This window comes from Miscanthus floridulus, chromosome 7, assembly GCF_019320115.1.
Source record: "Miscanthus floridulus cultivar M001 chromosome 7, ASM1932011v1, whole genome shotgun sequence".
Lineage (NCBI taxonomy): Eukaryota > Viridiplantae > Streptophyta > Magnoliopsida > Poales > Poaceae > Miscanthus > Miscanthus floridulus.
In genome coordinates, this window is record NC_089586.1 from 92339260 (window position 1) to 92410781 (window position 71522).

At 48.8% G+C, this 71522-nt stretch overlaps 3 protein-coding genes across 5 annotated transcripts in view; 2 read left to right on the plus strand and 1 right to left on the minus strand.

Moving 5' to 3' along the window:
- Nucleotides 1-6575: 6575 nt before the first annotated feature.
- On the minus strand, nt 6576-8829 carry LOC136463818 (probable nucleolar protein 5-2). Of its 3 annotated transcripts, XM_066462803.1 has the most exons (7): nt 8433-8828; nt 8201-8340; nt 8030-8071; nt 7641-7805; nt 7250-7335; nt 6973-7103; nt 6576-6899 (listed from the first exon to the last, which is right to left on the minus strand). In XM_066462803.1, coding segments are annotated over exons 2-7 (504 nt in total). In that variant the 5' UTR covers nt 8279-8340; nt 8433-8828; the 3' UTR covers nt 6576-6897. The 3 variants fall into 3 exon arrangements, with proteins under 3 accessions (XP_066318900.1, XP_066318898.1, XP_066318899.1); XM_066462801.1 differs by lacking the exon at nt 6973-7103 and having other exon boundaries at nt 7135-7335; nt 8433-8829; XM_066462802.1 differs by having other exon boundaries at nt 6576-7103; nt 8433-8826.
- A 13298-nt stretch (nt 8830-22127) lies between these two features.
- Nucleotides 22128-25623, plus strand: LOC136463819 (wall-associated receptor kinase 5-like). The gene is made up of 4 exons (XM_066462805.1): nt 22128-23085; nt 23178-23696; nt 23929-24081; nt 24165-25623. The coding sequence occupies exons 1-4, from the start codon at nt 22161-22163 to the stop codon at nt 25400-25402; spliced, it is 2835 nt and encodes a 944-aa protein (XP_066318902.1). The 5' UTR covers nt 22128-22160; the 3' UTR covers nt 25403-25623.
- Nucleotides 25624-69091: 43468 nt separating this feature from the next.
- Nucleotides 69092-71522, plus strand: part of LOC136463820 (wall-associated receptor kinase 5-like) — a 3335-nt gene continuing 904 nt past the window's right edge. Inside the window, 4 exon segments of the mRNA XM_066462806.1 lie at nt 69092-70027; nt 70121-70534; nt 70767-70919; nt 71003-71522. The exon segment at nt 71003-71522 is cut by the window's right edge and continues 904 nt beyond it. Of these exon segments, the coding sequence (XP_066318903.1) occupies nt 69148-70027; nt 70121-70534; nt 70767-70919; nt 71003-71522 (1967 nt within the window). The 5' untranslated portion in view covers nt 69092-69147.

Consider the following 71522-nt stretch of genomic DNA (forward strand, 5'->3'; position numbering starts at 1 on the left):
GAGGGGCTAGGGGAGTGCACCGGAGGACCAACCACTCAGGAGCGTGAGGTCTTTTGTCTGGCGCTCGTGAGCGAAGATTTATTTGAAGACATCCACCCAAAGAAGGATCGGAGACGAAGACCTCCGCCTGAAGAAAAGACGAAGACCTCCACCCAAAGAAGGATCGGAGATGAAGACCTCCGCCTGAAGAAAAGACGAAGACCTCCACCCAAAGAAGGATCGGAGACGAAGACTTCTGCCTAAAGAAAAGATGAAGACCTCCGCCCAAAGAAGGATCGGAAATGAAGACCTCCGCCCGAAGAAAAGTCGAAGGCCTACGGAGGCCAGCACGCCAAGACGATACCAGACTCGGAGGTGAAGACCTCGGAGATGAACACCTGCGAAGGCCTTGGAAGCAAAGACCTGCGCATCATGAAGGCACTAGAGGCGGAAGACCCAAAGGCGATTGAAGACCCCTGCATCGAGAAGACATGGAGACAAAGGCCCATACATCAGGCCTTGGAGACACACCTGCTGAGGGGCACTGTTGTAAACTCTGTAAAGTGGTAGTTGAGCCCTACAAATAGGGAACACTTGTAACTGTACAGGAGGGCTGATGAATGAATTAATGAAACCCTAGTTCTTGTGAATCTGTATTTGATCCTCATTCTCTCTTTTAGGCAGTGCATCTGCCGAAGCTAGAGTCCGGAGCCTCGGCCAAAGTCGAAGGCCTCTGCCCCTTTGTTACTCCCACTTTGCCAAAGGCTACTGAATCCCTCGTTTAGCGACCTTCTACCCGGAGCCTCTGACGGATGATCTTGTCCGACAGGAGTGCACCGCGTTCAGGGACCTCCGCCCGTCTTAGTTGGAGGCCGGCCTCCGCCCATCTTAGGCGGAGACCCCAACCTAAGACGAAGGCCTCCGCCCACTTCTCACTCTTGTTAGAAACCGACGTTTCAACAACAATATTATTTTTTTCATTCCAATAATTAAATATAATTTCCAGCTTATAGATAAAAAGATATTATTTTTTTATCATAATTGGTTATTAGTTGAGCCTCATGCTAGAAATAGATAAGAAAAAGTTTTAGATTTGTTGTTGTTCTAATTTACCCACGTTTTCTTAAATTACTCCCTCTATTTTAAATTGTAAGTCATTCTATCTCTTTTTAGTGTATATCTAGGTATATCGCAATAGTAATATGTCTATAAAAGTCAGAATAATTTATAATTTAGAATGGAGGGAGTACTAAATAGTGTTTATAGCAGCTATAATTATTCCACAAAAATAATGTATAGTAAGATATATATAAAAATGACACTATTACAAGATAACATTCCAAATAACATTAGAATTATTAAGATAAAATTTTCTATTTGACATTGAAAAAATTTGTGCTCTCTTATTTGATAACCAAACTTGAAATCTTATTTGTCTACACTTTCAATTTTCCTTACCTATCTGATACTTCCATCAGTTTCAAGGTGTAACGGTGAAAGGTCCTAATGGCTAGAGTGGGGTGAATTGCCTATAAAAATTTCTATAACAACACTTAACAAGGTGGTTAGACAATTATGAAGCGGAGCGAGTGTTGCGCTAGGCTACTAAAAATTACAAGCCATCTACCATAATTCTAGTTACTATAGTCTCTAATTCACACAAGGGGCTAAGTCACTACTAATAAGTTAGTGAGCTCTAAAAGACTAACTAAAGAGCCAATCTAACCACTACACAAACCAGAAAGGTAGCTCTCAAAACTAACTACACTAAAGAGCTTAGCTACACTAGAGAATGTAAATACAAGTGAGGGTAGTGAAGATATACCGACGTGGCAAGCGATGATCAATCAATCAATCACAAGGAAACCAATGAAATCCTCAGGACAAGATGACACAATGATTTATCCCGGAGGTTCACTTGCTTGCCGGCAAGCTACGTCCTCGTTGTAGTGATTCACCTACTTGGAGGTTCACGCGCTAATAGGCATCACATGCCTAACCCGCAATCGGGTGCCGCCCAACCAACACCAGATAGGGAAAGGTCAAGAACCCCTCATAATCACTACAATCGGAGCCAGAGACAATCACCTTTCTCTGCTCGACGATCCTCGCTGCACCAAGCCATTTAGGTGGCGGCAACCACCATGAGAAACGAGCGAAATCCACAGCGAAACACAATCATCAAGTGCCTCTAGATGCAATCACTCAAGCAATGCACTTGGATTCACTCCCAATCTCACAAAGATGATGAATCAATGATGGAGATGAGTGGGAGGGCTTTGGCTAAGCTCACAAGGTTGCTATGTTAATACAAATGTCCAAGAGAGTGAGCTACAACTGGCCATGGGGCTTAAATAGAAGCCCCCACGAAATAGAGTCGTTGGGCTCTCACTGCAGCCCAACTCGGGACGACCGGACGCGCCGACCAGGTATGATCGGACGCACCCCTCAGCGTCCGGTCAACCATCGCCATCCACGTGTCACCTCCGTTCAACCTCGCGCGTACGATTCCAATGTTCAAATTCAAACCCTCGCGTGTTAATTTAAGACCAGACTCGCGGCAACACGACCTGACGCGCCAACGCGGCATCCGATCGCTCCTGCGCCCGAGCCAGCCACACAGTGACCGGACGCGCTGCTCCTCGCGGCTTCTCAGCGTTAGGTCACTTCCAGTAAGCATCCAGAGGCGAAATTTTGCGACCGGGCACGTCAGATCACACATGATCGGATGCGTCGGTGAGTTAGGTCAACTCTGCTTCGCTCTGTTGCTTGCGTCAGCGTACGTCATACACGACCGGACGCACCTCCGTCGTGTCAGGTCACTACTTGTGCCAGCGTCCGGTCAGGGATTGACGCCATGCTCTTCACTGCACCGATGACCGGACGCGCTGAACCCCGAGTCCGGTCACTGTGTGACCTGCGTCCGGTCAGAGGAAAACAGCTCCTCCACTTCACCAACTTCTCCACCCTTGAACAAATACGCCGACCACCAAGTGTATCACCTTGTATACGTGTGTTAGCATTTTTTCACAAACAATTTCAAGGGTGTTAGCACTCTACTAGATCTAAATGCATATGCAATGAGTTAGAGCATCTAGTGGCACTTTGATAACCGTATTTCGATACGAGTTTCACTCTTCTTAATAGTACGACTATCTATCCTAAATGTGATCACACCCACTAGGTGTCTTGATCACCAAAACAAAAGGGCCCTATCAAATTCACCTTTGACTTGAGCCCATTTTGTTTTTCTCTTTCTTCCTTTTCAAGTCGAGCACTTGATCACTATGGCCATCACTACCATCAACAAGATCTTCATTTGCTCCACCACTTGGAATAGTGCTACCTATCTCATGATCACTTAGAGCAAATAGGTTAGCACATAGGGTTTCATCAATTCACCAAAACCAAACTAGAGCTTTCAAACGGTATTAAAATCCAATGTAAAAGACCGTTTTGCCCCTACTGCCTCACGTGCAGCCATAGCCTCCTCACCGGCGGTGAGGTTGGAAGCCGACACGATGCGTGGGATGGGTGCGCAGGGGAAGCCGGCAGCCGGTTGCGCGGGGCATGGGTCAGCGGCCGGGGAAAGGGCATGCGGGCGAGACCGGGCATGCGCGGGCGCTGGCCTAGGCGCGAGCAATTTTCGGCGCCACATGGGGCCGCAGGTGGTGGTAGCTCCGGGGCATGAGGAGGCTGTGGCGGCGTGTGAGGAGGCAGGGCGTGGGCGGTAGCAGGCCATGGCAGCGCGTGGGGGCCACAGGGCGCACTGGCAACGGGCCCCGATAGCGTGGGTGGCAGCGGCGACAGCTAAGCAAGGCGAGAGAGACGACCAGTGGGGACGGCCAGTCACGGCGAGAAGAAAGGGAGAGAGAGGAAGAAGAAAGAGACAGAGGGCAAAAACGTCATTTCACAGTTGTTATCTCACCTCCTAAGCCAGAAATAAATATTTTAGTACGTCTGGTGTCCTTCAGCAAATGTGGCACAAACTAGAGTGTTTGCTAGCAAATCAATCTTCTTCGGTGTCCGCTGGCAAAGCGACCTCACTTTCGGTGTCCGCTGGCAATTTTTGCCATGTTTTTTTTCTTAATTTAAGTATGCTAGAGATAAGTTCTTTGAGAATAATTATATAATTGAATGCATATTTATACCCATTATTCATCATATATTTGCTTAAATTTATTGTGATTACCATATGCCGCTATTGGAACTTAGCATCCGCAATAGTGCCTCCTATCTTGACACCAATTCACTACCAGCTCGCGCTATACACTTTTTAGTACCTTGTAGTTCAAAGACTACAAAGACTATTGTGCCTATATACGACCAAAACAACGCTTGACCTAGTATTAAGGTTTCGTATTTCTTAAGTTGCTGATTCCCACTTTCACATGCAAGACTGGTGAACAAGATAAGGAGATCTCACTTCTTTTCTTGTTTGGCTAAAAATAACCATGCATGCAAGATCTAAAGAGACTCGCATACACGTATTAACTTTGCAGGTTAGCTTCTCAAAGAAGATAGATAGCGTAAGGAATTGATTTCAGTTCTCTCTTTTTTTTTTCAAAAAAGAAAAAAGATACATAGCATGAGATGCAGACCAGACGTGTAATCCTTAATCATCCAGCATGACAGTGTTGCCAAATGAACGCACTTGGCGAGCCGTTAACTCGTTTATTTGGTTTTGCCATGGCCCATTAGCAATGAACTTTGGGAGCTAGCTAGTGAGCAACGCACTTGGCGAGTCGTTTTTGGTCCCAGCGACGACTGAATTATAGTTTGATAGGTATGCATTTAATAGAAATGAAGAACTCGTAGATTTGTTTTTCAACTCTAGAGTAAACTAAAATTCGAATTTAATCAAAACCTTTGACCGGTATAGTATTGTTTCGGACGTCACCAAAATAGATAAATTTCACAGAAATTCGATCATTTCGGGCCTGAACCCTGGTAAACTCTCAATCACGCACTGTGATATGCCTCATAACTACCAGACCACACACAGTCATATAGACGCTAGCCAAAGCGACCGCGCGTGAAGTACCTGGCAGGCGACGAATAACATCTGCTGGGACAGGAGTATTATGGCGTTGGCGTGTTAGGCCCTGTTTAGATCCCACCCAAAATCCAAAATTTTTCAAGATTCCCCGCCACATCAAATCTTACGGCACATGCATGGAGCATTAAATGTAGGTAAAAAGAATAACTAATTGCACAGTTTGCCCGTAATTGACGAGACGAATATTTTAAGCCTAAATAGTCCATAATTGGATAATTTTTACCAAATACAAACGAAAGTGCTACCGTAGCCAAAAGCCAAAAATTTTCGCATCTAAACGGGGCCTTAATTTGCTCCTGACAGGAGTATCTACGCGTGCACGAAACTGTATCGATGCCTTTAAATATGCGTAGTCCCGTAACCTAGAACCCCGACACTAATAACACCACGAAGACAAACTGATTAGCTTAATGATGAGCTCTGCCTCACGTGCCGCCATAGCCTCCTCACCGGCGGTGTGGTTGGAAGCCGACGCGACGCGTGGGCCCGGTGCATAGGGGAAGCCGGCAGCCGGTTGCGCGGGGCATGGGTCGGCGGCCGGGGAAAGGGCATGCGGGCGAGACCGGGCATGCGCGGGCGCCGGCCTAGGCGCGAGCAATTTTCGGCGCCACATGGGGCCGCAGGTGGTGGCAGCTTCGGGGCATGAGGAGGCTGTGGCGGCGCGTGATGAGGCAGGGCGTGGGCGGTAGCAGGCCGTGGCAGCACGTGGGGGCCACAGGGCGCACCGGCAACGGGCCACGATAGCGTGGGTGGCAGCGGCGACAGCTAAGCACGGCGAGAGAGACAGCCAGTGGGGACGACCAGTCATGGCGAGAAGAAAGGGAGAGAGAGGAAGAAGAAAGAGACAGAGGGCAAAAACATCATTTCACAGCTGTTCTCTTACCTCCTAAGCCAGAAATAAATATTTTAATACGTCTGGTGTCCTTCAGCAAATGTGGCACAAACTAGAGTGTTTGCCAGCAAATCAATCTTTTTCGGTGTCCGCTGGCAAAGCGACCTCACTTTCGGTGTCCGCTGGCAATTTTTGCCATGTTTTTTTTTCTTAATTTAAGTATGCTAGAGATAAGTTCTTCAAGAATAATTATATAATTGAATGCATATTTATACCCATTATTCATCATATATATATGCTTAAATTTATTGTGATTACCATATGCCGCTATTGGAACTTAGCATCCGCAATAGTGCCTCCTATCTCGACACCAATTCACTACCAGCTCGCGCTATACACTTTTTAGTACCTTGTAGTTCAAAGACTACAAAGACTATTCTGCCTATATACGACCAAAACAACGCTTGACCTAGTATTAAGGTTTCGTATTTCTTAAGTTGCTGATTCCCACTTTCACATGCAAGACTGGTGAACAAGATAAGGAGATCTCACTTCTTTTCTTGTTTGGCTAAAAATAACCATGCATGCAAGATCTAAGGGCATGTACAACCCACAGACAGGTGTTCATCTCTAAGCGCCTCAAATCTATCATACAGACAGGTATAAAGACAGGTCATACAACCCACAGACAGGGAGACGGTCTCTAAACTGTTTAATGCTTTGCATGTAGTTAGGATCAACTATAAATAAATTTTTGTATACAATTATGTGGCTATTTGATAGAAAATGTATCAAGGATAAATAAGAGCAACATAATTACAATATTTTTAAAAACCATCAATATAATAATTATATTTCATATAGATGCAACGTCTTTTATCTAATTTCCTTTGTTGCCATATGTGCTCGATTAGATCCTTCTTGAGTTTCCTATGTGTTGGCCGAGCTTTGATAGTGGAAGACAGATCCTTCTTGAGTTTTCAGAATACAAATACATGTATCACAGAGTAGTATAGCAGCATTGCTTCTCTGCACAGAAAGACACCACCATCAGTCCATCACAACCCGTGCCTGAATCAGAAGACAGATATGGGGTTTGCACATGTAAGATAGCTTGGCTGCCGCGCCCGGGACCGAGACGGCGTGGTCAGAGAGCATGCCGGAGCGGGGAACGCGGTGCCGTCGCCGCCAATGCCCAGTGCAGGGATCCTCCGATCCTCCGTGCGGCAGCAGCTGGAGATCGTATTTAGATGTCAATAATCACCTCAGAAAAGTCAAGGTTGACTGCATTAGCTCTGTTGCCCATCATCTTCACAACTTTGGCATACTGTATATTATCTGTAACTATTTTGGTGAGTTCTGGAAAGTGCCAGCCATACCATTCACGAACTCTCATGGCGTAAGTGTTAAGCTCCTTGTCAAGATCATCCAATAATCCAATGGCTTGAATGATCATGGTATCAACCTGTGTAACAGAAACAATAAAAAAATCACTTAACAAATCGAAATTGTTTCTTTGATTTGATAAAAAAAGAACTAGAAGAATCTTCAATAGTCAAAACTTGCAAGATGTTACATATTATGAATGTTGCAAAAGTAAGATAACATAGAAACACCAACAGGTAATCATAGGATAAATATGCATGAGTACAATATGAAAAATGGTAATTACATGCCAAGCACAAATGATGACGACACAATAAAAGCCAGACACAGAGCATAGAACAACATGGTAGATAAAATTGGCAGTAGCACCCATATAAGACTCACCTTCTCAGGACTGAACTTCAGCTTATACCTAGACAAGCTGTGGGACAATCCCAAGCTCATTGGACCAAGGTCTTGTGCACCCAACCCAGTTACAAGCTCGGTGAGCTGATTTCTCAGCCCTCTCATCAGCTCCATCACAGCACTATTGTGAAGGCAGTCAATTTTCTGCAACACAATAGAAATGTAATGAGGGATGGTCATTCAAAAAAAAGTAACAAATTGAGAAATACTACTGACCAGCTTTTCTGAGAAATAAATTGACGCCATTTGTTCAAAACTGACAAACGCAGAATGTCATAACGTGACAGATCCTACGCCGGGAGCATGAAATGAAAAAAATAAAAAACCGTTTGTGCTCCGAACTTCTGAAGGTTAAGAGAATCACAAACCTTTCTTGCTGAGTCCGACGTCGTGAACTCCTTCCATAGATCCTGCCAACAACAAGAACACAAAGGCGTAGCACATTAGCACTGATAACTCAAAAGAAAAGCACGGAGCAGACCAAATTTAACGAACCCAATCAAAACCAGACTCTAGAAATTGCAGCGGCGGTGACTCACCTCGACCTTGTCGAGCTTCCCCTCGTCGAGCACCTTGAACAGGGCGAACCCAGCGGGGGTTTCGAAGAGCACCAACATCTCCGCCCACAACCAGTCCCCCGACTAACTCAGCTGAAACAACAGATACCCACTCCCCTAACCTGCGTCGAACGAACGCCCATGGGACCAAATTAGACAGAGGAATACGTGCGCCAACCGAATCGGGCTGTTGAGAAGGCAGAAACCCTCGAACCTGGGGGAGATTCGGCGGTGGACGGCGCAGCGCGAGGCGACGAGGGGTTTCGCCTGCGGCGGCCGCGAGACGAGAAGGGATGGGGGAAAGGAAGCCGCCGGGCGGGAGGCAGCAGCTGGAGGTCGTCCGCATCCGCGCGGACATCTCGAGCACCGTCGCTGAAGAATATTTTGGCGCGACGGCTCCCTCCCGCCCGCGCGAGCGCCCCGGATCTGCGCTCCGTCGAGTTGGGAAGACGGCATCGTACAACGCTGCTCGGGTCGTCTTCTCAGCATCGGAGCACGGGCCGGCTCCGTCGCCTCGCGAGGCGACGCTGGCTCCGTCTCCAGGCTTCGACAGGGGATTTTTGTAAAAACGGCGACGAAGGGACGGGGTCAAGAGACCCGTTGTACGTGCCCTAAAGAGACTCGCATACACGTATTAACTTTGCAGGTTAGCTTCTCAAAGAAGATAGATAGCGTGAGGAATTGATTTCAGTTCTCTCTCTTTTTTTTCAAAAAAGAAAAAAGATACATAGCATGAGATGCAGACCATACGTGTAATCCTTAATCATCCAGCATGGCAGTGTTGCCAAATGAACGCACTTGGCGAGCCGTTAACTCGTTTATTTGGTTTTGCCATGGCCCATTAGCAATGAGCTTTGGGAGCTAGCTAGTGAGCAACGCACTTGGCGAGTCGTTTTTGGTCCCAGCGACGACTGAATTATAGCTTGGTAGGTATGCATTTAATAGAAATGAAGAACTCGTAGATTTGTTTTTCAACTCTAGAGTAAACTAAAATTCGAATTTAATCAAAATCTTTGACCGGTATAGTATTGTTTCGGTCCTCACCAAAATAGATAAATTTCACAGAAATTCGATCATTTCGGGCCTGAACCCTGGTAAACTCTCAATCACGCACTGTGATATGCCTCATAACTACCAGACCACACACAGTCATATAGACGCTAGCCAAAGCGACCGCGCGTGAAGTACCTGGCAGGCGACGACCATAACATCTGCTGGGACAGGAGTATTATGAGGTTGGCGTGTTAATTTGCTCCTGACAGGAGTATCTACGCGTGCACGAAACTGTATCGATGGCCTTTAAATATGTGTAGTCCCGTAACCCAGAACCCCGACACTAATAACACCACGAAGACAAGCTGATTGGTTTAATGATGAGCTCAAGTAGAGTAATGGTTTGTGCCATGGCGTTCGCTCTGGCGTGCTTGGCGGCCTTGCCTGCTCAGGGTGTGCCGGCTGCATCTGCAGCGTCGGGTGACGACGGAGGGATACTGTATATCCCGTCCGCTGCCTCCTTAGCTCATCACTGCCCCTCAAGCTGTGAGAACGTCGACATCACCTACCCCTTCGGCATTGGGCCCGGCTGCTTCCGACAACGCTTCGAGCTTACCTGCAACCACACCACTCAACCTCCAAAGTTGTTTATGGGCAACAGCACAACTCAGGTTATTTACCAACAGTCTGCTAGGAAGGTCCAGTCATAACTATAAGATCTCCTAGACGCTCATTAGAAGCGTGTCGTGTGTATGGTTAAACTCTTCTTCTTAATTATAATGATACGCAAATCTTTTGCGTATTCGAGAAAACTCAGGTTACTTACATAAGCATAGGAGATAGTAACTTAGTTTACGTCCCTGCTATGTTCTTCAACGGTACTAGCAAGGAAGAATATGGTACGAACACCTACAATGTATCTTGGGATGCCTCCGCTAAGGGTATTACTATCTCCAGTTATTATAACACTTTCTTCTTCCTTGGCTGCGATTTCGATGTTGACTTGTTTGACTCTATGAGAAACCCAATCGACTCCTGCATGAGCAGGTGCCACGGCAAGGTATTGCCGAATCAAGGGCCTTGCAATGGTTTTGGTTGCTGTTCCATCCGTCTACAAAACGACATCTCAGGCTTTCAAGGAACAATTGTTCGGGCTGATAATATGACAGCACAGTCACATCCTCTGCACCCTGGCATCATGGCTTTCATGTCGATTGGAGATCGTTACATGGAAAATGCGACTGATCTTTTCTCAAGTTGGACAAATGCAAGCAAGATTGATGACGCTGCACTTTGGGTTGCCATAACTACCACAGCACTCACAGTCCAGAGTCCAGCCGCTCGCGATCGTACCACCCGGTGCCGGCGGGCGGGCGACGACCGTAACATCTGATGGGACAGTGGAATTATGGCGGGTTAGAACCTTTGCTCGCGACGGCTTTATACAGTATCTGCGCATGCACGAAACCGTATCCATAGCTTTTAAGAGTAAAGTCCACTGGCGGTGCTCCAACTTATTCGGTTGTATTATTTCGGTCCCTAAATTCACAAATCGATCGTTTAGATCTTCAAACTTGTTCATCTGTGTCATCCCGGTACCTAAACTCACAAATCACTCGCTTAGGTTCTCAAACTTGTTTGACTGTATCATCTAGGTCGCTAAACATGCAAATCATCCATTTAGGTCCTCAAACTTGTTCAGTTGTGTCATCTCGGTCCCTAAATATTGTAAATATATTGTAAACTTATAAAGTCAATATATATTTATAGAATTGTTCAAAAAATATAAATTTAATTTCGTTAGACTCCTGATAACTTGTACTTTAAATCATAAAAGAAATCAACATGTACTTTCTATTTTTAACTATGTAGTTAAATGACTAAATAGTCACGTATAATTTATAAATCCTAAAAATGTATGTGCCTATTTAGTTATTGAACTATAGGGTTAAAAATAGAAAGTACATGGTGGTTTCTTTTATTCTAATTTAAAGTACATGTTACTAGGAGTCTAACAAAATTAGATTTATAATTTTTGGATAGTTTTATAAATATATATTAAATTCACAAGTTATAGTATTTATGGACCGGGATGACACAACTGAATAACTTTGAGGACCTAAACGGGTGATTTGCATGTTTATGGACCTAGATGATACAGTCGAACAAGTTTGAGGATCTAAATAAGCGATTTAAGAGTTTAGGGACTGGGATGACACAGATGAATAAGTTTGAGGACCTGAACGGTCGATTTGCCAGTTTAGGGACCGGGATGACATAACCGAACAAGTTCAAGGACCGCCGGTGCACTTTACTCAACTTTTAAATATGAGTAGTAGTTCCGGTAACCTAGAATATAATCCCAACACTAAACACCACGCAGACAAGCTGATTGGCTTAATGATGACTCGAGTAGAGTAATGGTTTGTGCCGTGGTGTTCGCTCTGGCGTGCTTGGCGTTGCCGGCCATGCCACCTGCATTCGCAAATGACGGCGAAGACGGGCCGGACCGTCGGCCTGCCCCAGGAACCAACAGGGGCGGGCGGATCTGCCGCTGCGCCCGAGGTGTCGACAGAGGCGGGTGTCTCTGTCATCGCGCCCCAAGATGCAAGGGGAGCGAACCCCTCTGCCCGGGAGCAGGAGGCGGGCTCGAAACAGCCCCGCCCCGACATGGTGGAGCAGGAGTCTGGGGTTTCGCCCCCCAAACGTATCCGTCGTCCAACAGCGCTAATGTAAGTCACCAGCTCCTTTGTTTTTCTCTGTTCTTCTCTGTTTTCATCGTGACTTATGCTTTTCTTTCTTTGCAGCGTCGTGAAGCGGCGTAATCCTTTGGTGCTGGCGTCAGAGAAGAGTGTCGCCCTCCGATCGGGGCGGCAACCATCGGTTGGCGTTGCGCTCGTTTTGGGCGGGAGCGACGCCGGTGCGACTGCCTCGCCGGGCGGTCATGTGCCGCCCACGGTGGCGCCCGTGCCCTCGGCGGGACAAGCCGACGCTGGGGCTTGAGGAACGCCCTCGGAGGTCGCCGAGTGGCTGGCGACGGAGGTGATACCGCTGCAGACGACGGGGCGGATGGAACTGCCGGCCGCGCTTGTGGCGCCGACCGCGGCGGGCGCGCCACTGCCGGTCGAGGCCCCGCCGACGCAGGCGAAGGCGGCAATGGCTGTGACAGACGGGACACAGCCGGATGTAGCCGTGGTGGTGCCCGAGGCAGCAGTGCCACCCACACCACCGGCGGCCCAAGTGATGGCGCCCGACGTGGGCCGAACGGAGGGGGACGTGGCCAAGGGGTTCCCAGATGTCGTGGTGGTGGCAGAGAGGACCGGTGAGGAATCGTCCCGGCCCTGATGTCGGGGGGCAACCACTGGCCCGTGCGGGACGAGCCCCTATTCTGGTGGATGAATCCGCAGGAATCGACATCGACACTCTTCACCCCGACGATGCCGCTGAGAGCATGGAGCAGGAGAGTCTCGATGAGGGGCGCCCTACGTGAAGTCATTGTTCCCACTGGCCGGGTATTCCCTTGATCTTGCTCTCCATTCGTCCTCTTCTTTCTTCATGTATTTTTGTGTTCTGACCATCATCTTTTTTCAGTCCCTTATCGCTCGCAGCCGGGAGAAATCTTGCTTCCTTCATGAGCAGATGGAGAACTGGGACCGCCTCATCGAAGAGGCGCGACTGCGCGGGGATGTGACCGCCTAGCTCATTGCCGCCCAGCAGAGGGTGGCCGAGCTGACTCCCCTTGCCGAGGAGGCGGATAGTCTCCGACTACGGGATGCCGAGGCCCGTTGGCATGAGGAGGAGACCGAGATGGCGTTCGAGGCCCTATTGGCGAGGGCGCTACAAGATGACGAGGAGGCCGCCAGAGTCAGGAGGGAGTGGGATGAGCTGCTTCAGAGGGACGCTGAGACCCACCGGTGGATCCTCGACCTTCTGGCTGAGGCTGAGAGGGAGCGGGAGCTGAGGCTGGGAGCCGAGGAGAAGCTCGTAGCCCTAGAGCGGAGGGTGAGTCAGGATGCCGAGGCGGTCGCCTGGCTACGCAAGGGGCGGGATGAGCTGCACCAAACTGCGAAGAGGCTCCGCTCGGAACGTGGAGTGGCCCACGAGGAGCGCGACTAGGCCGTTCGAGAGTGAGACAAAGCGCAGCAAAAGATCAGCTCCCTCCAGGCCAAGCTTGGAGCCGTAACAACCCAAAGGCTAGAGGCTGAGGGTGTCTCTGTCGGTCTGGCCACAGAGCTCGCTGAGGCAAAGAGGAACCTTTAGGCGGAGAGCAACGAGCTCAGTATCCTGAGCGCCGCCCTTGGAGTGGTCTGCGATGACCTAGAGGTGGTGCAGTTAGAGGGGACCGGTTCGCTTGCGGCCCATGCCGTTGAGATCACGGCGTGGGTGCGCCAGCTCGAGAGGGACGCCCTTCACACCGGGGTCCATTAATCCTTCGCGATTGCTCGTTCTCATTATGGGGACATCATCGACCTGGAGACGATGAGCCTTGGCTTTATGCCTGGTTACACTGATGCCGAGCTGGATGAGATAGAGGCGGCGGTGGCTCCTCTTTCGCGGGACCTGGCGGACAAAATAGAAGACACAGTTCTACCTCGGAGGGGTTAGTTAGTCAGATAGGTTGAGTAATCGTTCATGTAACAAGCAGACAAATTCCGACCCTTCTACGCTATCGCACAAACTTATTATTTTGTTTTGTTTGACTAACTTTGTTCTTCCTCCCTTTTTATGTGTGGAAAGGGGTTCATGTGTTCTGACCCTTCGGTTTGCTTAAGATCGCAGGGCCCAAGGTGTAGGAGGGAAATTCTGATCGCGCTGGTGAGCAAGAGTGCCATAGCCATAGGGGCGTAGGTTTCTCGTAGTCCAACCGGCCATGCTCAATCATTTGTTTCCATAGACCTTGCCACTAGATTTAACGTGAGGAAGAGGTTGGGCACGGCGACTGTTTTAGAAAAGGTGTATTTATACCCTTATCAGCCCCCGAGTGAGATCCGACCCCTTACCGTTGCTGGGGTCATGGGTCACTAAAGATTGTGGAGAGGATAGCGAAATTAATAGGAGAAAACGTCTCTTGTTTTCGTACGTACCTCATCCCTAGGATTCGAGCTATTGTTCTATGACTGCGTGTTCGGTCTCCTTGCGAGTCCAACTTTTGTCGAACCCCCTCATGTAGCGGGGGTTCGATCAAGGGTCGGCTTGACTTTGTGATTGTTGCATCATCCGTGGTTTCCACAACCATGGGGGTTGAGCTAACGTTACTTGCCTCGATGGCTTGAGTGATGCGTTCGGTGAGCTCGCTAACGGGTATGTTCGAGTGGAATCTGGGTTCGTCGTTTGTGATGGGCTCGGCAGAGCCTTCATGTGATGTTCCACCGCCCCTTAACCCGTCTTCCAACAGATGCGCCCTCAATGGGGATTCTATGGGCTCGGCGAGGGGCTAGGATCGAACGAGAAGGTTGGGATGACCCTGTCCGCTTCTATGCGGGTCGGGTGAAGGCCGCTGGGGCTCATCTGCGTTTTCTCCCCTAGCTCTTGTTTGACATGAGGCGGCCTCGGACCCCCATGGGTCGGCCTTCAAACCTTGGTCTTCCGATTTAGGGTCGGGCAGCTTGAGCCCCAGAGCCTTGTGAGGCTTGGGAGGGGTCCGCCGTATTTCGTGCGTTACCCTGCCCTCGATTTGCGTAGCCAGAAGTGACTCGTCGTTTGTTTGCGACCGTGTGTTCGGTCACTTTGCGATGCCGAGTCCTCGATCCCCCATGCGTAGCAGGGGTCCGGTCAGGGGGTCGGTTCATCTTGTGATCGTCATCCCTCATGCATCCATTCGCTAGAACGAAGGGGCTGAGCCATGCCATGCTTTCCTCGCTGGACGGAGTACGATGCTCGGTGAGTTGTTAACGGGCTTGTTCGAGTGGAGCCCCGACATCCCCTTCGTGGGGGCCCAGTTCGAGGTCAGTTGGTGACTGACTCTAGACTCTTGGCGGCCGGTCCATATAGTTTTTGGATCCGTTCGACCAGGCTGAGGGCTCGATGCCTTTCTTTGGGGAAAAACCATGGACCCTGCATCATCCAAGACTCGAAACGAGGGTCGGGACGCCCGAGGCATTCTGCGCGCTTCAGGTATTGGCCGTTAGCTAGTCCGTCCTTAACCTCCCCTCATTCTAGCGTGCCCTAGAGTGGCCGTGAACCCACTATTTGGCCAGCCTTCGAACTCCTAGGCGTTAATGGGCCATAGGAGCGTTTTCAGCTCCGTATCCCACTTACCTGCGGCGGCCCGTAGTCTTTGAGGGCGAACTATTGCTCGGCGGATCCTTCGTAGGGAATATTTGGATAGGCATGCGCTCGTTTTTCGGTAGCTTCCTGGAGCCGTTCGATCGACCTGGGTACAGGTTTTATCTTGATGATAAGAGTGATGGGTTCGGGAAGCTCTTATCGAACATGATCGAGCAGGATCCGAGTCTGTTGCTTGCGATGGGGTTGGCATAACCCGCGCGGGGCATCCTACTGCTCCCCTCCTATTTCCCTATAGTGGCCACGCTGTCCGATCGACTTGTGTTACCTACTGAGATAAGACTTTCCTACGGAGACAGAGGATGAGGACATCCTGCGCAAGAATTTAGTTAGGCAGATAAGCCAAGCGGGGAACTTGTAATAAATGGAAAAGCTCTTAAATTTTGCTATAGCAAACAACTTTTTAGTTCTTCTCCCCTTTTTGTATAAAAAGGTTAGTGCATTCCGACCGTTTTTGTCGTTAAGGCCATAAAAGCTCAGGATGCGCGTGAGCCATTTCTGATCACGCTGGTGAGAAGAGACGCCATAGCCACTAGGGCATAGGTTTCCCGAAGCTCGACCAGTTATACTCAGAGCCTATTCCCGTAAACCTAGTTCCTAGGTTTTAACATGAAAGGGGGGCCAGGCACTGAGAATGTTTGCTAGGCGGATAGATTTTTAAAGCGTACAGGCCCTTTCCATGCCTAAGGCCAAAAAAGCCTGGGGTGCGGAAAGGAAACTCAGATTACGCTGGTGAGCCAAGACGCCGTAGCCACTGGGGCATAGATTTCTCGTGGTCCAACCAGTTTTACTCAGGGTTTATTTCCGCAAACTTCGCTTTTGGATCTTAATCGTGAAAAAGGGGTAGACGTAGAGATTATCTACTGGATAGATATGTCCTTATTAGCCCTCGAGTGAGGCCCGACCCCCCGCCGTTTGTTGGGGTTGGGTGTCACAAAAGATCGGGGAGTTCGACAACGAAACTAATAATAACAGGAAGTGCGCGTTTATTAGGGGTAAAAGTGACATAGCTGCTCAATGTTCCAGGCGTTGATGAAGATATCGCCGTTGAGTTAGTAGGCGCCTAGTCGGAGCATCTCCTTGATGACGCGTAGTCCCTCCTACGGCGGGGAGAGCCTGTGGCGGTCCTTGCATACTTGGCTGAGCGAAGGAGGGCGACATCGTGTGCTTTGTCTAGCTGGGCTCCATCCTATGCTCCCCCTTGTTAGAGCTTTCGGACAAGAACCGCTTCAAGAGAACGCAGTCCTTGTAGAGGTGCTTGACGGGGAAGGCATGGTTCGGGCATGGCCCCTCAAGCAGCTTCTCGAAGTGGCTCGGGGTGCCCTCCGCGGGCTTTCGGCCCCCTGTATGGTCAGCATTGGCCACTAGGGAGCCCTCGCACCGCCGCTTGTTCTTCCTTTTGTTGGGAGGCTTAGAGGTGCCATCGTCGGCGTCCTCGTCCCGCTTTGCCTTGCCCTTGTGGGTCTGTCGACAAAAGGCCCGAGGTTTCGTCAAGTCAGGGCTTGGGCTCCGGTCCTCACCGCTGTCATAGCGTCTGCCATGGCATGGATGGTAGCCATGGCTGGCCCCCTCCTTCGCATCGCCGTAGGCACGCCTTCGGGCATCGAGGGTGTCACGGGCATCGCGGTGGAGGCTGGGACGCTCATGCACCAGAACCACGGTGCGCGGCCCACCACCCTATTGGGCCAGATGGACCAGTACGTCCTCGTCAGGTTGTTCTGAGGGCGCTTCGTGTCTGCGAGCGTCGAGGGTGTCACGCGCATCACGGTGGAGCTCGAGATGCTCGTGCACCAAACCCGCGGTGCGTGGCCTTCCATAGTCGAGGCTGAGGGACTAGTTGCTTCCGGGGGCATGGACCTCTGTTGTAGGTAGCTGTAGCTCCTCGGGCGCCTCGACGATTGCGTTGAGGCCAGTGAAGAGGAGGGGTTGTGTGGCAGCGGAAGACCGAACCAACTCTCCCTCCGTCGTAATGACGAAGTCCAGGTTCCCGAAACGCACGCGCGCGCCCGGGACCCAGCTGACATTGCGATTAGCCATCCGAGGCCTGGTGTTGATGTCGAGACGCGCAAAGGACCCCTACCTGGCACGCCAACTATTGGTGTTTTGAGTAAGCACCGGCTAGTAAATTTGTATATTGCGCGCCTGACCCGGATGGTGTGCTAAGAGGACATAAGGATTATACTGGTTCAGGCCGAATGTCCCTACATACAGTTTCGAGCTACTCGTGTTATTAGCACTGAGTTTGTAGTAGGGGGTTACAAACTGGCGAGAGAGGGAGGTAGCTCCCAAGTCTCTGGTGTGATGCGGTATGTTTGTCCGATGAATCGCCCCCTCAGTGGGACGCCCTACTTTCCCTTTTATAAGTCAAGGGGAAGCAGGGGTTTACCACCCCCAGGAGAAAGGACAGAGAAATAAGGCTCCCAGAGGTGCACCATCCTCCTCTTCGTGTGGGTCCTGCTGACCCTGTAGATCATGGTGGCAGCGGCGTGGTACCGGGGTCCTATTGGTCGCTGTAGCTTACGTGCGGGCGTCGTGCACCATTTTTGTCTTCCGTCCCATCCGAGTGGACGGAATGGTCAAAGGGTCCTCTGACAGAAAGCCATGCGGGGGCTAGCGGTACAGTGCCAGTCAACTAACGCCGGTTGACTGGCGTAGGACGGTGGTCAGGCAGGGAGTTGGTTGCACAGTGACCACGTATCCGTCACTGTGGGCGATGTGAGTTTCCCGGAATGACATGTCGTAGGGATGGGTCGTACTGGGATGTGACAGCTCCCTGCACGATGCCAGAAGTTTGACCTTGAGTGGTATTTTGTGGCCTATAGTGGTTGGCGGCGACGTGAGCTTCTGTTAGGAACCGTGTTCGAGGGATCGTGCGAGGTGGAGCCAGCCCTCAGACATCGGCCGAGGCGGAGCCGACCCTCAAGGGTCGGTTGAGGCGGGGCCTACCCTCGGGAGTTTTTAGCAAAGGCGAAGCCTACCCTCGGGAGTCAGCCGAAGCAGAGCCAGCCCTCAGACGTCGGGCGAGGCGGAGTTGGCCCTCAGGCGTCGGGCGAGGCGGAGCCGACCTTCGGGGGTCGGACGAGATGGAGTTAGCCCTTGGGAGTCAGCTAAGGTGGAGCCGACCCTAGGGGGTCGGGCGAGGCGGAACCCGCGGCCTTAGTGTCCACCGAGGAGGAGCCAACCCTTAGGAGTCGGACAAGGAGGAGCCGCTGGCCTTGGTGGTCAGACGAGGCGGAGCCCAGCAAGAGGTGTAGTCGCGCTCTTGACTGCTCGGATGAATCAATCATTGATGGTTATTAGCTCCTCCTCTTCAGGTACCTAGTATTGGTCCCCGACAACATGACAGAGACATTGTGGGGCTATTTTGGTCTTTTTTCCTTGCTTATTGGTTGTCGTGCTCATTCCTAGAATGACAATAATTCTGAGACTGTAATTCTAAGATGGAGGGAGTACGTTCTAGAGAGTCAAGTAGACAAAAACTTCTGCTTCCCAGCATACTGTTCCATACACCATACTATAGTCAGTCCTCGCAATTGCTAGCTGTAGAAAGAGTAAACGCCACTATCACATCAGCCTTGCTGTAAGGATTGAGAAATGTATGGACAGACTAAACGCTGAATTAGTTTCAGTCATTTCAGCTGCTGCTCACAATACATAGACGGTAACTCATGAGAAGACTCAAAACTCCATCGACCATGTAAGTGGTTCTAACCCCCCCTGTCCACAAAAGAATGTGCGAGTAGGAGTAATTTTAAGTTAATGTGTCTAAAGTTTAATTAAATATATAGATAAAAATATTAATGTTTATGGCATTAGATAAATATATCTTATGACAAATCAAATGATACGTATTTAATATTATATTAATATTTTTACTTATAGTTAGTTAAATTTAAAATATTTTAACTTGGTATTATACTAGAATTGCATTCTTTTATGGACAGTGGGAGTATATAGTTAGTCCGCTATATTAGTAAAGTGGGGAAACATTAGCAAAAATAAGGCACAGGGATTTCATCTATTATTTCTAATTTTAGCGTCCACTTTTTCATTATGCTTGTTTGGATTCCATGACATTAAAACCAATATCTAGAAAGTGCTTCTTATTTTATTATTAGATTATTTTCAATTTCTCTTAATTCCAAGACACCAAACAGGGCAAAGAAATCTAGTTTAAACTCTAAAAAGTTAGGGATATACTAGAACTCAACTGTCTCTAGAAATCATTTTTCCAGAATTATTAGTTATGTTGCTTTGTACCAATGCGCCTCAGAGTGACTTGTAACTAACTAAGTGGTTGATATTTTCCTTTTGTATTCACTTTAGCGAACACTGTAATGCATATTTGAGATCCTAAACAAACTTAAATAAAAAAGTTTGAAATGAAAAGCTTTAAATCACTTCAATTACAACTTTGGTGTAGGCCGTTTCTCCCTCCGAAGTCATTGGAAAATGTAAAAAAAAATATGAATAGCAAAATCATTAATCTTAAAACATAAATTTTGGGTCCTAAATGAATTCAAATGACAAAGTCATCAACTATAAAGTTGCATACATCTTCCAGTACTACAACTTTGGTTTATGTCGTTTCTCCTTCCAAGGCCATTTGAAAAATTCAAAAAAATATGAATATCAAAATCATTAATCTTAAAACATAAATTTTGGGTCCTAAATGATTTCAAATAAAAAAGTTATCAACTAAAAAGTGCATATATCTTCCAGCACTACAACTTTGGTTTAGGTCATTTCTCCATCCGAGATACTTTGAAATTTTTAAAAAAAAAATAAATTTCAAAATCTAAAAACTTCAAACATAATTCCTAAGGCACTACAAAATGTAGTCATGTACAAAGTTGTAGATCCCTTCGAGTACTGGAACTTTGGTTTTGTTTCTCCATTCGAGGACATTTGAAAAATTAATATTGAATTTCAAATTATAAAAACTTAAAACAAAATTTTCTGACCTTAAATGATTTCAAATGGAAAAATCGTCAGCTACAACATTGTAGATCTCTTTGAGTACTAAAACTTTGGTACAAAACCTTTTTGAGGCAGGCCAAATTGTCAACTGCCTCTAAAAAATCCATTTCTGAGTCGGCTAGAATTCCCAACCACCTCTATAAATGCCTCCATTTCTAGGAGCGTATGGAAAGTCTAGGTGCCTCTAAAAATTGCATTTTTGGAGGCGGTTTGGTTTGCCAACCAACCTCTAAAAACAGGAAGCATTTCTAGAGGTGGCTCAAAAGCCTTGTTACCTCTAAAATCGATTTATAGTGGCAAACCATTTTTAGAGGCGGATTTTGATAGAGCTGCCTCTACACAAAAAAGAAGGCACCTCTAAAAAATGGTTTATATGTAGTAGTGATACAAGCTATTAGGAATTACTTTACATGTTCCACAATGTTTATCCGGTTCTCATGGATAAGAAGCAAGATTCTTGATTAATATTTGATGTATTTTGCATCATATTTGTTTTTTACACAAAAATATATAGATTTTTGGTACTTCATCTATGTCATAAGAATAAGAAATAATTTATTTTCATAAAAAACTTTAAGTTTTGTGTCACCTTGGTAAGCATACTGAATAAATATTATGAAGTAGAGGTACTAGTTTAGACTTAATAAAGTTCTTTAAAATATTGGAGCAACCGATCAAGGAATCTCATGAGCAATTTTATTTTTCCCAATACAACGAGAGATCTTGGATCTTTACATCGAGAGCATTTGGTTTATAATTTGTACTCCCTCTATTCTAAATTGTAAGTCGTTTTGGTTTTCTAGATTTATACTTTTTACTTATATGTAGACATAGTGTATATCTAGGTGTATAGTAAAAGCTATATATATCTAGAAATGCCGAAACGACTTACAATTTAGAACGGAAAGACCACTAAGTATGAATATTTATATACAACCCATTTTATTTAGTCTACAAATACATATTACATACCTACTCGAATATGAAGCTGCAGTATGTGCAAACAAACCAAAGTGGGCCTTTTATTTTGATGGTATATAACTAACTCCCACCAAGAGTATGCCTTATCATCTTTTTCAAATTATAGTTTATTTTAGTGTTGTCGTACATCTCTGATTTTGATCAAGTTTATGAAAAAGCTATCAATATTTACAACATCAAATTAGTTGTCAATGAAAATGTCTTGGTAGTGTATTTATTTGATCATGTAAATATTACTATAGCTCTCTAAAAACTCAGTCAAAGATAGAAAAAAAAAATAACAAAGCTAAAGAAACTATGATTTGCCTCGGAGTCGGAGAGAGTACATATGCAAGAATTGCACTTCAAAAATGTATTTTGATTGACTCGTGACTAGGTGGCAATTCAAAGTCTACCCTGGTAAACTCTCAATCACGCACTGAATGATGAATGTGATATATGACCACATAACTACCACAGCACTCACAGTCCAGAGTCCAGCCGCTCGCGATCGTACCACCCGGTGCCGGCGGGCGGGCGACGACCGTAACATCTGATGGGACAGTGGAATTATGGCGGGTTAGAATCTTTGCTCACGACGGCTTTATACAGTATCTGCGCATGCACGAAACCGTATCTATAGCTTTTAAATATGAGTAGTAGTTCCGGTAGCCCAGAATATAATCCCGACACTAAACACCACGCAGACAAGCTGATTGGCTTAATGATGAGCTCGAGTAGAGTAATGGTTTGTGCCATGGTGTTCGCTCTGGCGTGCTTGGCGTTGCCGGCCATGCCACCTGCATCCGCAAATGACGGAGGGATACTGTATGTCCCGTCCGCTGCCACCATAGCTAGTCACTGCCCCTCCAGCTGTGGGATTGTCAACATCACCTACCCCTTCGGCATTGGGCCCGGCTGCTTCCGACAAGGCTTCCAGTTCGAGCTTACTTGCAACCACACCACTCAACCTCCAAAATTGTTTCTGGGTAACAGCACAACTCAGGTTAATCACATTGATGGTTCCTTGGTATCCATCCCAGCTATGTTCTTCAACAGTAGCTTGGAAGAATCTGGTACGAACACCCACAATATATCTTGGAATGCCCCCGCCAAGGGTATTACTATCCCCAGTTATACCACTTTCTTATTCCTAGGCTGCGATTTTGATGTTGACTTGTTTGACTCTGTGAGGAACCCTATCGGCTCCTGCATGAGCAGGTGCCACGGCAAGGTATTGCCGAATCAAGGGCCTTGCAATGGGTTTGGTTGCTGTTCCATCATTCTACAAAACGACATCTCAGGCTTTCAAGGAACAATTGTTCGGGCTGGTAATATGGCAGCACAGTCACATCCTCTGCACCCTGGCATCATGGCTTTCATGTCGATTAGAGATGAGTACATGGAAAATGCGACTGATCTTTTCTCAAGTTGGACAAATGCAAGCAAGATTGATGACACTGCACTTAAGGTTGCCATCATGGACCAACCAAGCTGCGAAAGCGCGCAGATGAACAACGCAAGTTATGCTTGTGCCACCGACAGCTATTGCCAAAATGAGTCATATGGAGGTTACAGCTGCTACTGCTACTATTATAATAATTATTATTTCACAGCCAAAGCTTACCTTTCCGAAGGATGCATGCAAGGTGCTCCCAGCTTGCTTTTCTCTAAAAAAAAGAAAATATTTAACATTTTATCTTCTTGTTCTTACTCTTATCAATCTATTGTTATGAAGCAGATTACAACCCCAAGCCTAAAGAACACTGCCAGAGGTCATGTGGGAACATGTCCATTCCCTTCCCTTTCGGGCTTGAAGAAGATTGTTTCGGAAACAAAAGGTTCCTACTTAACTGTACAGCCGCAAATGAGACGCTTTTTAGCACAAGATATGCACAGTATCACGTGACTGGTCTGTCAGTAGAAGATGGGACTCTGATGGTTAGCAACGTGCTAAACAATGCTAGCTCCGGGAAAGAAGTAATAATAGCTCAGGCCAACGAAAGGGGAGACGCGTACATGGACGACGGCCCTGTGGAAGACGAATTTGATTTTTCTATGGAATATGACATTGTTATACGATGGGCAGTTACAAATTCATCTTGTGAACAAGCTATGCATCGGAATAGAAGTAAGTATGCATGCCGCAGTGGATACAGTGATTGCAAAAACGTGATCCATGGGAAAACATTTATGGGATATCGTTGCAAGTGTTCTACTGGCTACACAGGAAATCCATACATACAGGACGGCTGCACAGGTACATACCTTTCCTCCTTCACTATGTGCTACAACATAACATAGTTCACACCCGAAAATGCATGGAAAGAAAATTAACAAGTTCACATACTCTAAAAAATTTGTAATTTGTAGTTAAATCCGACTAGGCAGATTTAGACAGAAGATTCCTTTTCATCGGCTTGGTATGAAAGTATGCAACCACAGATTATGATGATCAACATATATAAATAACGAGAATTAACTGTCTACAGATATTGATGAATGCTCACTGCCAAACTACTGCAACGGTACATGTCAAAACATTCCTGGAAGCTATATGTGCACACCGTGCTCTCATACCCAAGAATTTGATTTCATCAAGCGGCGTTGTGTTACATCAGCTAAGCAACGAAATCTTCTTTTAGGTAAGCCATAGCATACAAAACTCCCTTGAAATTATAATTTGTAAACGTTAACATGATTTCATAACAACAACAAATGGATATAGGTATTGCAATTGGAACTGGTTGTGGCCTTGGCTCCATATTTATTGGATTGGGGGTAATTCTACTTGCCAATAAGTGGAAGAAAGGCATCCAAAAGAGACTTCGGCGAGCATACTTCAAGAAAAATCAAGGTTTGCTATTGGAGCAACTGATCTCAGATGAAAGCGCTGCTAGCAAAACAAAGATATTCTCATTGGAGGAACTAGAGGAGGCGACTAACAACTTTGATGCTACTCGTGTTCTTGGTCATGGAGGACATGGAACAGTTTATAAAGGGATTCTATCAGACCAACGTGTGGTGGCCATAAAAAAATCCAAAATAGTGGAGCAAACAGAGATAGACCAATTTATCAATGAAGTTGTCATTTTGTCCCAAATCATCCATCGTAATGTGGTGAAACTGTTTGGTTGCTGCCTAGAAGATGAAGTTCCCTTGCTTGTCTATGAGTTCATTTCAAATGGCACTCTGTATGAACTTCTTCACACGGATACTACAGTAAAATGCTTGCTTTCATGGGATGATCGCCTGAGGATTGCAGTGGAAGCATCCGGGGCTCTGGCTTATCTACACTCAGCAGCTACAATACCAATTTTTCACAGAGATGTCAAGTCTTCAAATATACTCTTGGATGACAACTTCACCACAAAGGTTTCAGATTTTGGTGCTTCAAGATCTCTTTCACTTGATGAGACCCATGTGGTGACAATTGTTCAAGGAACATTTGGTTACTTGGATCCAGAGTATTATCGTACCGGTCAACTATCGGAGAAGAGTGATGTATACAGTTTTGGGGTAATACTTGTGGAACTCTTGACAAGAAAGAAGCCAATTTTTATTAATGATTTAGGTGCAAAGCAAAGTTTGTCCCATTTCTTCATTGAAGGACTTCACCAAGGGTCTCTTATTGAAATAATGGATACTCAAGTTGTGGAAGAAGCAGACCAGGAAGAGATTAGTGAAATTGCCTTACTTGCAGAAGCATGCTTAAGGGTAAAAGGAGGAGAGCGACCGTCTATGAAAGAAGTGGAGATGAGGTTGCAATCCTTAAGAACAATGAGGCTGAGAAAAAGACATCATTTATCCAAAAAAGATGGAGATATTGAGCCTTTGCTATGTGGAAAATCTAAGAACTCACTTAAACACATCGATCTTATTAATGCTGCACATATACCACCTCAAGAGACCTCGAGATGCCACAGTTTGGAACAAGAATTTGTATCTTCGTTTATGCGACGCTAACTACATTATGCTAAGATTAGAGGGTTTGCTTATATACTGCTGCATCTGAGATATCATATATTTAGAAGTTACATTTAATTTCGTATCTTCGGATGAGATTGTTTCACACAGATTCATTTTATGTGTAACATGCACAATGTACTGTAGACCAGATGGCTTGTATCCTTCTATATGATGGCTTGTATCCCTTCTATATTTTCTGTAGATGCATATAGGGTATAGCATCAGGTCCCTGTATTAAAGATAAGGTTCTATAAGAACATAGTTGTGGTTGTCGACAAGTCTATTGATAATTTTATATCAATTGCCAATGGCTCAATCAGTGGCTCCGGTAGGCATCAGACTAATACATGATTTCAACTGCAACACGTTGCTGCACTTTTTGTCATAATCAGGCTAGCACATGATTCCAGTAGGCATCAGACTAATGTGAATTGACACTCATATATGAGAACAGAAAGATATGGCAAACTCACTCTTCCCTTCAATGTCCTTGCATGACAGTACCAACTTCGTTGTCCTTTCATGACATTATCAATAGGACGGCCATCACGTGTATTCAACACAGAACTTCAAAGTCGCATTTGCAGATATGAAAGTATGTACAAGTCTACCCTACAGATGCAACTGATCTGCATATGGAAAATCTGAATTAGCTTGTCGCATATTAGACTTATAAAACTTCTGTAAGTGCGAGCGCGCATGGATCATCAGTACCTATATTTTGAATATTTTGACCAACTATCGGTATTACATACATGAAGCAACAAATTCCACTGAAAATGACCATGGCGCAAGGGAGCCTACCAATTTAAGGAGACAATAGTAGCCTGCGGGGACCTATGAACAGCAAAGTGCGGCACTCAGCAGCGTCGGCGGCGAGGAGTGGAGGACGGAGCAAGTAGAATTGGTTGGCTTGCGATGGAACGTATCGAATACACATATGAAATTGATATATGAATGTTACTACTCTCTCCATACTGGTAATTAAGGTCGTTTTGGATAGGATTTAGCATACCAAGGAGCAATTAATTAGGGTGCATGTTTCCCTGTTTTCCATATTAAATAGGGTTGTGGGTATGGTACATGCAACAAAGGTTTACAGCTAGAGTGGTTAGCGCATCGAGACCGAAGGCAAGAGACCAATGTTCTCGAACCCTCTTTGGCGCGGTATTTTTGCTGAATGCGTGAATTTTCCCTGCCAGTTGGCGCTCGTAGAGGATTGGTGCGCGAGTTGCATGTTGCATGGAAGGGGTTGCGGAGGGGACCGGCTACCGAAGGGTCGTGGTTAATGGGGGGAGGCGTGCGCGTACAGTAAACCAGGAGTTGAGGGGCATTAGCGTCCAAAACATGTTTTGTTAGATGTGGATACGGATCTAATTATCCTCGAATCTGTTATCTGTTATACTACTTAAAAAACACGTGGAGCTTTCGTCCAGTTCCGAATTTGGTGCTCGTGCCTCCGAGTTCCGAGTACGGATATGATAGAGCCTTCGTCCTCCGAGTTCTGAGTACAACCGTATCCTTATCGAATACTACGACGACTACGTGCGTGCCTCCGAGATCCGAGTATATCCGTTCCTTATTGACTAGCTACATCCGTATCCTAACCTCATAAAAAAAAACTACATCCGTATTCCTTATTGACTACTCCTACTACGACTACGGGTGCCCAAAAACCGTCATAGAAATCCGACATGTATACTCGGTAACCAAAAAAAAAAGTATACGTGCAACCGTCAGGCGTGTCGCGTGAGCGTCTCCGGCTTCCTGCCGATAACTGGGACACGCATACGTGCTACCGTCGGCGTGCCGCGTGCTGAGAAATGCCAGTCGATGTTCCGCGGCGCGGTGGCCACGTATTTCGATCTCGCGAGGCTGCGGAGCTTCGTGGTTTGATCTGCGGCAAGATCGGCACGAAGAAGACTGGGAGGTTGTTCTGGGCTGCAGATGAAGAGCCGAAGGGGTTGGGGTCCTCGTACTCAAGGACGCCGACGACGGTGGTGTTGTCGAACGTGCCTAGCGTGTGGTGTACCACCACACACTAGTACAATACGCTCGGTTGGGACCCGGTTTCTCAACTGGGAACATGAATCCGGGACTAAAGGGCCTCTCCTTTAGTTCCGGTTTTTTGCTTGGGACTAAAGGTCGGTTGGTAATACCAACCGGGGCTAAAGAGGCCTCCCGGCCTAGCCACGTGGGTCGGCCCTATTACTAACCAGGACTAAAGGTTTTCTTTTTTTTTCTTTTTTTTTTGTTTCTATTTTCAATTGATGATTCGTTTTGGTTTTCGAATAGGTTTTTGAATACGCATTCTACGCTGCTAATAATATACGTATTCTACATACTTATAATGGTCGAACATTTTGTACAAACTAAAGTATGAAACTAACGTATATATTACATGCATATACATATATTGTACGTTATTTTATGTACATATAATATGTGTATATATATTACACATAAAGTTTGCATTATATATTCTATCATATCTTTGGAAAAACAAATTCACTTCATCTGGTTTGGCTTCCATGTTTCGTTCATGTCATTGTAGAACTCGCCGGCGGAGTTTAATACCTGGTCATTAAGAAATCCTGCTATGGTCTCTTGAATTGCTTTCAGTTGGTCACGTCGTATGACTTTTTCCTTCAACCATAGAGTCTTCAATAAAAGTTAAAGGAAAAGTATTAAAATATATATATATATATATATATATATATATATATATATATATATATATATATATATATATATGTGTGTGTGTGTTGGTCACGTGATTACTTATATATATGAGTAATAAAAGAAATTGTGAATATATAAATATATTTATATAACGTACTTTGAGGATCTCTTTAGGAGTTCTTTTTGAGTACGCCATGATGAACTCGCAAACATAGTATCCGCAGTAGTTGGTCCCCTGTTCTTGCCTCAGAACCCACTTTTACGAGAAAAAAGATTCGGTGAATTGAAAGCATGCATGGTGTTAATTGAATTATATATATATATATATATATATATATATATATATATATATATATATATATATATATATATATATATATATATATATATGTAGCTAGTACTTACTTTGTGTGTGATTACATCCAGTGACGCTTTGCAATGTTTCACGTGGTGTTCCTCCATGAAACTTTTCCAAACATTGCGCCCAATAAAATAAAAAATTAATTTAGCCTTTAATAATTGTTGCAGTTAAGAGATCGAGGTATATATAGTTGCTAGAGAGACCAAATTACCCTTGGATAATATCTATCATGTCTTGGTACTCTGTTTGCTCTTTTCTTAACGAGTCTAAGATGCTCAACCAACTATTGGCCATATCGATGATCATCAATATCTAATGATTGTTGCATATGTTTTTATACACAAATATGATCGACATTAACTAGAGTCAACATATAATTGAAAAAATGATTGTTGCATATGCTTAGCTAGTATGCAAATAATTGAAAAAATGTCCATATGATCGACATTAATTATTTAACACTCACTTGAAGTTGTAGGGGAAGAGTATGTCCTTATTTTGTTGGTTCACTAAGAACCTCATGAGATTTTTCTCGAGTTTAGCTTTCCATTCAGGCGGGGGATTAGGGTGTTTGAGTAAGAAATTTGGATCAACAAAACCAACATCATTATCCTTTCTCTTTCTGAGTTTTGTCATCTCATATCTGCATATATAAAAATATAGTGTGAGCATATATAATTTATATATATACATGTAGCTTTATATATATACACTTTAATAGTAGAAAATAATCACACTTATAGACAATAGCAGCTAATGAGACTTTTGTCGAGAGAGTCCAGGTGACATAGTTGGTGTAATTCTAAAAACTCGACATATATAACGTCATCGCCACGGAAGTAATGTTGGTTTCTAACTCTAACAGAAACAAAGGTCTCTTCCCGTTCACACGCCGCCATGTACCACTTGTTTAGCAGGTACATTTGCGTACCCAGTTCACCTAAGGCCTCAGGGTTGTATAGACTCTTTCCATGTTCAAATTTCTTCCAAGGATCCACTTTCGGAGCAGATGGTCTTTCAGCGAGCACTTGGGCAAGGTCCAAACCAGTATCCTCGTAAAACCGAACCAGGTCCTCAAAATTGACGTCCAGTAAGTCTAAGTTTGAACCATATTCATTACGAATGACAAGAGAGGGACTGATTGTTGCGATTGTTGTCCGAGTTGTGCAACACCTTTCCCTGCTCTAGTCTTTTTCTGCGCCGCCTCAAATGACTTGGTGAGAGAGCGGTCGTAGTCTGATTTTGGCAGGGTCTTTTGAGATTCCCCTTTTTCTGGTCCACCTTCTTTCTTAGAAGATCTGGAGGTAGGTAGAAGTACGGTTTCTCCGGGTTCTCCGTCGCTTCTCGTTGCTTTCTTACTTTTTCGAAAAAATTGTTCACATCTTTTTGTACTGCGGCATTTAATTCCTTTTCACTTTTCTCGTAAGACAGTTTTTGGGGAATAACTGGATTAGAGGAGACTTTCTTCTTTGCCGGCTGGTGGGCCAACGGCTTCGTTTGCGGGGCGGACCTCTTAGGAGCTGGCTGCTTCTTGGTCATCAAGGGAGGCGGGGCTGGCTGATTCTATCTCTTTTTAGTGTATATCTAGGTATATCGCAATAGTAATATGTCTATAAAAACTCAGAATGATTTATAATTTAGAATGTAGGGAGTACTAAATAGTGTTTATAGCAGCTATAATTATTCCACAAAAATAATGTATAGTAAGATATATATAAAAATGACACTATTACAAGATAACATTCCAAATAACATTAGAATTATTAAGATAAAATTTTCTATTTGACACTGAAAAAATTTATGCTCTCTTATTTGATAACCAAACTTGAAATCTTTCTTATTTGTCTACCCTTCCAATTTTCCTTACCTATCTGATACTTCCATCAGTTTCAAGGTGTAACGGTGAAAGGTCCTAATGGCTAGAGTGGGTTGAATTGTCTATAAAAATTTCTATAACAACACTTAACAGGGTGGTTAGACATTATGAAGCGGAACGAGTGTTGCGCTAGCCTACTAAAAAATGCAAGCCACCTACCATAATTCTAGTTACTATAGTCTCTAATTCACACAAGGGGCTAAGTCACTACTAATAAGTTAGTGAACTCTCAAAAACTAACTAAATAGCCTCACTAACCACTACACAAACAAGAAAGGTAGCTCTCAAAACTAACTACACTAAAGACCTTAGCTACACTAGAGAATGTAAATACAAGTGAGGGTAGTGAAGATATACCGACGTGGCAAGCGATGATCAATCAATCAATCACAAGAAAACCAATGAAATCCTCGGAACAACATGACCAATGATTTATCCCCGAGGTTCACTTGCTTGCCAGCAAGCTACGTCCTCGTTATAGTGATTCACCCACTTGGAGGTTCACTCGCTAATAGGCATCACATGCCTAACACGCAATCAGGTGCCACACAACCAACACAAGATGGGGATCCACATGCTACGAGCAATCCACTAAAGTACATTTTGGCTCTTCGCCGGGGAAAGGTCAAGAACCCCTCATAATCACCACAATCGGAGCCGGAGACAATCACCTTCCTCCGCTCGATGATCCTCGCTGCACCAAGCCGTTTAGGTGGCGTTAACCACCAAGAGAAACAAGTGATATCCGCAACGAAACACAATCATCAAGTGTCTCTAGATGCAATCACTTAAGCAATGCATTTGGATTCACTCCCAATCTCACAAAGACGATGAATTAATGATGGAGATGAGTGGGAGAGCTTTGGCTAAGCTCACAAGGTTGCTATGCCAATACAAATGTCCAAGAGAGTGAGCTAGAGCCGGCCATGAGGCTTAAATAGAAGCCCCCACGAAATAGAGCCGTTGGGCTCTCATTGCAGCCCAACTCGGGGCGACCAGACGCGCCGATCAGGTATGATCGGACGCATGCCTCATCATCCGATCAACCATCGCCATCCACGTGTCACCACCGTTCAACCTCGCGCGTACGATTCCAACGGTCAAATTCAAACCCTCGCGTGTTAATTTAAGACTAGACTCGCGGCAACACGACCTGACGCGCCAACGCGGCATCCGATCGCTCCTGCGCCCGAGCCATCCACGCAGTGACCGGATGCGCTGCTCCTCGTGGCTTCTCAGCGTTAGGTCACTTCTAGTAAGCATCCAGAGGCGAAATTTCACGATTGGACGTGTCAGATCACACGTGACCGGACGCGTCGGTGAGTTAGGTCAACTCTGCCTCGCTCTGTTGCTTGCGTCAGCGTACATCATACATGACCAGACGCACCTCCATCGCGTTAGGTCACTATTTGTGCCAGAGTCCGGGCAGGGACTGACACCACGCTCTTCACTGCACCGATGACCGGACGCGTCGAACCCCGAGTCCGGTCACTGCGTGACCTGCGTCCGGTCAGAGGAAAACAGCTCCTCCACTTCACCAACTTCTCTACCCTTGAACAAATATACCGACCACCAAGTGTATCACCTTGTACACGTGTGTTAGCATTTTTTCACAAACAATTTCAAGGATGTTAGCACTCTACTAGATCTAAATGCATATGCAATGAGTTAGAGCATCTAGTGGCACTTTGATAACCGCATTTCGATATGAGTTTTACCCTTCTTAATAGTACAACTATCTATCCTAAATGTGATCACACCCACTAGGTTTCTTGATTACCAAAACAAAAGGGCCCTATCAAATTCACCTTTGCTTTGAGCCCATTTTGTTTTTCTCTTTCTTCCTTTTCAAGTCGAGCACTTGATCACCATGGCCATCACTACCATCAACAAGATCTTCATTTGCTCCACCACTTGGAATAGTGCTACCTATCTCATGATCACTTAGAGCAAATAGGTTAGCACATAGGATTTCATCAATTCACCAAAACCAAACTAGAGCTTTCAAACGGTGTTAAAATCCAATGTAAAAGACCGTTTTGCCCCTGCTGCCTCACGTGCCGCTATAGCCTCCTCACCGGCGGTGTGGTTGGAAGCCGACGTGACGCGTGGGCCGGGTGCGCAGGGGAAGCCGGTAGTCGGTTGCTCGGGGCATGGGTCGGCGGCCGGGGAAAGGGCATGCGGGTGAGACCGGGCATGCACGGGCGGCGGCCTAGGCTCGAGCAATCTTCGGCGCCGCATGGGGCCGCAAGTGGTGGCAGCTCCGGGGCATGAGGAGGTTGTGGCGGCACGTGAGGAGGCAGGCTGTGGGCGGTAGCAGGCCGTGGCAGTGCGTGGGGGCCACAGGGAGCACCGGCAACGGGCCACGATAGCGCGGGTGGCAGCGGCGATAGCTAACCACGGCGAGAGAGACGGCCAGTGGGGACGGCCAGTCACGGCGAGTAGAAAGGGAGAGAGAGGAAGAAGAAAGAGACAGAGGGCAAAAACGTCATTTCACAGTTGTTCTCTCACCTCCTAAGCTAGAAATAAATATTTTAATACGTCTGGTGTCCTTCAGCAAATTTGGCACAAACTAGAGTGTTCGCCAGCAAATCAATATTTTTCGGTGTCCGCTGGCAAAGCGACCTCACTTTTAGTGTCCGCTAGCAATTATTGCCATGCTTTTTTTTCTTAATTTAAGTATGCTAGAGATAAGTTCTTTGAGAATAATTATATAATTGGATGCATATTTATACCCATTATTCATCATATATATGCTTAAATTTAATGTGATTACCATATGCCGCTATTGGAACTTAGCATCCGCAATAGTGCCTCCTATCTCAACACCAATTCACTACCAACTCGCGCTATACACTTTTTAGTACCTTGTTGTTCAAAGACTATGATGACTATTCTGCCTATATACGACCAAAACAACGCTTGACCTAGTATTAAGGTTTCGTATTTCTTAAGTTGCTGATTCCCACTTTCACATGCAAGACTGGTGAACAAGATAAGGAGATCTCACTTCTTTTCTTGTTTGGCTAAAAATAACCATGCATGCAAGATCTAAAGAGACTCGCATACACGTATTAACTTTGCAGGTTAGCTTCTCAAAATTAACTACACTAAAGACTTTAGCTACACTAGAGAATGTAAATACAAGTGAGGGTAGTGAAGATATACCGACGTGGCAAGGGATGATCAATCAATCAATCACAAGAAAACCAATGAAATCCTCGGGACAACATGACACAATGATTTATCCCCGAGGTTCACTTGCTTACTGGCAAGCTATGTCCTCGTTGTAGTGATTCACCCACTTGGAGGTTCATGCACTAATAGGCATCACATGCCTAACCCGCAATCGGGTGCCGCACAACTAACACAAGATGGGGATCCACAGACTACGAGCAATCTACTAAAGTACCTTTTGCCTCTTCATCGGGGAAAGGTCAAGAACCCCTCATAATCACCACAATCGGAGCCGGAGACAATCACCTTCCTCCGCTCGACGATCCTCGCTGCACCAAGCCATCTAGGTGGCGGCAACCACCAAGAGAAACAAGTGAAATCCGCAGCGAAACACAATCACCAAGTGCCTCTAGATGCAATCACTCAAGCAATCCACTTGGATTCACTCCCAATCTCACAAAGATGATGAATCAATGATGGAGATGAGTGGGAGGACTTTGGCTAACCTCACAAGGTTGCTATGTTAATACAAATGTCCAAGAGAGTGAGCTAGAGCTGGCCATGGGGCTTAAATAGAAGCCCCCACGAAATAGAGCCGTTAGGCTCTCACTGCAGCCCAACTCGGGGCAACCGGACGCGCCGATCAGGTATGATCGGACGCACGCCTCAGCGTCCGGTCAACCATCGCCATCCATGTGTCACCTCCGTTCAACCTCGCGCGTACGATTCCAACGGTCAAATTCAAACCCTCGCGTGTTAATTTAAGACTAGACTCGCGGCAACACGACCTGACGCACCAACGTGGCATCCGATTGGTCCTGCGCCCGAGCCAGCCACGCAGTGACCGGACGCGCTGCTCCTCACGGCTTCTCAGCGTTAGGTCACTTCCAGTAAGCATCCAGAGGCGAAATTTCGCGACCGGACGCGTCAGATGACACATGACGGATGCGTCGGTGAGTTAGGTCAACTCTGCCTCGCTCTGTTGCTTGCGTCAGTGTACGTCATACACGACCAGACGCACCTCCGTCGCGTCAGGTCACTACTTGCGCCAGCGTCCGGTCAGGGACTGACGCCACGCTCTTCACTGCATGTTTGATCTAGATGTAGCAAAGTAGATATGGGTGTTGCATATACATGCATGTTGCAAGAGTATGTTTCATGTGTTTCAGGTGTTTTATACGTATGTTGTAAGTGTTTTATCTGGATGTTACATATGTTTTGCAATGGCTACACACGTGTTTTTCAAGTGTTTTTAGGTGTTTTGCAAGTGTTTCAGATGTATGTTGCTTGTGTTTCGGCTGCAGAAGTGATCTTATGTTGCACATGTTGCAACGGGACCCGCCTGCTATAGCTAGTGGGGTGCCGTGCATGCGCGTAGGAAGCGGAAGGGGATGGAGGCAGGGGCGTGGGGTCACGAACGTGTGAAGTGAAGGGGGGATGGAGGCAGGGGTGCATGGCCCCGCGTGCATGCGGGCGCAGGAACTAGAAGGGGTGCAGGCGTCCGGACGGGGAGGCACGGAGGTTCCCACATGCGCGCAGACGTGCGTGAAATGTAGAAAGAGGCGTTGGCGTCCGGACACATGCCTCTGTCTGGACATCCGGACGCTAGCCTTGCCGAACTTTAAAATTGACTTGGGAATCTGGATAGAATAAGAGTGAATTCGACAGTCGGAGTCGGACCGGATATACAATTGCAAAGACACAAAGAAACGTACTTTGAAGTTGCACTGCAATGAGATTTTGACATGCCTGCCATTTCATGCTCGGACGAGTGTCCTCGCGTGCTGGCCAGCTTGAACTCAAACCTGCATATATTCAGACAAAGTAACACTTCATATTAACCTGTAGTTGTTCTAGTACAAACCAGAGATCTTGGCACGTGGAATAGAACAGAGGATTTACAGCACAACGAAGTGAAAGGCTAGATAGGTTACATCTTGTTAATGTAAAGGCAATAGTGTCTTCAGGTGTAGAAATCGAATTCGTTCTAGATGAAGCAAAACTAGATGGCCCAACCTATCAAGTACGAACAGCTGCTTGTTACGGAGCCACTCAGCCACCTGCACAAACATGTTGGTTCGCGTTGTCAAAGGCTAGCTGTCTGTCCTGGTCTCGGCGTTGCGCCAGCGTCCAGCGTATGTACGCCGATTGAGTGTAACACAAAGCTTTCCTGAATTTCTCACTGAATTTTAAAAAACACTCTAAAACTCGAATACCGGCTAACATAATAGCCTTTTAACTTTCAAAACCCGACAGATTCGGAGGTAGCCCCAGCCCTCTCGCAGCTGGTCTGCAAGTGTAAGCAGAAAACGCAATCGGTTGCGCAAGCCCTTGCAAACGGGCAGTGGATTTGAGAGATCACTGGAGGCGTCTCAGTCCAGGCGCTGGTACATACTAAAGCTCTGGGATCGACTAACAGAAGTAAACTTGGGGCAAGCGGTGGTTGATGAGCTCATTTGGCCGGCGCTGCCCTCCGAGTTGGGAGTTCAGCTCCAAGTACAGCTCTTCACCTTGGATCCTTGCCTTTCGATTTGGGAGAGGATGGAATGCTCTAGGAAGTTTCTTAATAGGAAGATCGTTTCCTGTCAGTGTGGTGGGACCTGGAACGTGCAGATCACGACTCGGAGTCACGTACTCACGTGTGGACCTGTGAACTGTGAAGTCCATGGAACAGGGGCCAGAAGTGTCCAGTAGGTCTGGACCGCAGAGAGAGTCCCAAACCAACTCTCAAGCGCCTAGTGTGGTTGCTGTTGGGGAGCAGTGACGCGTACTAGAGAGTCGGATAGGAAAAAAAAAATCTGCTGAGTGCTGACCATACTGTGTGCCATTTCAAAGTCTACCGTGGTAAACTCTCAGACAGTCACGCACTGATGTCATAATATGCCTCACAAATACCAGACCAGACAGTCATACGTAGTCCCGACCGTGACTTGCCCGGCGGGCGACGACCATGACATCTGATGGGGCAGTAGTAACTATGGCGTGTTACAATCTTTGCTCCGGACAGGAGTATCTACGCGTGCACGAAACTGTATCGGTGGCCTTTAAATATGCGTAGTCCGAGTCCCGTAAACCCAGAACCCCGACGCTTCACACAACGCACAGACAAGCTGATTGGCTTAATCATGAGCTCGAGTAGTAGAGTAATGATTTGCGCCATGGCGTTCGCTCTGGCGTGCTTTCGCTGCCTTGGGGATACTGTATATCCCGTCCGCTGCCTCCTTAGCTCATCATTGCCCCTCCAGCTGTGGGAACGTCGACATCACCTACCCCTTCGGCATAGGAGCCGGCTGCTTCCAACAAGGCTTCGAGCTTACCTGCAACCACACCACTCAACCTCCAAAGTTGTTTCTGGGCAACAGCACAACTCAGGTTACTTACATAAGCATAGGAGATAGTAACTTAGTTTACGTCCCTACTCCCTGCTATGTTCTTCAACGGTACTAGCATGGAAGAATATGGTACGAAGACCTACAATGTATCTTGGGATGCCCCCTAAGGGTATTACTAACACCAGTTATTATAACACTTTCTTCTTCCTTGGCTGCGATTTCGATGTTGACTTGTTTGACTCTATGAGAAACCCAATCGAGTCCTGCATGAGCAGGTGCCACGGCAAGGTATTGCCGAATCAAGGGCCTTGCTAAGGATGGCAACGGGTCGGGTTCGGATCGGGTGAAGTCTCCGTGCACCCGAAATCGAAACCCGAAATCGAAACCCGAATCCGCCCCGAAAACCGATTCGGGTGGAAATCCATCACCAAAACCAAACCCGCGGATACCTGAAACCCGAACGGATACCCGAAACCCGAATGGATACCCGAAACCCGCGTATATATATACACATATTCACGTGTATAAACAAGAGGCAACAAATAATAAATATTTTTATGAGTTAACTTTAAATAAATTTAATAATCTAAGTAAACAAATTATTATTAGTATATTATAAAACATGAGTTTTAATTCCAAATGATTTATTTCGGATATCCATTGGATATCCACGGGTGGAAAACCAAACCCGAAACCGAACCCGATTGGTTTCGGGGCCCCGAACCCGAAAACCGTGGGTGAAAAACCATCCCCAAACCCGAACCCGCAGAACCCGAAACCCGCGGATATCCGCCCCAAACCCGATCCGTTGGCAATGGTTTTGGTTGCTGTTCCATCCGTCTACAAAACGACATCTCAGGCTTTTAAGGAACAATTGTTCGGGCTGATAATATGGCAGCACTGTCACATCCTCTGCACCCTGGCATCATGGCTTTCATGTCGATTGGAGATCATGGCTTTGTTTAGATTGCAAGTTTTTTCACTCTCTCTCTATCACATTAAATCTTTGGACACATGCATGGAGTATTAAATGTAGATAAAAAATAACTAATTACACAGCTTGATTGTAAATTACGAGACGAATCTTTTGAGCCTAGTTAGACCATGATTGGACAATAATTGTCAAATACAAACGAAAGTGCTACAGTGCCAAATATTGATTCCTGACTGCAATCTAAACCAGGCCCATTACATGGAAAATGCGACTGATCTTTTCTCAAGTTGGACAAATGCAAGCAAGATTGATGACGCTGCACTTTGGGTTGCCATCATGGACCAACCAAGCTGCAAAATCGGGCAGATGAACAAGGCAAACTATTTTCTATATTCTTAGTCAAACTAAAAAAAGTTTGTCTCCTCGAAAAATGATATGCGTATTTATTTTTTAAATATATTTTAGTACTCCCTTTGTCCCAAAAAAAACATCATCGCAGCATTTGAAGTACGTCCAGAAAAGAATAATGTTTTAGACATAGGTCCCACTTAACATTAATTTTCCGTGGCTACCTGCCCGCCCCATCCCTCCCTCGTCGTTCTCTGTCTCTCCCTCCCTAGCTCCTATTTTCCTCCGCCCCCTCCTCTTCCTCTTCACCGGTGACCCCCTCTTCTTCTCCTCCGCCGGTCGCCCTCCTCTTCTCTTCCATCGGTGGGAGGCCGGCGCACACCCTCCTCTTCTTCTCCGTCAGCGTGGAGGTGACACTGCCTGGCGAGGCTACATCGGGGTGGCGGAGATCCGGCCCCTCCCTCCTCTGCTCCTCCCATGGCCGTCAGTAGCCTCTCCTCTCTCACCGACGGAGAGAATGCTCGGACGGAGAGGGCACGGAGTCGCTAGATCTGGCGTGGGCTACGGCCTCCCTTTGCAGTGCTCAACAAGGAATGGACCAGCAGCAAGGCGAGGCGAGGCGAGGCTTGGCGGCCACCGGCCACCATGTGGTTCTGAAATTTTGAATGTGAACGGGAGAAGAGAACATGACAGAGACATTGAGGGGCTATTTTGGTCTTTTTTCCTTGCTTATTGGTTGTCGTGCTCATTCCTAGAATGACAATAATTCTGAGACGGTACTTCTGAGATGGAGGGAGTACATTCTAGAGAGTCAAGTAGACAAAAGCTTCTGCTGCCCAGCATACTGTTCCATACACCATACTATAGTCGGTTCTCGCAATCGCTAGCTGTAGAAAGAGTAAGCGCTACTATCACATCAGCCTTGCTGTAAGGATTGAGAAATGTACGGACAGACTAAACGCTGAATTAGTTTCAGTCATTTCAGCTGCTGCTCATAATATAGGGACGGTAACTCATGAGAAGACTCAAAACTCCATCGACCATGTAAGTGGTTCTAGCCCCCCTGTCTACGAAAGAATGTGCGAGTAGGAGTAATTTTAAGTTAATGTGTCTAAAGTTTAATTAAATATATAGATAAAAATATTAATGTTTATGGCATTAGATAAATATAGTATAAAAATATATCTTATGACAAATCAAATGATACGTATTTAATATTATATTAATATTTTTATTTATAGTTAGTTAAATTTAAAATATTTTAACTTGGTATTATACTAGAATTGCATTCTTTTATGGACAGTGGGAGTATATAGTTAGTCCGCTATATTGGTAAAGTGGGGAAACATTAGCAAAAATAAGACACTGGGATTTCATCTATTGCTTCTAATTTTAGCGTCCACTTTTTCATTATGCTTGTATGGATTCCATGAAATTAAAACCAATATCTAGAAAGTGCTTCTTATTTTATTATTAGATTATTTTCAATTTCTCTTAATTCCAAGACACCAAACAGGGCAAAGAAATCTAGTTTAAACTCTAAAAAGTTAGGGATATACTAGAACTCAACTGTCTCTAGAAATCATTTTTCCAGAATTATTAGTTATGTTGCTTCTTACCAATGCGCCTCAGAGTCACTTGTAACTAACTAAGTGGTTGATATTTTCCTTTTGTATTCACTTTAGTGAACATTGTAATGCATATTTGAGATCGTAAATGAACTTAAATAAAAAAGTTTGAATTGAAAAGCTTTAAATCACTTCAATTACAACTTTGGTGTAGGTCGTTTCTCCCTCCGAAGTCATTAGAAATGTAAAAAATATATGAATAGCAAAATCATTAATCTTAAAACATAAATTTTGGGTCCTAAATGAATTCAAATGACAAAGTCATCAACTATAAAGTTGCATACATCTTCCAGTACTACAACTTTGGTTTATGTCGTTTCTCCTTCCAAGGTCATTTGAAAAATTCAAAAAAAAATATGAATATCAAAATCATTAATCTTAAAACTTAAATTTTGGGTTCTAAACGATTTCAAATAAAAAGTCATCAACTAAAAAGTGCATATATCTTTCAGCACTACAACTTTGGCTTAGGTCGTTTCTCCATCCGAGATATTTTGAAAAAAAAATAAAAAAATAAATTTCAAAATCTAAAAACTTCAAACATAATTCCTGGGCACTACAAAATGTAGTCATGTACAAAGTTGTAGATCCCTTCGTGTACTGCAACTTTGGTTTTGTTTCTCCATTCGAGGACATTTGAAAAATTAATATCGAATTTCAAATTATAAAAACTTAAAACAAAATTTTTTGACCTTAAATAATTTCAAATAGAAAAATTGTCAGCTACAACATTGTAGATCTCTTTGAGTACTAAAACTTTGTGTCGGAATCATAAACCCGGGGTCCCTCATGGACCTGCTTTCCAGCAAAAGTTCGGCCCAGCAGACGACGTTGCGAACGACGCGTAACTCCTGGGCCGGCCCAAAAAAACCTAATGATAGGCCAGAAAGGCGATCCAGTCTCCGACCGGAAGGCCTGGCCAAGGAGAAACGACACTCGCTTCTGACTCCGGCCCGCCTCTCCGACGGGAAGGCCTAGCCAAGGAGGAACGACGCTCGCTTCTGACTCCGGCCCACCTTTCCGATCGGAAGGCCTGGCCAAGAAGAGGACAAACGTTCGGTTCCGACTCCGGCCCACCTCTTCGACCGGAAGGCCTGGCCAAGGAGGAACGGCGCTCGCTTCCGACTCCGACCCGCATCTTCGACCGAAGGCCTGGCCAAGGAGAGGACGACGCTCGCTTCCGACTTCGGCCCGCCTCTCCGACCGGAAGGCCTGGCAAAGGAGAGGACGATGCTCGCTTCCGACTTCGACCCACTTCTCCGACCGGGAGTACACCGAACCTCTGCTTACAGCTCTTCTCCGACCAACGCGGTCGGAGCCAACTGGGAAACGACTGAACAGGGACACCTGCTTGGTGAAGACCCAGGAAACGGATAGAGCAAGTAAGGCGGGGCGCTCCAGTCAACCGCAATACCAAGGATCATACCCTGCACACCTGCAGGACAGTACTGTCAGATTATGTCAGAAGGGTACTTTATAACCTTCCAGACATGTCAGAACACCAATAGTGTTGTGGGCACCGACATTTGACCTATAGTATGATAGGCGCCAACATTTGCCATACCAGAAGAACACGGTGGAACCAACCACATGCATCCAGCCATCAACAGTATTGTGGGCGCCGACAAACCACCTTGTACCCGACGGCGTGGGCAACAAGACTAGGTAGCACACACACACTCTTTCTCTCACACTCTCTCCCTTGTAAAGCCATCCCCTTCAGCTATAAAAGGGGATGTGCTCTCTCCAAAAGGAGGATGATTCGAACAACGATTTGAACGATTCCAACGAACAACAGACGGATCATTCTGATTCTCTCTGCTTGGCTCTAGAACTCTAAAGCCAGACAAAGCGTACGCTCGAACACCTTGCGCACATCGAAGCTCCCCTCACTCTTGGCCCTTCGGTCTGGAGTCCAACCGGACCTCTGAAACCCCCATCTTTCTCGCTCTCGTTTGTAACCCCACAGCAAACTTCGGGCACCTAGGCTCAGGAATAAAGTCTCCGACCGACTCAAACTGGACGTAGGACACGTTGTCTGAACCAGTATAAACCATGGGTCATTGAGTGCTAGGCCACATCCGATCACAACGTACGGTAAAACTACAAATATTTACGTGTTGGTCACTTTTCGCCCCGACAGATGGCGCCATCTGTGGGGAGAACGTCGTACATTCACGTTTTTGGTCATCGGATGGCCCACTTTTCCACCACCTTCGGCATGGCGGGCTCAAGCGATACAACTCGCTTCGGCTCGCTAGAGTTTCCCACGCTCCCACCTGTTGGGATGTGGGTTCCTCCCATCTTCGAGCCGTCCCAGACCTTCCTCTTCGGAAGCCTAGACTTCATCTCCGACCGGCTCAGTGTACTTCGCCTTCATGAGAAGGCACTTGTCCCAGCGCCTGTCGGAGTAGGAGCGCCCTCCGTCGGCTCTAGGACACCCGGCGACTTCAACGACGAGGCACCTGCGCTTCGCTCCGAGCCTACGCTGGGCTTAAACCTCGCTATGAGTAACGTACATACTGTTATTTACTCGCTATTTAATATCTTCTGCTGACTCTCTGGAGGGACCCCGTTGTCCCTACCACAACCGCCATGTAGCCGGTTCCCCTACGGCCTCACGTCCCCATGGATGTGTACGCACGGGGGCTCCGAAGGATGCTGGCGCCGCCCCCTTTCACATTCGAATTCGTGGGGACGGCGGGCTATGCCCCCACCTCTTTCCACGGCCTCATGGATGATGAGGTTGAGAGCGATGGCTCCAGCATCGGCGACGTCGTGGCACCTAGCCACCCTCTGTCCCGGGAGTGCACTATAGCGGACGCTCCAGGACAGCCACCGGTGGTGGCAGAGTCTCTACAGACCCACACCCCTCCGGATCCTCGTGCGGGGGCCCTCGCATGTGCGCAGGAGCACGGCGAGGAGCTACAACATCATGGATGGGGGGAATGATCTCCCATAGTTCACTCGGGCTGGCCAGAACATCGCCGCTGCAGCGATGCTTCTGCGCAGTCTTCCAGAGCCTGTCGACCCCTAGGGGCAGGCGGTCCACCAGAACCTCCGAGCACTGGTGGAAACCGCCGCCGTTGAATATGGGGAGAGCTCCGCATCACGACACCGACTTGCGGCCTCTCTCCCCACCAAGGGAGTGGGGACGCACTAGATGAATCGCTCCATCCGCTCACCACTACAGTCGCCGGGCGTGGAACAGGAGGCCGCAGCTGCACTACGACCTGACCTGGCGCCCGCTCCACATCGGCCACCTGTGCGCGAATGCCTCGGGCCAAACCAAGACCCTCGCAACGTCATCAGCAACTGGTGTCAGGCCCGGCATGATGATGATGTCCATCGGGTGGTGGTGAGAGTAGGCAGCGCGGGCCCCGACCGGACCATCGAGGGGAGCGCTGAAACGCACCCTAGGCATGGTCGCCGACCCGATGACCGGAGTCCTAGCCCGGATGGCCTAGGACCATGGGCCTTTGGTCGACGCATCCAGAGAGCGCCGTTCTCACAGCGCTTCCGACCGCCTACCAACATTGCCAAATATACCAGGGAGACGAATCCCGGTATATGGCTCGAAGACTTCTGGCACGCCTGCCGAGCCGGAGGAGTGGATGATGACCACTTCATCATTCAATACCTCCCCATCTGCGTGGGGAACATGTTCGAGCATGGCTCGAATTCCTCCCGCATGACAGCATTCGTGACTTGGCGGACCTCAAGAGAATCTTCGTCGGGAATTTCTAGGGGACATATGTCCGCCCTGGGAACTCCTGGGACCTCAAGAGCTGCCAGCAGGAGTCCAATGAGTCCCTGCAGGATTACATTCGTAGGTTCTCGAAGCGATGCAACTCCATTCCCGATGTCGTCGACATGGACGTCATCAGCGCGTTTCTCTCTGGGACAACCTGTGAGTCTTTAATCCACAAGCTTGGCTGTCTGAAGCCCTGGACCACCTGTGACATACTCGACGTCGCCACAAACCACATCTTTGGCGAGGAGGCGGTCGGAGCGGTCTTTAACGGAGGCCAGGACAAGGGCAAAGCCAAGCACAAGGATCAAGACGAGGGCCCCTCCACGCAGAGGGGCAAAAAGAACAAGAAGGATCGGCGTCGACCGGCCAGCTCCGCGTTGGTCGGTGCGGCTGATCGCGTGAGCAAATAGCCCTAGCAGGGCCTGCCTGATCACTTTGACAAGCTCATGGAGAGCCCGTGCACCAACCAGGCCTACCCCGTCAAGCACCTCTACAAGGACTGTGAGCTCCTCAAGCGCTTCCTGTGATAGGTCGGTAGGCCAAAAGAAGGAAAGGACAAGGAGGCAGCAGCCAAGAAAGGGGGCGCAGTGGGCAAGGAAGGGGACGGCTTTCCCGATCCCGAGGAATGCATCATGATCTTTGGGGGATCTGATGCCACCTACTCCAAGTGCCAGAACAAAGTGCGCTACAGAGAGGCATGCATCGCCGAAACGGCCATCAGCTCCTTAACTGGTCAGAATCTCTGATCACTTTTGATCAGAGGGACCACCCTTCCCACGTCGCCAGATCGGGTCGCTACCTGCTCATCGTCGACCCAATCTTCCACAACAAGCACCTCACCAAGGTGCTGATGGACGGAGGCAGCGGTCTCAACATCCTCTAAGGCAACACCCTCGACGCCATGCGCATCCCCGGTCGGAGCTTCGCCTAGAGAGCTCTCCCTTCAACGGCGTGATCCCAGGGATGTAGGTATACCCGCTCACACAGATCGACCTGCCCATCATGTTTGGCGACCGGGCCAACTTCCGCTCGGAGGTCCTCACCTTTGAAGTGGTGGACTTCCTAGGGTCCTACCACGCCATCTTGGGGCAGCCGTGCTACGCCAAGTTCATGGTGATCCCCAACTACACCTACCTCAAGCTGAAGATGCCGGGACCGAACGGCATCATCACTATGGGTAGCACCTTTTCTCATGCCTACACGTGCGACCGCGAGCATTTCGAGCTCACCACTGCCGTCATCAACTCATCCGAGCTCCCGTGGCTTGGGGAGTTGTCGACCCCAGTAGTCCCAGATTGCAACAAGCCAACCTCCTCGACTGCCTTCCGCCCACTCGAGGAAACTAAGGCGGTGGGGATCGACCCCACTGACCCAACCAAGATGGTGCGGATCAGGACCCAGCGCCTGGCCAAATAGGAATGCAAGATCACTTACTTTCTATGTGCCAATCACGATGTCTTCGTGTGGAAACCTTCTGACATGCTAGGCATACCACGGGAGGTTGCCGAGCACGCATTACGCCTCGTCCCGGGCTCTAAGCCCACCAAGCAACGCCTGCGTCGCTTTGACGGTGAGAGGCGCAGGGCCATAGGCGAGGAGGTCACCAAACTCCTAGCAACCGGATTCATCAAGGAGGCATACCACTCTGACTGGCTTGCCAATCCTATTCTTGTCAAAAAGAAGACTGGAAAATAGAGAATGTGTGTTGATTATACTGGCCTCAACAAGGTGTGTTCAAAGGACCATTTTCCTTTGCCACGCGTAGACCAGATAGTCGACTCTACCTCAGGATGCGAAATGGATGCCTACTCAGGCTACCACCAGATCATGATGAAAGAGTTCGACCAGCTCGTAACCTCATTCATCACCCCGTATGGTTTGTATTGTTACGTAACCATGCCTTTCAGTCTGAAGAACGCTGGCGCCACCTACCAAAGGTGCATGCAGCAATGCTTCGTCGATCAAATCGACCCGCTCGACCAGTCTGATCAAGTCGAGCAGCCAAAACCAACAATCGCCGTCTATGTTGATGGCATAGTGGTCAAAACGGTTCAAGCTTGCGACCTAATCGCAACCTTGGCTGCAACGTTCGCGAACCTCCGAAGGTTCAACATCAAATTGAATCCCTAAAAATGTGTTTTTAGGGTTCCAAAGGGGAAGCTGCTTGGATACATTGTGTCCGAACAAGGTATCAAGGCCAACCCCGAAAAAATAATGGCCATCTCCAACATGGGCCCTATACACAACATCAAGGGCGTACAAAGGCTCACCGGCTGTTTGGGCGCCCTAAGCGGGTTCATCTCCCGGCTGGGCGAGCGAGGGATGCCTCTCTATGAGCTTCTTAAGATGACAGACATGTTTGTCTGGATTGAGGAGGCACAGCAGGCTCTGGAGAGCCTCAAAGTGTCACTGATGTTGGCCCCAATCCTCGTCGCTCCTGAATGGGGAGAACCCCTCCTCCTCTACGTCGCGGCAAGCAACCACGTGGTGAGCGCCGCCCTAATCGTTGAAAGGGAGGAGCCAGGACACCACTTAAAGGTCCAGCGACCCATATACTTCGTTGGTGAGGTACTTACTGACCCTAAGGTTCGGTACCCCCAGGTGCGAAAACTTCTATACGCCGTGCTAATGGCGACCCAGAAGCACCTGCACTACTTCACCGACCACAAAGTCTCGGTCGTCACTTCATACCCGCTGGGAGACATCATCCGCAACTGCGACACCATGGGACGAATCTCCAAGCGGGCACTTGAACTAATGGGCCATGACATCAGGTATATCCCCCGCACTGCTATTAAGTCTCAGGCTCTCGTGGACTTTGTCGCCGAATGGACAAAGGTCTAGCTCCCAACCCCAGACGTCACCCATGGGTACTGGACGATGTACTTCAATGGGTCCGTAATGGCGCCCGACTCAGGGGCTGGAGTGGTTCTAATCTCCTCAGATAGGAGTAGGCTCTGCTACACCATCCGTCTGCACATTTTGGCCTCAAACAACGCCTCGGAATATGAGGCCCTGATCAATGGACTGCGCATTGCCATCGAGCTCGGCGCTATGCGGCTCTATGTCCATGGTGACTCAGAGCTAGTCGTCGATCAGGTCATGAAGGAGTCCTCTTGCAAAAGCCCCCTCAGGGCAGCATACTGCCAGGAGGTGCGCAAGCTCGAGGACAAATTCTTGGGGATCGAGCTACACCATGTCCCTCGAAAGGACAATGATGCCGCCGATTTTCTCACAAAATTGGCTGCTAGACGGGTTCCATCTCCGGACGGGGTCTTCATCAATGGCCTTCCTGAACCATCTGCCCGCATCCTGGAAGGTTTGATCTAGACACACCCCGATGCCGACCCAGCGCTCGAGGGCTCCGACCCTAGTGCCTCCATGATGACGTCGCCCGCTGATGTCACCGTAGTAGCACTCGATCAAGCCGACTGGCGAGCGCCGCTACTTGCCTACCTCCTCAAGGTTGTTCTCCCACCTGAAAGGACTGAAGCACAATGGATTGCTCGATGCGCCAAGACATTCGTCACGTCCAGTAACAAACTTTATAAACGAAGTCCATCAGGAGTACTCATGAAGTGCGTCCCTACCGACCAAGGCAAGCAGCTCCTCCTCGAGGTCCATGCCGGAATCTGCGAACACCACGTGGCCCCAAAGTTGCTGGTCAGAAAAGCCTTTCATCAAGGTTTTTACTGGCCCACTGCACTACGAGATGCAGAGGAGGTCGTCCACAGGTGTGAGGGATGCCAGTTCTACGCTCGGCAAACTTATTTGCTGGCATAGGAGCTTCAAACCATCCCCATCACCTGGCCATTCATGGTCTGGGGCCTCGACATGGTGGGACCCCTCAAAAAGGGCCTAGGCGTCTTCACTCACCTACTTGTAGCGGTCGACAAATTCACCAAGTGGATAGAGGCCAAGCCCATCACCAACATCAACTCAGAAGAGGCAGTCAAGTTCTTCCACAACATCATCTACTAGTTCGGCGTTCCTAACTGTATCATCACTGACCACGGAACTAACTTCACTGGGAAGAAGTTCTTGGACTTCAGTGATGGATACGGCATCAGGATCGACTGGGCCTCGGTCAGACATCCACGTACTAACGGTCAGGTCGAGCACGCTAATGGCATGGTCCTCCAAGGACTTAAGCCATGCATCTTCGATCGACTCAACAAGTACGTCGGGCAATGGGTTGCTGAGGTCCCAGCGATCCTTTAGAGCATGAGAACGACCCCAAACCGATCCATAGGGTTCACACCCTTCTTCCTAGCCTACGGAGCTGAAGCAGTGTGCCCCAAGAGTGAAGGCCTTCGACCGCGACTGAGCCATGGAGGCTCAGCAAGACGCAGTCGACCTGCTCGAGGAGGCCCGTGAGACGACCATCATCTGCTCCGCTCGCTACCAGCAAACTCTCTGCAGTTACCATGAAAGAAAAATCAGAGGGAGAATCCCCGAGGTTAGAGACCTCATGCTTTGAAGGACCCAATCAACCAAGGAGAAACACAAACTCTCTCCACCATGGGAAGGACCCTATACGGTGACCAAGGTGATCCGACCGGGCACCTACCGACTGAAGGACGACAGCGACGACGTTCTCACCAACACTTGGAACATCGAACAATTACGTCGTTTCTTCCCCTAAAATTTGGTCTTACCGCTTTTCTTTCATTCAAAGTTTGCTCCTACAAAGCACCCCGGCCCAAACACTTTTAGCCTGGGTTGCTCGGGGGCTCCATGAGGGTGTGGTAAATACCTTTTTACCCGAACGAAAGGGTAGTCCGTTTCTTTAATTACCTTACGTAACTTTGCTTTAAACATTCCGACCGATCATACCCCACCACGACCTACGGTTATGAGCAGCTGAGCCTCGCGGGCCACGCCCGGGTTCTTAAGGTTGTAGCCTATGGTTAAAAAATGCAGGTGCAAAAAAGAAAGAATAAAAAACAAAGTTATGCTAGGGTAAAAATAAGGAACGGATGGGACAAGCTTCCCCTTACGAAGTGATTCCATCACAAAACAACATCAATGTATTCATGGATACAAAAATATTTACACAGGGGGCTCCCCCACAAACTTATCCCTTACATATATTGACTGTTTTTTCTACTCTAAATAACTACTGCGGCTGCCCGGCAGCATCGGCTACCGGCTCGACCGTCGAAGATAAGGGTTGCTCGGTCTCCGACGGGACGACGTTCGACTTGGTCGGAGGCAGGACGACGTTCGCTTCCGACCCAGGCTTCACTCCATCCGCAGGCTGGATGACGTCTTCTGCACGTGCACCTTCGGCTATGCTCTCGCGGCTGGTATCCATCACCCACTGCGCGGAGACTTGCTCGGCCACCAACTGTGCGTGTGGCAGCAAGCTTTCCCCGGGCACATGGATGGCGTCCGAGCTCCAACCATCGGCGTACCCGCTGTAGATGGCGGCGAAGTCTAGGTCCAGGTGGTGTGTCACCACCGAAGTCAGCACCCCCGATGTCCCGTAAAACATCCCGTCGGAGATAAGTGCCCGAACTTCATTCAGGACCTCCACCAGTCGGATAGCGGCTATGCTGGTGCTCGGCGCCGACCCGAACACCTCTGAGACAATGACCTAGGCGACGTTGCAGATCTAGTTGAGCTTCCCTCGAGAGCTCGTCGCTCTTCAAGGGACTTGGCCAGAACCTCCGCATTCCGACCAATCGTCGCCTTGGCCGTCTCTAGGTACCGCTCCAGCGACCCAACCCTTTTGCCTAGTTCTGGAAGAAGGGTGATAGGATTAGAAGCAAGGGAAAGGAAAAGCCAAGACATCAACCAAAAATGGAATAGGTACATACCGAGGTAGGTGTTCTTGAGGATGGAGAGTCCTTCCTCCTGCTGAGTCACCTGCTCGCGTAGCCGAGTGTTCGACTCCTCCATCCCAAGCACCTGGCCTCGGAGCGCGAGCACTTCCTGGTCGACCTCCGACTGGGCCTTTCACTTCGACTCCAGAGCCTCCAAGGAACTCTAGAGCACTGCCTCGGTCTCCGTCAGGGACTTCTGGAGCGCCGCCTTGGTCTCTGCCTGGTGGACCTTTGCCGCGGCAAGTCCCCGCTCAGTGGCAGTCTCCCGCTCCACCGCGAGCAGTTCCGCTGCCTGTGCTTCTGTCGCCTCGGCCGCCCGATCTTGGGACTCACGGTGGGCAGACTATAGCTGGCTCTTGATCTCAGCAACCCACCATGACACCATGGCCTCCCGCTCCATATGAGCGTGCTCTTCCTAGAGGAAATAGGACTTGCGGCTTGACATCTCCTCCAGACCCTGCAAAATGAGAAGCAAGCATGCTGAGGCAACCAGTGAAAGACCAAGGAGTCAAGGATGAATGCAAAAAACTTACCTCTGCGATGCAGGGTAGGTCGACCATAACCGCTTGATGGACGACCTTGACCTGCTCCAAGGCCTCCTCCAACCTCGCCCTGGTTTGGGCGAGATCAGACTCCATCGCGAGTCCTCTCCCCCCAAGTACGTCCCAGAGCTACACCTCTTCCTCATTCCGAAGGATGAACCGTGCCTTCCTTGGGTCACCGGGGCAGGGCCACACCAGCTCGTGGGTCGCCCCCGACCTGCTGGAAGGTCCAGCCGACGACTGGACCACCGCCAACTCCCGCGACGGTGGGATGGCCGGCGGCTCCACCCTAGCACCGACCTCACCAGAGCAGGGGATCTCCACCTCCTCGACCTCATGGCCCATCGGTAGTTGTTCTGCCTCTAGCCTGGCTGCGTCTCCTCCTGACCCTGACAGCACCGACCAGGAAGGCGAGCCGTGTGTCCCTCCACCGGGCGAGGCAGGGAGCTCGATCTCCCCCCTCTCTTCCACCGCAACTAGTGCAGGAGGGATCGTAAGGGTCGCCTCTGACCTAGCCTCCGCCGTCGCCACTGGGATCGCCGCCAACACCGTCGCCACCGCTGCCGCCATACTTGCGACCGGCTAGGAGGGCGCCACCCCTGGAAGGGAAGGTCGCTCCGCCACCAGCCTGCTTTCTCCGCCGCTCGTTGTGACTCGATGCAGGCTGGGTCTCCACTCCTCTCGCACGAGAGGTGGAGCGATGCTCAAACCCGTCAGTATCCGGCCGCTGTCAAAAAAAAGTACTTGTCAGTCGCGCTCAAAAAACTTAAACTATGAGATCAAACAATACATACCTAGACATGAGCGGCAGGGCTCTGAGGCCCCGTCCCACTGGCAATGGGCCCACCGGACGAGGACCCCTCACGGGTCGCGACCCATGCCCCCTTACTTCGACCGGGGGTGAGTCAACCTAGCCGGTTCTCGACTGGCCTGAGAGTAGTTGTGACTGCCAGTTCGAGGCGCGCCCATCGGAGCAGCTGGCGGGGTGTCCCCCGGTTGTGGTTCACGCGCCGGCACCGGCCCCAATGATGCGGGGGTGTGAGCCCGCTCCTTCAAACTCCTGGCCTGCCCCGCCACGCCCAGAGCAGGTGGGGACAAGGCTGGCGACGCGCCCGAAGGGCGCAGCGACCGAGTCTGCTTCGCCTCCCGCTCGCCGACGGCATCCGAGCTCGCGACATGCTTCCTTGGTGCGGGAACGTTGCCGCGCCTCTCTACATCCCGCCCATCGCCGGTAGACGTGGTCGCAGGCTCACGACGCTCTGCTGAGGTTGCGATGGCATCCCAGCCTCCTTCATCTTCAGAGGTGCTCGCCTCGCCACCCAGCTCTGTCGGCTCCCCCAACTCGAGCTCCGATTCTCGCCGGCCTACACCCACCGGGTGATTTCCATCTCCTTCCCATGCTTCCTCCGAGCCTTCTCAGCTCTCTTCTTCTTCACGACCGCCGCCTCCTTCAGGGTAGCTTGCTAAGCCACGCCCTCTGGCCCCTTCGGGAGATGCGGCCAGGATTTATAACCGGTGAGTCCCTGCGAAACGGACAACTTGAAGTCAAATTACAGGAGAGCGAGATCGAAAGGGACACGGAATAAGGAAAGGAGAACGTACCAGATTGGGTAGCTTCCCGGTGTGGAGAGGTCCGGGCTTTCCTTCGAGGGTCTCCTGAGCCTTCAGTTGTAGCACCCAGTCGAGTCAGCTCTAGACTTCGTCCTTCGCCAGCTCCATTGGCGATGCGCGGTCAGGGTTCATCGGGCCAGTGTATAGCCACATCGGCCACGTCCTTTCCGCCAGCGGGGCGACCCGATGGTGGAAGAAGGTGTGGAACACCCGCAACCCATCGAGGTTGTGCTGCAATAGCTTCTAGAGCTCCGCCTCGATGATCCCTAGCTTGTTCTACCAGCTGGAGGGGCCCCACGACCAGCTCTCCCGCCTCTCTAGCCTTCTACCGGTGAATGGGGGGAATGGCGCCTCCACTGGGTTCCTGATGTAGAACTACTCCCCATGCCACCCCCGATTGGAGTCGCAGGGGGTGTACGCGGGGTAGGAGCCCGACACACTAGGCTTCTTCTATAGGGCAAAGCCCCCAACTGGCGCGGTCCTGGCCGGCTTCCCCTCTGACAAGGCTCGCCCGACGAAGATCCACCGGAAGAAGTCCACATGCGGTTCCATCCCGAGGAAGGCCTCGCAGATAGTGATGAAGCCGGCGATGTGTAGCACCCTAGTCGGATTGAGATGCTGCAGCTCCAGGCCCCACTCATTAAGGAGCCCACGCAGGAAAAAATGCGCAGGATATCCTAGCCCGCGCTCATGGAAGGCAAGGAAGGAGACGACCTCGCTGGCCTGAGGTCGCAAAAAATCCTCCCCCGCTGAAGCCCTCCAGTGCGCCACCTCCTTTGGTGGAAGCAACCCCTTCTCGATGAAGGCGGCCAGCACCATCTCATCCATGTTTGATGGCCTCTAGGTCAACATTTTGCTCCGGATTCACGAATGGATCTATGAGTTCTCTCCCTCGCTTTACCCTTTCTCACTTAGGAACCGCCACGGCACACGAGCACACTTGGAGAGATGGAAGAGGGAGGAGAGGCGGCAGTTGGATGATAGGTGAAGGAACAGGACGAAGACCCGCTCCCTTCCCCTATTTAAGGAGGAGACGCAGCAGTTGGAGAAAGGTGAAGGATTGGGGCGAAAAACCCTCTCCCTTCCCCTATTCAATGCAGATGGGAATGCGACGGGACGTGTCCTGACTGATGGGATGTGCCCTGCCCGACGAGATGGTGCCTGGTTAGATGGGACGTGGCCTAGGCATGGCCCACCACTACCGCACGTTGGGCATGGGAAACAAGGCGCTACCGCATGTAGGCGGCCCTCCACCTTCCCAGGCAGGATGTGGAAGGGCCCAACAATGGGATCCCCACCCAGGAGAGACCAACGGGCTTCCTAAGTCTATCGGACGGCTCAGGCAAACACCGAGAGATAGGTAAGGAGCAGAGGGACGCCCCATGTGGGCCATGCTGACTCCATCATGAACAACAAACACGGATCCTATTCAAACATATCCGATAAAAACTCCTCAAGCCTATCACTCGAGTCATCAAGGTAACTCTACCGATCCCTCTTACTTTATTTTTTCTTATGCATGATCATTCATTCATCCATTCTCATACATGCATTCATTCATACAGTCATTCATTCATCCCATACATCCGAAGCATCGCATATGCAATTGATGCATCCCAATGCTCCGTGTTACGTCACAAAGCGGTAGTTGCCTCATTCAACATGAGCAATGACCGACTGGGGTTCGAAGGCTGGCCCGCGAAGGGCTCGAGGCCGCCTTGCGTCAAACAGAGCCAGGGGAGAAAACGCAGATGAGTCACAGCGGCCCTCGCCCATTCTGCTCGGAAGTAGATAGGGTCATCTCAACCTTCTCGTTCGATCCTAACTTCGAGCCATGCCCATAGAATCTCCATCGAGGGGAGGCCAGCAGGCCACCTGAGTCAGTCTCCAAAACGACCTAGGCATCTTCCGAGACACAGGTTAAGGAGCAGTGGACTACCACATAGGGGCTATGCCGACCCCATCGCGAATGACGGACCCGAATTCCACTCGAACATACCCGTTAGCGAGCTCACCGAGCGCGTCACATGAGCCATCGAGGCAAGCGATGTTAGCTTAGCCCCTCTGGTTGTGGAAACCGCGGATGGGGTAACGCACGGAACTAGACCAACCCCTACCGAGTCCAATGGAGCTTAGGGGCTCAGGTCGCCCGACACCGACTCGGGAAATCAATCGACTACGCAGGTCACGGGTGGGACACACACGGACGAACACCCAGAACGGTAGTCTGTGGCCCCAGGAAAGAGTACCAAGATGCTTAGCCTCCAACCGACTCACCAGTCGAACGTAGACTCGGGGGCTACACCCGCGGGTGTGCTCACGCGCACCCGCTGTCAAAACAAAAAATTTCTCCGCTGGCAAAATGAAAACCCCCTAGACGATTCTACCCGAATCGGCCGGGGGCTCGGGGGCTACTCCCATGGGTGCGCTCGCGCGCGCCCGCTATCAAAACAAAAATCCCCCAGACGATTATACCCAAATCACCCGGGGGCTCGGGGGCTCCTGTCGGGTTCAAAAACCTAGGGTCCCTCATGGACCTGCTTCCCAGCAAAAGCTCAGCCTAGTAGACGACATTACGAACGACACGCAACTCCTGGGCCGGCCCAAAAACCTAACGATAGGCCAGAAAGGCGATCCAGTCTCCGACTCCAGCCCAAAAATCTAACGATAGGCCTGGCCAAGGAGGAATGGCGCTCGCTTCCGACTCCGGCCTGCCTCTTCGACCGAAAGGCCTAGCCAAGGAGGAACGGCGCTCGCTTCCGACTTTGGCCCACCTTTCTGATCGGAAGGGCTGGCCAAGAAGAGGACAAACGCTCGCTTCTGACTCCAGCCTGCATATCTGACCGAAAGGCCAAGCCAAGGAGGAATGATGCTGGCTTCCGACTCTGACCTGCCTCTCCGACTGGAAGGCCTGGCCCAAGAGAGGACGACGCTCGCTTCTGACTCCGGCCCGCCTCTCCGACCGGAAGGCCTAGCAAAGGAGAGGACGACGCTCGCTTTCGACTCCGACCTACTTCTCTGACCGAAAGTACACCGAACCTCTGCTTACAGCTCTTCTCCGACCAGTGCGGTCGGAGCCAACTGGGAAACGACCGAACAGGGACGCCCGCTCGGTGAAGACCCAGGAAATGGACAGAGCAAGTAAGGCGGGGCGCTCTAGTCAACCACAATACCAAGGACCGTACCCTGTACACTTGTAGGACAGTACTGTCAGATCATGTCAGAAGGGTACTTTATAACTTTCCAGACATGTCAGAACACCAACAGTGTTGTGGGCGCCGACATTTGACCTACAGTATGGTAGGCGCCGACATTTGCCATACTAGAAGAACATGGTGGAACCAACCACATGCATCCAGCCATCAACAGTATTGTGGGCGCCAACAAACCACCTTGTACCCAATGGCGTGGGCAACAAGACTAGGTAGCACACATACACTCTCTTTCTCTCACTCTCTCTCTCTCTTGTAAAGCCATCCCCTTTAGCTATAAAAGGGTATGCGCTCTCTCCAAAAGGAGGACGATTCGAACAACGATTCAGACGATTCCAACGAACAATAGACGGATCATTCCGATTCTCTCTGCTTGGCTTTAGAAGTCTAAAGCCAGACAGAGCCTACGCTCGAACACCTAGAGCACGTCGGAGCTCCCGTCACTCTTGGTCCTTCGGTCCGGAGTCCGACTGGACCTCTGATACCCTCCCATCTTACTCCCTCTCGTTTGTAACCCCACAGCAAACTTCGAGCACCTGGAATTAGGAATAAAGTCACCGATCGACTCAAACTGGATGTAGGGCACGTTGCCTGAACCAGTATAAACCCTGTATCATTGAGTACTAGGCCACATCCAATCACAACGTACGACAAAACTACAAATATTTACGTGTTGGTCACTTTTCGCACCGACACTTTGGTACAAAACCATTTTGAGGCAGGCCAAATTGTCAAACTGCCTCTAAAGAATCCATTTATGAGTAGGCTAGAGTTCCCAACCACCTCTAGAAATGCCTCCATTTCGAGGAGCGTATGGAAAGTCTAGGTGCCTCTAAAAATTGCATTTTTGGAGGCGGTTTGGTTTGCCGACCAACCTCTAAAAATAGGAAGCATTTCTAGAGGTGGCTCAAAAGCCTAGCTACCTCTAAAATCAATTTATAGTGGCAAACCATTTTTAGAGGCGGATTTTTATTTTTCCCAATACATCGAGAGATCTTGGATCTTTACATCGAGAGCATTTGGTTTATAATTTGTACTCCCTCTATTCTAAATTGTAAGTCGTTTTGGTTTTCTAGATTTATACTTTTTACTTATATGTAGACATAGTGTATATCTAGGTGTATAGTAAAAGCTATATATATCTAGAAAAGCCGAAACGACTTACAATTTAGAATGGAAAGACCACTAAGTATGAATATTTATATACAACCCACTTTATTTAGTCTACAAATACATATTACATACCTACTCGAATATGAAGCTGCAGTATGTGCAAACAAACCAAAGTGGGCCTTTTATTTTGATGGTATATAACTAACTCCCACCAAGAGTATGCCTTATCATCTTTTTCAAATTATAGTTTATTTTAGTGTTGTCGTACATCTCTGATTTTGATCAAGTTTATGAAAAAGCTATCAATATTTACAACATCAAATTAGTTGTCAATGAAAATATGTCTTGGTAGTGTATTTATTTGATCATGTAAATATTACTATAGCTCTCTAAAAACTCAGTCAAAGATAGAAAAAAAACAAAGCTAAAGAAACTATGATTTGCCTCGGAGTCGGAGAGAGTACATATGCAAGAATTGCACTTCAAAAATGTATTTTGATTGACTCGTGACTAGGTGGCAATTCAAAGTCTACCCTGATAAACTCTCAATCACGCACTGAATGATGAATGTGATATATGGCCACATAACTACCACAAGCACTCACAGTCCAGAGTCCAGCCGCTAGCGATCGTACTTCCCGGCGCCGGCGGGCGGGCGACGACCGTAACATCTGATGGGACAGTGGAATTATGGCGGGTTAGAATCTTTGCTCGCGACGGCTTTATACAGTATCTGCGCATGCACGAAATCGTATCTATAGCTTTTAAATATGAGTAGTAGTTCCGGTAACCCAGAATATAATCCCGACACTAAACACCACGCAGACAAGCTGATTGGCTTAATGATGAGCTCGAGTAGAGTAATGGTTTGTGCCATGGTGTTCGCTCCGGCGTGCTTGGCGTTGCCGGCCATGCCACCTGCATCCGCAAATGACGTCAGCCTGCCCCAGGAACCAACAGGGGCGGCTGGATCTGCCGCCGCGTCCGAGGTGTCGGCGGAGGCGGGTGGCTCTGCTGTCGCGCCCCAAGATGCAAGGGGAGCGAGCCCCTCTACCCAGGAGCAGGAGGCGGGCTCAAAACGGCCCCGCCCCGACGTGGTGGAGTAGGGTTCTGGGGGTTCGCCCCCCAAACGTATCCGCCATCCAACAGCATCAATGTAAGTCACCAGCTCCTTTGTTTTTTCTCTGTTCTCGTCGTGACTTATGCTGTTCTTTCTTTGCAGCGTCGTGAAGCGGCGTAATCCTTTGGCGCTGGCGTCAGAGAAGAGCGCCGCCCTCCGATCAGGGCGGCAACCGTCGGTTGGCATTGCGCTCATTTTGGGCGGGAGCGACAGCCTCGCCGGGCGGTCATGTGCCGCCCACGGTGGTGCCCGTGCCCTCGGCGGAACAAGCCGATGCTGGGGCTCGAGGGACGCACTCGGAGGTCGCTGAGCGGCTGGCGATGGAGGTGATACCGCTGCCGACAATGGGGTGGATGGAACTGCCGGCCGCGCTTATGGCGCCGACCGCGGCGGGCGCGCCGCCGCCGGTCGAGGCCCCGCCGACGCAGGCGGAGGCAGCAGCGGCTGTGATAGACGGGACATAGCCGGATGTAGCCATGGCGGTGCCCGAGGCAGCGGCGCGAACCGCGTCACCGGCGGCCCAAGTGACGGCGCCCAACATGGGCCGGACGGAGGGGGACGTGGCCGAGGGGTCCCCAGACATCGTGGTGGTGGCAGAGAGCACCAGCGGGGAATCGTCCCTAGCCCTGATGTCGGGGGGCAGCCACTGGCCCGCGCTAGATGAGCCCCTATTCCGGTGGACAAATCTGCAGGACCCGACGTCGACACTCTTCACCCTCGATGATGCCCCTGAGAGCATGGAGCGGGAGAGTCTCGACGAGGGAATTGCGGCCGTGCTGGAAGCCTTGAACCATACCAGGGGCGCCGTGCGCGAAGTCGTCGTTCCCACTGGCCGGGTATTCCCTTGATCTTGCTCTCCATTCGCCATCTTCTTTTTTCATGTATTTTTGTGTTCTAACCATCATCTTTTTTCAGTCCCTTATCGCTCGCAGCCGGGAGAAATCCTGGTTCCATTGCGAGCTAAAGGAGAACTGTGACCGCCTCATCGAAAAGGCGCGGCTGCGCGGGGATGTGACCGCCCAGCTCGTCGCCGCCCAGCAGAGGGTGGACGACCTGACTCCCCTTGCCGAGAAGGTGAACAGTCTCCGACTACGGGAGGCCGAGGCCCGTCGGCATGAGGAGACCGAGAGGGCGTTTGAGGCCCTGTCGGCGAGGGTGCGGCTAGATGACAAGGAGGCCACTAGAGTCAGGAGGGAGCAGGACGAGCTGCTTCAGAGGGACGCCGAGACCCGCCGGTCAATCCTCGACCTTCTGGCCGAGGTTGAGAGGGAGCGGGAGCTGAGGCTGGGAGCCGAGGAGAAGCTCGCGGCCCTAGAACGAAGGGCGAGTAAGGATGCCGAGGCGGTCACCCGGCTGCGCAATGGGCGGGACGAGCTGCACCAAACTGTGGAGAGGCTCCGCTCGGAACATGGAGCGGCCCACGAGGAGCGTGACCAGGCCGTCTGAGAGCGAGATGACGTGCAGCAGAAGATCAGCTCCCTCTAGGCCGAGCTTGGAGCCACAACAACCCAGAGGCTAGAGGCCGAGGGTGTCTCTGCCGGTCTGGCCACGGAGCTCGCCGAGGCGAGGAGGAACCTTCAGGCGGAGAGCGACGAGCTCGGTATCCTAAGCGTAGGACCGAATATAATCCCAACACTAAACACCACGCAGACAAGCTGATTGGCTTAATGATGAGCTCGAGTAGAGTAATGGTTTGTGCCATGGTGTTCACTCCGGCGTGCTTGGCGTTGCTGGCCATGCCACCTGCATCCACAAATGACGGCGGAGACGGGCCAGACCGTTGGCCTGCCCCAGGAACAAACAGGGGCGGGCGGATCTGTCGCCGCGCCCGAGGTGTCGGCGGAGGCGGGTGGCTCTACCGTCGTGCCCCAAGATGCAAGGGGAGCAATCCCCTTGGCCTGGGAGCAGGAGGCGGGCTCAAAACAGCCCCGCCCCGACATGGTGGAGTAGGGGTCTTGGGGTTCACCCCCCAAACGTGTATGTCGTCCAACAGCATCAATGTAAGTCACCAGTTCCTTTGTTTTTCTCTGTTCTTCTCTGTTTTCATCATGACTTATGCTTTTCTTTCTTTGTAGCAACGTGACGTGGCGTAATCCTTTGGTGCTGGCATCAGAGAAGAGCGCCGCCCTCCGATCGGGGCGGCAACCGTCGGTTGGCATTGCGCTCGTTTTGGGCGGGAGCGACTCTAGTGCGACTGCCTCGCCGGGCGATCATGTGCCGCCCACGGTGGCGCTCGTGCCCTCGGTGGAACAAGCCGACGCTGGGGCTCGAGGGACACCCTCGGAGGTCGTTGAGCGGCTAGCGATGGAGGTGATACCGCTGCCGACGATGGGGCGGATGAAACTACCCGGCCGCGCTTGTGGCGCTGATCGCGGCGAGCGTGACGCCGCCAGTCGAGGCCCCGCCGACGCAGGCGGGGGCGGCAGCGGCTGTGACAGATGGGACACAGTTGGATGTAGCCATGGCGGTGCCTGAGGTAGCGGCGTGACCCGTGTCACCGGTGGCCAAAGTGATGGCGCCCGACGTGGGTCGGATGGAGGGGGACGCGGCCGAGGGGTCCCCAGATGTCGTGGTGGTGGTAGAGAGCACCGGCGGGGAATCGTCCCTTGCCCTGATGTCGGGGGGTAGCCACTGGCCCGCACGGGACGAGCCCCTGTTCCGGTGGACGAATCCGTAGGACCCGATATCAACACTCTTCACCCTCGATGATGTCGCTGAGAGAATGGAGCGGGAGAGTCTCGACGAGTGAATTGTGGCCATGCTGGAAGCTTTGAACCATGCTAGGGGTGCCCTGCGCGAAGTCGTCATTCCCACTGGCCGGGTATTCCCATGATCTTGCTCTCCATTCGTCATCTTCTTTCTTCATGTATTTTTGTGTTCTGACCATCATCTTTTTTCAGTTCCTTATCGCTCGCAGCCGGGAGAAATCCTGGTTCATTGGCGAGCTGAAGGAGAACTGGGACCACCTCATCGAAAAGGCACGGCTATGTGGGGATGTGACCGCCCAGCTGAGGGTGGTCGAGCTGACTCCCCTTGCCGAGGAGGCGGACAGTCTCCGACTGTGGGAGGCTGAGGCCCGTCAACATGAGGAGACCGAGAGGGCAGTTGAGGCCCTATCGGTGAGGGCGTGGCAAGATGATGAGGAGGCCACCAGAGTCAGGAGGGCGCGGGACGAGCTGCTTCAGAGGGACGTCGAGACCCGCCAGTGGATCCTCGACCTTCAGGCCGAGGCTGAGAGGGAGCAGGAGCTGAGGCTGGGAGCTAAGGAGAAGCTCATGGCCCTAGAGCGGAGGGTGAGTTAGGATGCCGAGGCGGTCGCCCGACTACGCAATGGGTGGCACGAGCTGCACCAAACTGCGGAGAGGCTCCGCTCAAAACATGGAGCGGCCCATGAGGAGCGCGACCAGGCCGTCTGAGTGCAAGATGATGTGTAGCAGAAGCTCGGCTCCCTCTAGGCCGAGCTTGGAGCCGCAAGATCCTAGACGCTAGAGGCCGAGGGTGTCTCTATTGGTCTAGCCACAGAGCTCACCGAGGCGAGGAGGAACCTTCAGGCGGAGAGCGACGAGCTCGGTATCCTGAGCGCCGCCCTCGGAGTGGTCTGCGACGACCTGGAGGTGGTGCAGTCGGAGGGGACCAGTTCGCTTGTAGCCCGTGCCATCGAGATCACGGCGTGGGTGCACTAGCTCGAGAGGGACGCCCTTCGCACCGGGGTCCATCAATCCTTCGTGATTGCTCATTCTCATTATGGGGACAGCAACGACCTAGAGACGATGAGACTTGGCTTCACGCCTGGTTACACTGACGCCGAGCTGGATGAGATAGAGGCGGCGGTGGCTCCTCTTTCGCGGGACTTGGCGGACAAAATAGAAGACACAGTTCTACCTTGGAGGGGTTAGTTAGTCAAATAGGTCGAGTAATTGTTCATGTAACAAGAAGACAAATTCCGACCCTTCTGCACTATGGCACGAACTTATTATTTTGTTTTGTTTGACTAAGTTTGTTCTTCCTCCCTTATTATTTGTGGAAAGGGGTTCGTGTGTTCTAACCCTTCTGTTTGCTTAAGACCGTGGGGCCTGAGCTGTAGGAGGGAAATTTTAATCGCACTGGTGAGTAAGAGTGTCGTAGCCGTAGGGGAGTAGGTTTCTCGTAGTCCAACCGGCCATGCTCAATCGTTTGTTTCCACAGACCTTGCCACTAGATTTAACGTGAGGAAGAGGTCGGGCGCGGCGACTGTTTTAGAAAAGGTGTATGTATACCCTTATCAGCCCCCGAGTGAGATCCGACCCCTTGCCGTTGCTGGGGTTAGGGGTCACTAAAGATCATGGAGAGGATAGCGAAATTAGTAGGAGAAAACGTCTCTTGTTTTCGTACGTACCTCATCCCTAGGATTCGAGCTATTGTTCTATGACTGCGTGTTCGGTCTCCTTGCGAGTCCAACTTTTGTCGAACCCCCTCATGTAGCGGGGGTTCGATCAAGGGTCGGCTTGACTTTGTGATTGTTGCATCATCCGTGGTTTCCACAACCATGGGGGTTGAGCTAACGTTACTTGCCTCGATGGCTTGAGTGATGCGTTCGGTGAGCTCGCTAACGGGTATGTTCGAGTGGAATCTGGGTTCGTCGTTTGTGATGGGCTCGGCAGAGCCTTCATGTGATGTTCCACCGCCCCTTAACCCGTCTTCCAACAGATGCGCCCTCAATGGGGATTCTATGGGCTCGGCGAGGGGCTAGGATCGAACGAGAAGGTTGGGATGACCCTGTCCGCTTCTATGCGGGTCGGGTGAAGGCCGCTGGGGCTCATCTGCGTTTTCTCCCCTAGCTCTTGTTTGACATGAGGCGGCCTCGGACCCCCATGGGTCGGCCTTCAAACCTTGGTCTTCCGATTTAGGGTCGGGCGGCTCGAACCCTAGAGCCTTGTGAGGCTTGGTAGGGGTCGGTCGTATTTCATGCGTTACCCTACCTTCGATTTGTGCAGTCGGAGGTGACTCATCATTTGTTTGTGATCGTGTGCTTGGTCTCTTCGCGATGTTGAGCCCCCGAGCCCCTGCGCGTAGCAGGGGTTCGGTTAAGGGGTCGGTTCCTCTTGTGATCATCATCCCTCATGCGTCCATTCGCTAGAACGGAGGGGCTGAGCCGTGTTGTGCTTTCCTCGCTGGATGGAGTACGATGCTCGGTGAGTTGTTAATGGGTTTGTTCGAGTGGAGCCCCAGCATCCCCTTTGTGGGGGCCCGATTCGAGGTCAGCTGGTGACTGACTCCAGATTCTTCGTGGCCAATCCATATAGTTCCCGTAAACGTTCGACCGGTCCGAGGGCTCGATGCCTTTCTTCGGGAAAAAACCATGGACCCTGCATCATCCATGACTCGAAACGAGGGTCGGGACGCCCGAGGTGCTCCACGCGCTTCGGGTATTGGCCGCTAGCGGGCTTGTCCTTCACTTCCCCTCACTCTAGGGTGCCCTGGAGCTGTCGTGAACCCACTGGTGGGCCAGCCTTTCAACTCCTAGGCGTTAATGGGCTGTAGGAGCGTTTTTAGCTCCGTATCCCACTTACCTGCGGTGGCCCATAGTCTTTGAGGGTGAACCGTCGCTCGGTGGATCCTTCGTAGGGAAGATTTGAATAGGCATGTGCTTGCTTTTCAGCAGCTTCCTAGAGCCGTTCGATCGACCTAGGTACATGTTTTATCTTGATGATAAGAGTGATGGGTTTGGGAAGCTCTTACCGGACATGATCGAGCGGGATCCGAGTCTGTCGCTCGCGACGGGGTCGGCATAACCCGCGCGGGGCATCCTGCTGCTCCCCTCCTGTTTTCCTATAGTGGCCACGCCATCCGATCGACTTGTGTTACCGGCTGAGACAAGACTTTCCTGCGGAGACAGAGGATGAGGACATCCTGCACAAGCATTTAGTTAGGCAGATAAGCCAGGCAGGGAACTTGTAATAAATGGATAAGCTCTTAAATTTTGCTATAGCAAACAACTTTTTAGTTCTTCTCCCCTTTTTGTATAAAAAGGTTAGTGCATTCCGACCCTTTTTGTCGTTAAGGCCATAAAAGCTCGGGATGCGGGTGAGCCAGTTCTGATCACGCTGGTGAGAAGAGACACCGTAGCCACTGGGGCGTAGGTTTCCCGAAGCATGACCAGTTATACTCAGAGCCTGTTCCCATAAACCTAGCTCCTAGGTTTTAACGTGAAGGGGGGGGCGGGCACTGAGAATGTTCGCTAGGCAGATAGATTTTTAAAGCGTACCGGCCCTTTCCATGCCTAAGGCCAAAAAAGCCCGGGGTACAGAAAGGAAACTCTGATTACACTGGTGAGACAAGGCGCCGTAGCCGCTAGGGGCATAGGTTTCTCTCGGTCTGACCAGTTTTACTCAGGGTTTATTTCCGCAAACTTCGCTTTTGGGCTCTTAATCGTGAAAAAGGGGCGGACGTAGAGATTATCTACTAGGATAGATATGTCCTTATTAGCCCCCGAGTGAGGCCCGACCCCCTGCCGTTTGTTGGGGTCAGGGTGTCACAAAAGATCGGGGAGTTCGACAACGAAACTAATAATAAGAGGAAGTGCGCGTTTATTAGGGGTAAAAGTGACATAGCTGCTCAATGTTCCAGGTGTTGACGAAGATCTCGCTATCGAGTTTGTAGGCGCCTAGCCGGAGCATCTCCGTGATGACGCGTAGTCCCTCCTACTGGCGGGGAGAGCCTAGTGGCGGTCCTTGCATACTTGGCTGAGTGAAGGAGGGCGACGTCGTGCGCTTCGTCTAGCTGGGCTCCAGTCCTATGCTCCCCCTTGTTAGAGCTTCCGGACAAGAACCGCTTCAAGAGAACGCAGTCCTTGTAGAGGTGCTTGACGGGGAAGGTATGGTTCGGGCATGGCCCCTCAAGCAGCTTCTCAAAGTGGCACGAGGTGCCCTCCGCGGGCTTCCGGCGCCTCGTACTGTTGGCGTTGGCCACTAGCGAGCCTCCGCACCGCCGCTTGTTCTTCCTTTTGTTGGGAGGCTCGGAGGCGCCATCATCGGCGTCCTCATCCCGCTTTGCCTTGCCCTTGAGGGTCTGTCGGCGAAAGGCCCGAGGTTTCGTCAAGTCGGGGCTCGGGCTCCGGTCCTCACCATTGTCATAGCGTCCGCCATGGCGTGGATGGTAGCCATGGCTGGCCCCCTCCTTCGCGTTGCCGCAGGCATGCCTGTGGGCATCGAGGGTGTCGCGGGCATCACGGTGGAGGCCGAGACGCTCATGCACTAGAACCACGATGTGCGGCCCAATGCCCTGTTGGGCCAGATGGACCGATATGTCCTCGTCGGGTTGTTCTGAGGGCGCTTCGCTTCTGCGAGCGTCGGGGGTGTCACGTGCGTCGCGGTGGAGCTCAAGACGCTCGTGCACCAAACCCGCGGTGCGTGGCCTTCCATAGTCGAGGCTAAGGGACTGGTTGCTTCCGGGGGCGTGGACCTCCGTTGTAGGTAGCTGTAGCTCCTCGGGCGCCTCGGCGATTGCGTCGAGGCCAGTGAAGAGGAGGGGTTGTGTGGCAGCGGAAGACCGAACCAACTCTCCCTCCGTCGTAATGACGAAGTCTAGGTTCCCGAAATGCACTGCGCGCGCCCGGGACCCAGCTGACATTGCGATTAGCCATCCGAGGCCTGGTGTTGATGTCGAGACGCGCAAAGGACCCCTACCTGGCACGCCAACTATCGGTGTTTCGAGTAAGCACCGGCTAGTAAATTTGTATATTGCGCGTCTGACCCGGATGGTGTGCTAAGAGGACATAAGGATTATACTGGTTCGGGCCGAATGTCCCTACATCCAGTTTCGAGCTACTCGTGTTATTAGCACTGAGTTTGTAGTAGGGGGTTACAAACTGGCGAGAGAGGGAGGTAGCTCCCAAGTCTCTGGTGTGATGCGGTATGTTTGTCCGATGAATCGCCCCCTCAGTGGGACGCCCTGCTTTCCCTTTTATAAGTCAAGGGGAAGCAGGGGTTTACCCCCCAAGGGAGGAGGAGAAAGGAAAGAGAAATAAGGCTCCCAGAGGTGCGCCATCCTCCTCTTCGCGTGGGTCCCGCTGACCTTGTAGATCGTGGTGGCAGCGGCGTCGTACCGGGGTCCTGTTGGTCGCTGCAGCTTACATGCGGGCGTCGTGCGCCATTCTTGTCTTCTGTCCCATCCGAGTGGACGGAATGGTCAGAGGGTCCTCTGACAGAAAGCCATGCGGGGGGCTAGCGGTACAGTGCCAGTGAACTGACGCCGGTTGACTGACGTTGGACGGTGGTCAGGCAGGGAGTTGGCAGCACAGTGACCATGTATCTGTCACTGTGGGCGATGTGAGTTTCCCGGAATGACATGTCGTGGGGACGGGTCATACTGGGATGTGACCGCTACCTGCACGATGCCAGAAGTTTGACCTTGAGTGGTATTTTGTGGCCCGTAGTGGTTGGCGGCGACGTGAGCTTCTGTTAGGAACCGTGTTCGAGGGATCGGGCGAGGCGGAGCCGACCTTCAGGGGTCGGCTGAGGCAGGGCCTACCCTCGGGAGTTTTTAGCAGAGGCGGAGCCTACCCTCAGGAGTCAGCAGAAGCGGAGCCAGCCCTCGGACGTTGGGCAAGGCAGAGTTGGCCCTCAGGCGTCGAGCGAGGCGGAGCCGACCTTCGGGGGTCGGACGAGACGGAGTTAGCCCTTGGGAGTCAGCTGAGGTGGAGCCGACCCTAGGGGGTCATGTGAGGAGGAACCTGCGGCCTTAGTGTCCACCGAGGAGGAGCCAACCCTTGGGAGTCGGACGAGGCGGAGCCCCTGGGCTCGGTGGTCAGACGAGGCGGAGCCCAGCAAGAGGTGTAGTCGCGCTCTTGACCGTTCGGATGAATCAATCGTTGATGGTTATTAGCTTCTCCTATTCAGGTACCCTAGTATTGGTCTCCGACAACATGACAGAGACTATTGTGGGGCTATTTTGGTCTTTTTTCCTTGCTTATTGGTTGTCGTGGTCATTCCTAGAATGACAATAATTCTGAGACGGTAATTCTGAAGATGGAGGGAGTACGTTCTAGAGAGTCAAGTAGACAAAAGCTTCTGCTGCCCAGCATACTGTTCCATACACCATACTATAGTCGGTCCTCGCAATTGCTAGCTGTAGAAAGAGTAAACGCCACTATCACATCAGCCTTGCTGTAAGGATTGAGAAATGTATGGACAGACTAAACGCTGAATTAGTTTCAGTCATTTCAGCTGCTGCTCATAATACAGAGACGGTAACTCGTGAGAAGACTCAAAACTCCATCGACCATGTAAGTGGTTCTAACCCCCCTGTCCACAAAAGAATGTGCGAGTAGGAGTAATTTTAAGTTAATGTGTCTAAGTTTAATTAAATATATAGATAAAAATATTAATGTTGATGGCATTAGATAATAGTATAAAATATATCTTATGACAAATCAAATGATACATATTTAATATTATATTAATATTTTTATTTATAGTTAGTTAAATTTAAAATATTTTAACTTGGTATTATACTAGAATTGCATTCTTTTATGGACAGTGGGAGTATATAGTTAGTCCGCTATATTAGGTAAAGTGGGGAAACATTAGCAAAAATAAGACACAGGGATTTCATCTATTGCTTCTAATTTTAGCGTCCACTTTTTCATTATGCTTGTTTGGATTCCATGAAATTAAAACCAATATCTAGAAAGTGCTTCTTATTTTATTATTAGATTATTTTCAATTTATCTTAATTCCAAGACACCAAACAGGGCAAAGAAATCTAGTTTAAACTCTAAAAAGTTAGGGATATACTAGAACTCAACTGTCTCTAGAAATCATTTTTCCAGAATTATTAGTTATGTTGCTTCTTACCAATGCGCCTCAGAGTGACTTGTAACTAACTAAGTGGTTGATATTTTCCTTTTGTATTCACTTTAGCGAACATTGTAATGCATATTTGAGATCCTAAACGAACTTAAATAAAAAAGTTTGAATTGAAAAGCTTTAAATCACTTCAATTACAACTTTGGTGTAGGTCGTTTCTCCCTCCTGAAGTCATTGGGAAATGTAAAAAAAAATATGAATAGCAAAATCATTAATCTTAAAACATAAATTTTGGGTCCTAAATGAATTCAAATGACAAAGTCATCAACTATAAAGTTGCATACATCTTCCAGTACTACAACTTTGGTTTATGTCGTTTCTCCTTCCAAGGTCATTTGAAAAATTCAAAAAAATATGAATATCAAAATCATTAATCTTAAAACATAAATTTTGGGTCCTAAATGATTTCAAATAAAAAAGTCATCAACTAAAAAGTGCATATATCTTCCAGCACTACAACTTTGGTTTAGGTCGTTTCTCCATCCGAGATACTTTGAAATTTTTTTAAAAAAAATAAATTTCAAAATCTAAAAACTTCAAACATAATTCCTAGGCACTACAAAATGTAGTCATGTACAAAGTTGTAGATCCCTTCGAGTACTTAAACTTTGGTTTTGTTTCTGCATTCGAGGACATTTGAAAAATTAATATCGAATTTCAAATTATAAAAACTTAAAACAAAATTTTCTGACCTTAAATGATTTCAAATGAAAAATCATCAGCTACAACATTGTAGATCTCTTTGAGTACTAAAACTTTGGTACAAAACCTTTTTGAGGCCGGCCAAATTGTCAACTGCCTCTAAAAATTCCATTTCTGAGTCGGCTACAATTCCCAACCACCTCTAGAAATGCCTCCATTTCTAGGAGCGTATGGAAAGTCTAGGTGCCTCTAAAAATTGCATTTTTGGAGGCGGTTTGGTTTGCCAACCAACCTCTAAAAATAGGAAGCATTTCTAGAGGTGGCTCAATAGCCTAGCTACCTCTAAAATCGATTTATAGTGGCAAACCATTTTTAGAGGCGGATTTTGATAGAGCCGCCTCTACACAAAAAAGAAGGCGCCTCTAAAAAATGGTTTATATGTAGTAGTGATACAAGCTATTAGGAATTACTTTACATGTTCCACAATGTTTATCCGGTTCTCATGGCTAAGAAGCAAGATTCTTGATTAATATTTTATGTATTTTGCATCATATTTGTTTTTTACACAAAAATATATAGATTTTTGGTACTTCATCTATGTCATAAGAATAAGAAATAATTTAATTTCATAAAAAACTTTAAGTGTTGTGTCACCTTGGTAAGCATACTGAATAAATATTATGAAGTAGAGGTACTAGTTTAGACTTAATAAAGTTCTTTAAAATATTGGAGCAACCGATCAAGCAATCTCATGAGCAATTTTATTTTTCCCAATACATCGAGAGATCTTGGATCTTTACATCGAGAGCATTTGGTTTATAATTTGTACTCCCTCTATTCTAAATTGTAAGTCGTTTTGGTTTTCTAGATTTATACTTTTTACTTATATGTAGACATAGTGTATATCTAGGAGTACTAGTAAAAGCTATATATATCTAGAAAAGCCGAAACGACTTACAATTTAGAACTGGAAAGACCACTAAGTATGAATATTTATATACAACCCACTTTATTTAGTCTACAAATACATATTACATACCTACTCGAATATGAAGCTGCAGTATGTGCAAACAAACCAAAGTGGGCCTTTTATTTTGATGGTATATAACTAACTCCCACCAAGAGTATGCCTTATCATCTTTTTCAAATTATAGTTTATTTTAGTGTTGTCGTACATCTCTGATTTTGATCAAGTTTATGAAAAAGCTATCAATATTTACAACATCAAATTAGTTGTCAATGAAAATGTCTTGGTAGTGTATTTATTTGATCATGTAAATATTACTATAGCTCTCTAAAAACTCAGTCAAAGATAGAAAAAAAAAATAACAAAGCTAAAGAAACTATGATTTGCCTCGGAGTCGGAGAGAGTACATATGCAAGAATTGCACTTCAAAAATGTATTTTGATTGACTCGTGACTAGGTGGCAATTCAAAGTCTACCCTGGTAAACTCTCAATCACGCACTGAATGATGAATGTGATATATGACCACATAACTACCACAGCACTCACAGTCCAGAGTCCAGCCGCTCGCGATCGTACCACCCGGTGCCGGCGGGCGGGCGACGACCGTAACATCTGATGGGGGCGGATTAGAATTTTGCTCGCGACGGCTTTATACAGTATCTGCGCATGCACGAAACCGTATCTATAGCTTTTAAATTTGAGTAGTAGTTCCGGTAACCCAGAATATAATCCCGACACTAAACACCACGCAGACAAGCTGATTGGTTTAATGATGAGCTCGAGTAGAGTAATGGTTTGTGCCATGGTGTTCGCTCTGGCGTGCTTGGCGTTGCCGGCCATGCCACCTGCATCCGCAAATGACGGAGGGATACTGTATGTCCCGTCCGCTGCCACCATAGCTAGCCAAGGCTGCTTCCGACAAGGCTTCCAGTTCGAGCTTACTTGCAACCTCACCACTCAACCTCCAAAGTTGTTTCTGGGTAACAGCACAACTCAGATTACTGGCATGTCGGGTTCCTCAGTATACATCCCAGCTATGTTCTTCAACAGTAGCTTGGAAGAATCTGGTACGAACACCCACAATATATCTTGGAATGCCCCCGCCAAGGGTATTACTATCCCCGGTTATTTCGATGGTGACTTGTTCAATTATAACACTTTCTTCTTCCTTGGCTGCGATTTCGATGTTGACTTGTTCGATTATGTAAGGAACCCTATCGGCTCCTGCATGAGCAGGTGCCACGGCAAGGTATTGCCGAATCAAGGGCCTTGCAATGGGTTTGGTTGCTGTTCCATCCTTCTACAAAACGACATCTCAGGCTTTCAAGGAACAATTGTTCGGGCTGGTAATATGGCAGGACAGTCAGATCCTCTGCACCCTGGCATCATGGCCTTCATGTCCATTAGAAATTATTACAATGCGACTGATCTTTTCTCAAGTTGGACAAATGCAAGCAAGATTTATCACACTGCACTTGAGGTTGCCATCATGGACCAACCAAGCTGCAAAATCGCGCAGATGAACAAGGCAAGCTATGCTTGTGCCACCGGCAGCTATTGCAGAGATGAGTCATATGGAGGTTACAGCTGCCACTGCTACAATGGTTATTCCACAGCCAATGCTTACCTTTCCGAAGGATGCATGCAAGGTGCTCCCTGCTTGCTTTTCTCTAAAAAAAAAGAAAATATTTAACATTTTATCTTCTTGTTCTTACTCTTATCAATCTATTGTTATGAAGCAGATTACAACCCCAAGCCTAATGAGCATTGCCGGAGGTCATGTGGCAACATGCCCATTCCCTTCCCTTTCGGGCTCGAAGAAGATTGTTTCGGAAACGAAAGGCTCCGACTTAACTGTACCGCCGCAAATGAGACGCTTTTTAGCACAAGATTTGCACAGTATCACGTGATTGGTCTGTAAGTATGCATGCCGCAGTGGAAACAGTGATCTATGGAATATGACATTGTTATTATACGATGGGCAGTTACAAATTCATCTTGTGAACAAGCTATGCATGGGAATAGAAGTAAGTATGCATGCCGCAGTGGAAACAGTGATTGCCAAAACGTGACCCATGGGAAAATATTTATGGGATATCGTTGCAAGTGTTCTTCTGGCTACTCAGGAAATCCGTATATACAGGATGGCTGCACAGGTATATACCTTTCCTCCTTCAGTATGTGCTAGAGCAGTACCATAGTTCACACCTGAAAATGGAAAGAAAATTAACAAATTCACATACTCCAACAAAGTTGTAATTTGTAGCTAAATTAGACTAGGTAGATTTAGACAGGAGATTCCTTTTCATCAGCTTGTTATGCAAGTATGCAACCACATATTATGATGATCAACATATATAACGAATAACGAGAATTGATTGTCTACAGATATTGATGAATGCTCACTGCCAAACTACTGCAACGGTACATGTCAAAACATTCCTGGAAGCTATATGTGCACACCGTGCTCTCATACCCAAAAATTTGATTTCATCAAGCGGTGTTGTGTTACATCATCTAAGCAACGAAATCTTCTTTTAGGTAAGCCATAGCATACAAAACTCCCTTGAAATTATAATTTGTAAACGTTAACATGATTTCATAACAACAACAAATGCATATAGGTATTGCAATTGGAACTGGTTGTGGCCTTGGCTCCATATTTATTGGATTGGGTGTAATTCTACTTGCCAATAAGTGGAAGAAAGGCATCCAAAAGAGACTTCGGCGAGCATACTTCAAGAAAAATCAAGGTTTGCTATTGGAGCAACTGATCTCAGATGAAAGCGCTGCTAGCAAAACAAAGATATTCTCATTGGAGGAACTAGAGGAGGCGACTAACAACTTTGATGCTACTCGTGTTCTTGGTCGTGGAGGACATGGAACAGTTTATAAAGGGATTCTATCAGACCAACGTGTGGTGGCCATAAAAAAATCCAAAATAGTGGAGCAAAAAGAAATAGACCAATTTATCAATGAGGTTGTCATTTTGTCCCAAATCATCCATCGTAATGTGGTGAAACTGTTTGGTTGCTGCCTAGAAGATGAAGTTCCCTTGCTTGTCTATGAGTTCATTTCAAATGGCACTCTGTATGACCTTCTTCACACGGATACTACAGTAAAATGCTTGCTTTCATGGGATGA

Excerpts from the sequence above, each read along its gene's own strand:
- LOC136463818 (XM_066462801.1), bottom strand. The coding sequence starts at position 8,278 with ATGTTGGTGCTCTTCGAAACCCCCGCTGGGTTCGCCCTGTTCAAGGTG. Across the intron at positions 8,072-8,200 it reads GGAAGCTCGACAAGGTCGAG|GATCTATGGAAGGAGTTCAC; the intron begins GTGAGTCACCGC and ends TGTTGTTGGCAG. Across the intron at positions 7,336-7,640 it reads TGAAGTTCAGTCCTGAGAAG|GTTGATACCATGATCATTCA; the intron begins GTGAGTCTTATA and ends TCTGTTACACAG.
- LOC136463819 (XM_066462805.1), top strand. The coding sequence starts at position 22,161 with ATGATGAGCTCGAGTAGAGTAATGGTTTGTGCCATGGTGTTCGCTCTG. Across the intron at positions 23,086-23,177 it reads TTCCGAAGGATGCATGCAAG|ATTACAACCCCAAGCCTAAA; the intron begins GTGCTCCCAGCT and ends GTTATGAAGCAG. Across the intron at positions 23,697-23,928 it reads CATACAGGACGGCTGCACAG|ATATTGATGAATGCTCACTG; the intron begins GTACATACCTTT and ends AACTGTCTACAG.